At 44.1% G+C, this 72,089-nt stretch overlaps 2 protein-coding genes across 2 annotated transcripts; one reads left to right on the top strand and one right to left on the bottom strand.

The window, feature by feature from the left end:
- Positions 1–28,136: 28,136 nt before the first annotated feature.
- LOC123410926 (putative transcription elongation factor SPT5 homolog 1) lies at positions 28,137–36,259 on the top strand. The gene is made up of 22 exons (XM_045103850.1): positions 28,137–28,583; positions 30,916–31,154; positions 31,240–31,383; positions 31,448–31,609; positions 31,671–31,754; positions 32,088–32,158; positions 32,230–32,587; positions 32,665–32,820; positions 32,933–33,030; positions 33,110–33,158; positions 33,228–33,380; positions 33,495–33,638; positions 33,724–33,823; positions 33,958–34,128; positions 34,202–34,250; positions 34,326–34,417; positions 34,805–34,874; positions 34,992–35,046; positions 35,207–35,318; positions 35,416–35,559; positions 35,673–35,770; positions 35,869–36,259. Exons 1-22 carry the CDS (start codon positions 28,223–28,225, stop codon positions 36,109–36,111), a joined length of 3,153 nt encoding a protein of 1,050 aa, XP_044959785.1. The 5' UTR covers positions 28,137–28,222; the 3' UTR covers positions 36,112–36,259.
- Positions 36,260–36,575: 316 nt separating this feature from the next.
- Positions 36,576–37,729, bottom strand: LOC123410927. Its single transcript, XM_045103851.1, has 3 exons — positions 37,484–37,729; positions 37,151–37,321; positions 36,576–37,032 (listed from the first exon to the last, which is right to left on the bottom strand). Exons 1-3 carry the CDS (start codon positions 37,511–37,513, stop codon positions 36,814–36,816), a joined length of 420 nt encoding a protein of 139 aa, XP_044959786.1. The 5' UTR covers positions 37,514–37,729; the 3' UTR covers positions 36,576–36,813.
- Between the last annotated feature and the right edge of the window lie 34,360 nt (positions 37,730–72,089).

Below are 72,089 nucleotides of genomic sequence, written 5' to 3'. Positions count from 1 at the left end.
TGGGAGAGAGAGCGTGTGATGTGTGATCATATCAATCTTAGAAACACTTCCAACACACATCGTCACCTCGCCTTTAGCTAGTCTCCGTTTATTCCGTAGCTTTTATTTCGAGTAACTAACACTTACCAACCGAACCGGTATCTAATACCCTCGTGCTACTAGGAGTACCAGTAAAGTACACATCAATATCATGTATATCCTGTTGGAAATATGCCCGGATTCCGACAAATGGCTGGAGGCCATGAAATCCGAGAGAGGATCCATGTATGAAAACAAAGTGTAGACTTTGGAGGAACTACTTGATGGTAGTAAGACTATTGAGTAAAGATGGATCTTTGTAAGGAAGACAGACGACGATGGTGATAAGTCACTATTAAGAAAAGCTCGACTTCTCGCAAAGATGTTTCTGACAAGATCAAACAGTTGACTATGATGAGACTTTCTCACTCGTAGTGATGCTAAAAGTCTGTTGGAATTATGTTAGTAGTTGCTGCATGATTTATGAAATATTGCACATAGGATGTCAAAACATTGTTTCCTCAACGGTTTCCTTGAGCAAACATTGTATGTGATACAACCAGAAGGTTTTGTCGATCCTAAAGATACTAACAAGTATGCAAGCTCCAGTGATCCTTCAATGGACTGGTGCAAGCATCTCGGAGTTGGAGTATATACTTTTATGAAATGATCAAAGATTTTGGGTTTGTACAAGGTTTATGAGAAACTTGTATTTCCAAAGAAGTGAGTGGGAGCACTATAGAATTTCTGATAAGTATATGTGGTTGACATATTGTTGATCAGAAGTAATGTAGAATTTCTGTGAAGCATAAAAGGTTGTTTGAAAGGAGTTTTTCAAAGGAATACCTGGATTGAGCTACTTGAACGTTGAGCATCAAGATCTATGGAGATAGATCAAAACGCTTAATAGAAGTTTCAACAAGATGCATGCCTTGACAAGTTTTTGAAAGAGTTCAAAATAGATCAGCAAAGAAGGAGTTCTTGGTTGCGTTGTAAGGTGTGAATTTGAGTAAGACTCAAAACCCGACCAGGGCAAAATAAAGAGAATATACGAAGGTCGTCTTCTATGCCTTAGCCGTAGACTCTAAAGTATGCCATGCTGAGTACCGCACCTGATGTGTGCCTTGCAGCAAGTCTGTTAAGAGGTACACAGAGTGATCCAGGATTGAATCACTGATCAGCGGTCAAAGTTATCCTTAGTAACTAAATGGACTAAGGAATTTTTCTCGATTATGGAGGTGGTTAAAGAGTTCGTCGTAAAGGGTTACGTCGATGCAAGCTTTGACACTAATCCGAATAACTATGAGTAGTGAAACGGATTCGTATAGTAGAGTAGATATTTGGAGCATTTCCGAATAGCACGTAGTAGCAGCATCTATAAGATGACATAAAGATTTGTAAAGAACGCACGGATCTGAAAGTTCCAGAACCGTTGACTAAAACCTCTCTCACGAGCAAGACGTGATCAGACCCCAGAACTATATGGGTGTTGGATTCGTTGAAATCACATGGTGATGTGAACTAGAATATTGACTCTAGTGCAAGTGGGAGACTATTGGAAATATGCCCTAGAGGCAATAACAAATTAGTTATTATTATATTTCTTTGTTCATGATAATCGTTTATTATCCATGCTATAATTGTATTGATTGGAAACACAGTGCATGTGTGGATACATAGAGTAAGCCTCTAGTTGACTAGCTCGTTGATCAAAGATGGTCAAGGTTTCCTGACCATAGGCAAGTGTTGTCACTTGATAACGGGATCACATCATTAGGAGAATCATGTGATGGACTAGACCCAAACTAATAGACGTAGCATGTTGATCGTGTCATTTTGTTGCTACTGTTTTCTGCGTGTCAAGTATTTGTTCCTATGACCATGAGATCATATAACTCACTGACACCGGAGGAATGCTTTGTGTGTATCAAACATCGCAACGTAACTGGGTGACTATAAAGATGCTCTACAGGTATCTCCGAAGGTGTTCGTTGAGTTAGTATGGATCGAGACTGGGATTTGTCACTCCGTGTGACGGAGAGGTATCTCGGGGCCCACTCGGTAATACAACATCACACACATGCCTTGCAAGCAATGTGACTTAGTGTAAGTTGCGGGATCTTGTATTACGGAACGAGTAAAGAGACTTGCCGGTAAACGAGATTGAAATAGGTATGCGGATACTGACGATCGAATCTCGGGCAAGTAACATACCAAAGGACAAAGGGAATGACATACGGGATTATATGAATCCTTGGCACTGAGGTCCAAACGATAAGATCTTCGTAGAATATGTAGGATCCAATATGGACATCCAGGTCCCGCTATTGGATATTGACCGAGGAGTCTCTCGGGTCATGTCTACATAGTTCTCGAACCCGCGGGGTCTGCACACTTAAGGTTCGACGTTGTTTTATGCGTATTTGTGTTATATGGTTGGTTACCGAATGTTGTTCGGAGTCTGGATGAGATCACGGACGTCACGAGGGTTTCCGGAATGGTCCGGAAACGAAGATTGATATATAGGATGACCTCATTTGATTACCGGAAGGTTTTCGGAGTTACCGGGAATGTACCGGGAATGACGAATGGGTTCCGGGTATTCACCGGGGGGGGCAACCCACCCCGGGGAAGCCCATAGGCCTTGGGGGTGGCGCACCAGCCCTTAGTGGGCTGGTGGGACAGCCCAAGAAGGCCCTATGCACCATAGGAAGAAAATCAAAGAGAAAAAAAAAGAGGAGGTGGGAAAAGGGGGAAGGACTCCTCCTTCCAAACCTAGTTGGACTCGGTTTGGAAGGGGAGGTGTCGTGGGTATAAGCCTGACAGTAGATGTGTAGGGTGCGAATGAGATGGGCAGAGTCCTAGCTACGGCGAGGTTGTATGAGTTCAGGCCCCTGTGCGGTGGAGGTAACAGCCCTACGTCTCAGTGCTCTCGGAGCTTGTTACCGAGTGTGATATGGAGTACAAAGATTTGCTAACCCTTTTACCAGCGGGGGAGGGCGGCTTATATAGAGTGCGCTGCCCTCCACAACGGTTCTGATTCAATGGTGGAGTAGTGGCGATTGAATGCATACGTTACAGGTAACGTATGCTCTAAATGCTAGTAAATGCACCCGGAAACGTACAACAGTTTCCCTCCAGAGAGGTTACGGCGCACCGAGTGTATCCAGTCGGTAGGCCCGGTGTTCTCCGAATGTTAGTCTCCGACTGGATGATTCCGGGCCTGCTACCGACTGGATGATGGGGGACCTTAATTCAGTCGGGGCATACTTAAGGTCCTGTCCCTTGTGTGGGGTAGCCCTTGGGTAGGACGTGTAGGGCAGGCCTATGACCCTACCCTAGGACTATAACCCCATCATTAGTCCCCGAATGGATTGGGGTTGAAACGTCGAAGCAGTGCTTGAGGTTCAGATCTGACTGAACTAGGTTCTGCTTGGGCATTGCTTGCCCTTATCCATTTTATCTCTCCCTCGACCAACGTTCCGAGTGGAAGTGCTTGTGAAACCGACTGCCGGGAACCGAGTGCTTCCACGGCATCTTTTGACGCGACCGGTCAACTGACAGCGGTGGATTTTCCAGGATCTCAAATTTCGGGTTCCGCGTGCTTAGCGGGGACGACGTTAGCGCGCTTGAGTAGCACCTGACTCCTCGATCCTCGCGCCTTAAACTCCTCCACTGATATCGCCGCGGCTGGTTGGGCAGATAAGATTCCAGGCCCGCTCGCCAGCGACCCAGTCGGTGCTCTATTTAACTCTGGGCGACGAGACCTTTCGGTTATGCTCGCCGGATCCTTTGCTCTTGCTTGCTCCGTCTTCCTCGCCACCTCCTGCGCCTGTACGCCCTTCCCTTCCCCTCTTTCTCGAGAGCTCACCGTCGCCGCCATGACCAAAGGTCAGACCAGCAAGATGGAGGCGAGGAAGAAGAAGACCAAGGCGGCGGCTGCTCAGCGGCGGCTGCTCAGCGGCGGCAGCGGCCGTTGCCGGTGGGGTGGATCCAGGGAGACTTTCTCCCCTCCACGGTGACGGAGGGGGACCTGCTGGAGCTAGTAGAGCACGGCCAGCTCGTGCATAAGTCCTAGAGGCTGCCGGCGGACGACGAGGTCGAGCCGGCGCCACGGGAGGGGGAGCGCGTCTTGCTCCTCAGCCATGTTCACAGAGGTTTCTCTCTGCCCCCGCATCCTTTCTTCAAAGGTATCATGAATCATTTTGGTGCTCAACTCCATCACTTCCCTCCGAATGCCATCGCCCACCTTTCTGCCTTCATTGTTTTGTGCGAGTGCTTTATCGGTTGCCCCCCCCATTGGGGTTTATTCAAACATATCTTCTCCGCCCGCTCTCAAACCATCAAACGTCTTAGTCAGTCGGATGACAAGACGCATCTCCTCCAGCTCTGTGTAAGTTTAGGGTTTCAGAAGAAGAGTCGGAGCAGCTACCATGCTCTCCAGTTGAGCGAGTGGGTTAGGAACTGGCAGTCGACGTGGTTCTACTGCCAGGATATAGCCTGTCCGAACGCGTCGACTGGGCTGCCTCCATTTAGTCTAGACCGCCCTGCTCCGCCCAAGCAACTCGCCCTCTCGAAAGCCGAGAAGAACGACATCCAGCCTTTGGTCGAGGCACTCGTGGATGTTGTCAGGAGGGGGGTCACCGGTATTGACCTGCTGGAAGTCTTCATCGGTTGGCGAATCCAGCCTCTGCAGGCCCTCCACCACGCTATGTGGCACTACACAGGGCCCGAGGATTCCACTCGGACCAGCATGGAGGGCATTCTCGAGGAGAAGGTGACCTCATGGGTGCTCCAAATCACGGGTCCCTGTGAGAACCCCAAAGGAGCCCGCCGAGTGACGCCTTACAGCGCGGACAACCCTCCACCGAATCAGGTGAGCAACATTAGCCGAGTGCATTGAACTGTCTTGATTTCAGTCGTTTATTTATATCTCCGTGTGATGCTTAATGTTTCCGACTGAACCTCATGCAGGAGTGGACCAACTGGTCTTCCCCCGTCTCGAACGGGAATCCGGAGGAGGAGGAGGAAGAAGGCAGCCAGGAGGGGAGCGTGGAGAGTGCCGAATACGTCTCCGACAGCGGGGAGTCGGAGGAGGAAGACAGCGAGGAAGAGGATGAAGAGCCAGATTTGCCACCTCCGTGGCCAGAGCATCGGAGTAAGCGTCGGCATGAGCCTGCCGTCCCTTCAGCCCCTCCTACGTTGTCGAGTGCTCCGCCTGCTGCCCCGGCGGTACCGAGTGTTCGAGGCACCAAGAGGGCCAGGGACGCAACCGCTGAACTTGCACGCCAGTCCTCCAGGGCGCCCAAGCCGAGTGGGCCCAAACCTAGGAAGGCTCTGCCGCGGATGAGGATGGCCATCCCCGTCACCTCCACGTAAGCGAACCTAACTTTTGGCTCTTTCCGTTGACCGAGTGAACTCCTGCTTTACAAGTTGAATGGACTTCACTCGACAGGGTTGCCACTTCTGCGACCTCGCCGGCCCGCCAAGGGGACGACCCCATGGACACGGACGACGTCGTTTCGTCTCAGCCAGGTATGTTGTGGGAGAGTCGGGTATTTTATTCCTGTAGACTGCGTCATCCTTTTCTTTTTGTGAGGCATTATGTTATTTGGCTTGTCAGGGGCGATCTGCCTGGACGAGGGTGACCAGGGGAGAGCCGACCCCGTCGTGGAGCCTGTCCTAGAGCCTATCCTTGAGGCCGCTCTTCCTGCTGCCGCCCCTGCCGCCAACGCTCCCCCGACCGAAGTGCCTCCACCGACTAAAGTGCCTCCACCGACTGAACCGGTGCCGGTGGGTGAGGAACATATTGGGGCGAACCTTGGGATGCCCCAAGAACTTCCCACGATTCTCGGTTCGTCGAATGCTGAATTCAGCATTCGGTGTGTCCCAGAGGAGCAGGTGGGGGCGGCCAAGGGGGCCATGATCCAGGCGGAGCTGATGGCCAGAGAGGCCAAGAGGGCTTATGACTCCATTGCGGCCTTGTACCGGCGGAGCTTGGAGCTGCGCGATGACATCCGAGTAAGTAGTCTAGTAAGTACTTACTTTTCTTCTGTAACCCACTGGGTGTTGTCTGTTGTTTGCAATGGGTTCACTCCGAGTGAACCCAGTGGGTGTAGTCCCCGAGACTTCTGTCGAGTGCTTGCACCGACAGTTGTCTTTATACATTTGGTCTTTAGTTTAGTTGTGTCCGTAGACAATATTCCCGAGTGCGAGTACTTATTGCAGTCGGAGCGCTCTTGCGGTAAGAGTCTCCGAGAGTAAGTTGCACGCAGGTGGAGTGGTATTAGCCCCTGAGGCGTAGGTGAAAATATGCATCTCAATAGGGCGGGCCTGCTTGAGGTGCATGCCAGTGGGGTCACTCTTAGTGAACCCACTGGGTGTAGTCCCCGAGACCGCTGTCGACTGCTTGCGTCGGCAGGGGTCTGAAGAACTTATACTGTGTATTGAGAAACTTGCTGATTACCCTTTGTTTCGTGGTGTAGAAAACTTGTGAAATGGGAACTGCTTATGAAGCCTTGAGGGTGGAGAGGAACCAGTATGCTGGTGAACTGGAAGCTGCAATGCTCGCCATGGCCGGCATGAAGGACGCGCTGGAAGTTCGAGAGAAGTCCTTGGAGGAGGCGCTGGAGGCAAACAGGGTGTTGGTGGCGGAGGTGGAGAGACTGAAGAAACAGAGGACTGAACTGCACAATCAAATGGCTGTTTGGAACAAACGATGGACAGCTCAGGAGAAGTATGTCAACGACTGGGCTGTCCAGATGATGACTCGTCTGGCAGATAAGTCTTATGCTTTGTCGAGTGGTTGTACCGTGTGACGAACACTCGGTTTTTACTGTCTGTTTGCTCGTTTGGTGCAGATTTTTGTGGTGACGCCGAAGCTGAAGCGGCGGTTGTAGAGCGGTCCATGAAGGACAATGTGCCACTCGGCGAGGACGCCAACCGGGATCTGCTCCGGGCGCATATCCGTGTAGGCAAAGTGGGTCCTTTCGTCAGCCGACTGAAAGAAGTCATCGGCCGCATTGAGAAGGAGCTTTGGCCGGAAGACGAGTCGCTGCAGGAGATGGAGACTCTGTTGGGGCGACTGGAGGAGATTCCGGACCGAGTGCAATCCTGGAAGAAATCGGCAGCGTGTTGTGGTGCTGACGTTGCACTGTCCTTGGTCCGAGTCCATTGCAAGGAGGTGCGGGAAGATAAGCTGAAAGCATTGAAGGTCGCCAACACAAAGAAGCTTCAATTCGAAGACTTCATGGAGACGTTCCTTGAGACTGCCACCCGCATCGCTGATGGAATCGACTTGGACACTTTTGTAGAGCCCTCTAGTCCTGACGCCGGCCGAGCTGACGCGTGATCAAATTTTATCCTCGGTATGCCAAGTGTTTACCTGTAAGATACTGCGGCCACTTTTGTTGGCCATCATACTTTTAGATCGGTGCGGGTAATCTTGATCCGCACTGAGTCAGCTACCGTTTTTGGACTTATGTTGTCGGAATGAAAACATTTAGTCTTTTTGTTGAAATGTTGTTTCGAGTGGAACACTTAGTGCGTACTCGGAGAAGATTAAGACTTAGGTGATTCTTGGTCACGTCTAAGTCCCCGAGTGGGACTTGTAGTGCACACTCGGAGGAGATGAAGACATAGGCGATTCAGGATCGCAGCTAAGTCGCCGAGTGTGATGTATAGTTCACGCTCGGAGGAAGTTATTACTTAGGTGATTCTTGATCACAGCTAAGTCTCCGAGTGCAACGTATAATGCACACTCGGAGGATGTTAATACTTAGGCGATTCGTGATCACAGCTAAGTCTCCGAGTGCGACGTATAGTGCACACTCGGAGGGAGTTATTACTTAGGTGATGCAGGATCGTGGCTAAGTCCCCGAGCGCGACGTATAGTGCACACTCGGAGCAAGTTAATACTTAGGCGATTCGTGATCACCGCTAAATCTCCGAGTGCGACGTGAAGTGCACACTCGGAGGGAGTTAAAACTCAGGCGATGCAGGATCGCGGCTAAGTCCCCGAGTGCGACGTATAGTGCACACTCGGAGGAAGTTAGTACTTAGGCGATGCAGGATCACGGCTAAGTCGCCGAGTGCGACGTGAAGTGCACACTCGGAAGGAGTGAATACTTAGGCGATTCTTGATCACAGCTAAGTCCCCGAGTGCGACGTATAGCGCACACTCGGAGGGAGTTATTACTTAGGTGATGCAGGATCGCGGCTAAGTCCCCGAGTGCGACGTATAGTGCACACTCGGAGGGAGTTATTACTTAGGCGATGCAGGATCGCGGCTAAGTCCCCGAGTGCGACGTATAGTGCACACTCGGAGGAAGTTAATACTTAGGCGATTCGTGATCACAGCTAAGTCTCCGAGTACGATGTATAGTGCACACTCGGAGGAAGGTAATACTTAGGCGATTCGTGATCACAGCTAAGTCTCCGAGTGCGACGTATAGTGCACACTCGGAGGGAGTTAGTACTTAGGCGATGCAGGATCGCGGCTAAGTCGCCGAGTGTGACGTGAAGTGCACACTCGGAAGGAGTGAATACTTAGGCAATTCTTGATCACAGCTAAGTCCCCGAGTGCGACGTATAGTGCACACTCGGAGGGAGTTAATACTTAGGCGATTCGTGATCACCGCTAAGTCTCCGAGTACGATGTATAGTGCACACTCGGAGGAAGGTAATACTTAGGCGATTCGGCATCGCAGCTAAGTTTTTTTTTCAGAACTCTGAATCTGCACAAAAGTGAATCTGCTGAATATATTATTTCTTCAAACTTGTTCGTAACACTGCTTCAGTCGACGATCACGTATAAAAACGCTTGAGGAGATCTCCGTTCCATGCACGTGGCTCGTCTGTCTCCCTCTGAATGTTGTATAGTCTGTATGCTCCGTTGTTCAGCACCTTGGAAATGATGAAAGGCCCTTCCCAGGCCGGAGCCAACTTGTGTGGTCTTTGCTGATCCACTCGGAGCACTAAATCGCCAGCTTGGAATGTGCGACTCCTGACGTGACGTGCGTGAAAGCGTCGCAGATCTTGCTGGTAAATTGTTGAGCGAGTGAGTGCCATCTCGCGCTCCTCCTCTAGAAGATCGACTCCATCTTGCCTTGCTTGTTCCGCTTCGGCTTCGGAGAAGAGTTCGACTCGCGGGGCATTGTGAAGCAGGTCACTCGGAAGGACCGCTTCTGCTCCATAGACGAGGAAGAACGGCGATCGCCCCGTTGATCGGTTTGGAGTGGTGCGGAGGCCCCAAAGTACTGAAGGTAACTCGGTGACCCATGCACCAGCAGCATGTCCTACCTCTCGCAAGAGTCGAGGCTTCAAACCTTGAAGGATAAGTCCATTCGCACGCTCAGCTTGTCCATTGGATTGCGGATGTGCTACAGAAGCAAAATCCACTCGGATACCCTGACTCGCACAGAAGCCTTTGAATCTGTCCGAGTCAAAGTTTGTCCCATTGTCTGTGATTATGCTGTGAGGCACCCCGAACCTGGAAATGATGTCCCTGACAAACTTGACAGCTGTTGAGGCATCGAGTTTCTTGATGGGCTTGGCTTCTATCCATTTGGTAAACTTGTCGACTGCCACCAACAGATGTGTGTAGCCTCCTTAGCCTGTCTTGAATGGTCCGACTGTGTCTAATCCCCAAACTACAAATGGCCACACAAGTGGGATTGTCTTTAGTGCAGATGTTGGCTTGTGGGACTTGTTGGAGTAGAACTGACAGCCTTCACATCGGTCGACCATAGCTTTGGCCATCTCGTTAGCCTGCAGCCAAAAGAATCCAGCTCTGAATGCCTTGGCGACCATTGCTCTCGAAGAAGCATGATGGCCGCAGGTTCCCGAGTGGATATCCTCTAAGATCAACTGTCCTTCCTCTGGGGAAATGCAACGTTGGAGGACGCCTGAAACACTCTCCTTGTACAATTGACCGTTAATGACAGTGAATGCCTTCGACCTGCGAACTATTTGCCGGGCTTGGACTTCATCTTCTGGAAGTTCTTGTCTCAAGATAAATTCCATGATCGGCACAGTCCAATCGGGAACGACTACCAGAATCTCTGTGACCAGATCAACCACAGCAGGCACATCGACTTCAGTCGGATCTGTTGCGCTTTTGGGTTGTACTGGTTCTTCAGTGAAGGGATCTTCTTTGACTGAGGGAAGATGGAGGTGTTCGAGGCAGACGTCACTCGGGACTGGTCTCCGAGTGGATTCGAGTTTCGCCAACTCATCAGCTGCTTGGTTCTTCAGTCTCGGAACATGATGGAGCTCTAGACCTTCAAACTTCTTCTCCAGCTTCCTCACTGCATTGCAGTACACTGTCATGGTGGGGTTCCTTACGTCCCACTCTTTCATCACTTGATTGACCACCAAATCCGAATCGCCGTAGACCATCAGGCGACGGACGCCGAGTGAGATGGCCATTCGCAATCCGTAGAGGAGAGCTTCATACTCCGCCTCGTTGTTGGAGGAATCAAAGTGTATCTGGAGCACGTACTTGAGTTTGGCGCCTTTGGGTGATATGATCACAACGCCAGCGCCGGATCCATTCAACATCTTAGACCCATCGAAGAACATCGTCCAATGAGCCGAGTAGATGTGAGTCGGTTGCTGTTGTTCTACCCATTATGCTATAAAATCAGCCAGGGCTTGATACTTAATAGCTTTCTTGGCCTCGAACTTGATGTCATAGTACAACATCTCCATTGCCCACTTCGCCACTCGGCCTGACGCGTCTCGATTGTGGAGAATTTCCGACAAAGGAGCATCAGAAACGACAGATACCGAGTGGTCTTGGAAATAATGGGCCACCTTCCTCGCAGTCATATAGATCCCATAGATGAGCTTTTGATAATGGGGATACCTCTGCTTGGAGGGGGTCAGGACTTCGGAGATGTAGTACACTGGCCGCTGAACTTTGTATGCTTTGCCTTCTTCTTCTCGCTCGACTGTAAGAACAGTACCGACGACTTGATTTGTAGCCGCGATATATAGAAGAAGGGGCTCTTTACTGAGCGGAGCAGTAAGAACCGGCTGGGTGGAAAGTAGGACTTTGAGGTCGTCGAATGCGACTTGGGCTTCGTCTGTCCACTCGAAGGTATCTGACTTCTTCATGAGTCGGTACAGAGGAAGTGCTTTTTCGCCGAGTCGATTGATGAACCTGCTCAAAGCCGCTAGGCAACCTGTGAGCTGTTGAACATCGTGTATTCTGACCGGCCTATCCATTCGGACGATGGTCCCGATCTTTTCGGGGTTAACATCGATTCCTCGTTCGGAAACGAAGAAACCGAGTAACTTTCCGCTGGGAACACCGAATGAACACTTGGCTGGGTTTAGCTTGATATCGTACCTACGAAGGTTGGCGAATGTTTCTGCCAAGTCAGTCAGCAGGTCGGAACCTTTGCGTGACTTGACTACAATATCGTCCATGTATGCCTCCACATTGCGACCGATCTGGTCGAGGAGACATTTTTGGATCATGCGCATAAAGGTAGCTCCTGCATTCTTCAGACCGAAAGGCATAGTGATGTAGCAGAAGCACCCAAACGGGGTGATGAAGGCTGTTTTCAACTCATCGGGACCATACAGACGGATCTGATGATAACCCAAGTAGGCATCAAGGAATGACAAACGCTCGCATCCCGCAGTCGAATCGACAATTTGATCTATGCGGGGGAGCGGAAAATGGTCTTTCGGGCAGACCTTATTGAGGTGTTTGAAATCAATGCACATTTGGAGTGATTTGTCCTTCTTGGGCACCATGACGACATTGGCGAGCCACTCGGAGTGGTGAACCTCGCGAATGAAGTTGGCAGCCAGCAGCTTGGCCACCTCTTCTCCGATTGCCTTCCTCTTGTGCGCGGCAGACCGACGCAGGCGCTCTCGGACGGGCCGAGCGACGGGATCCACATGCAGTCGGTGCTCAGCCAACTCTCTGGGAACACCCGGCATGTCAGAAGGCTTCCATGCGAAGATGTCCCAGTTCTCACGGAGGAATTGGGTGAGCTTGGCTTCCTATTTAGGATCGAGGGTGGTGGAGATGTTCGTCGGGGCGGCAGACTCGTCCGTCGGGTGAATGCTGATTTTCTTCGTCTCTCCCGCCGACTGGAACGCGGACTCAGAAGCTGGTTTCTTTGAGCGCATCAGGTCGGCAGGATCGACTGTCTTCTTGTACTCTTCGAGCTCAAGTACATCCATCTACTGGTCGGCGATCCTTGATCCCTCTTGCAGACACTCCTCAGCTCGCTGACGGTTGCCGGTGATGGTGATAACGCCTTTTGGACCCGACATCTTCAACTTCAAGTACACATAGCACGGGCGTGCCATGAAACTCACGTACGCCGGGCGGCCCAGAATCGCATGGTAAGTGCTATGGAAATCCACCACCTCGAATGTGAGCTTCTCCTTGCGAAAGTTTTTGTTGGAGCCGAAAGTGACGTCCAACGGGATTTGACCGAGTGACTTGGCCTTCCGCCCGGGGACGACTCCGTGGAACTGCATATTGCTCTCGCTGAGTCTGGACATCGGAATGCCCATTCCCTTGAGGGTGTCAGCGTACATGATGTTCAGTCCGCTACCGCCGTCCATGAGGACTTTGCGCAGTCGGACTCCTTCCACCACCGGGTCGACGACCAGAGCCTGTCTTCCTGGAGTGGGGACATGCGTTGGATGGTCCGACTGATCAAAGGTGATCGCAGTCTGAGACCATCTAAGGAACTTGGGAGCAGTCGGAACGGCCATGTTGACCTCTCTGTTCACTAGCTTCAGTCGACTCTTGCTTTCGACGTTAGCAAAAATCATGAGGGTTGCATGGACTTGGGGGAACGTATCCTCCTTATCCTCCTCATCTTGTTCAGGATTCTTCTCACTCGGTTGCCCTTCGCTCAACCCCTGAATCAGGAACGACACTGCCGAGTGGTATGCTTCGCGTATATGGGATTGCCTTCTTCGTCCATCTTCGTGTGTATTGGACAAGGCTGATCCAGGATGGGATTATTGAACGGCTTCTTCTTGGAGGTAAACTGCGCTTTCCCTTTGCCCTTGAACTTGGCGCTGGTTACAGCTGCAGCTTCTGCTTGCGGTGTGGGTGGAACCTTCTGTTTCTGCTTTCAAGTGTTACCTCCGTCGGTATCGCCGACTGTCTTGTGTTTGCCGCTCCGGATGCGGTCTTCTTCCTCGCCATTTGCATAACGAGCAGCTATCTCCATCATCTTGCTCATGGAGATGTCGCATGTCCGGCCGAACTTTAGGTACAACTCTGTGTACCGTACGCCTGCCTTGAATGCGCAGACTGCTTGATGCTTAGTGACGCTCTTCACCGTGTGATAAAGAGTCGTCCATCGCTGGATGAAGTCGCGCAAGGGCTCATTCGGCTTCTGGACACAATGCTGAAGCTCCACAAGGCCTGCATGGCGTTTGCACGTCCCTTCGAAGGTCCTGATGAACACTCGGGCAAGATCTGCCCAACTGTAAATGCTTGACGGGGCTAACTGGTTCAGCCAAGCTCGCGCCGAGCCGTCGAGCATCAGAGGGAGGTGCTTCATAACGGCATAGTCATCCCCTCCTCCGATCTGGACTGCCACTCGGTAATCGTCTAGCCATGTTTCAGGCTTGGATTCCCCCGTAAATTTACCGATTCCCGCTGCCAATCGGAAGTTGGGCGGGATGTCAGCCGAGCGGATGGCTCGACTAAAACACTCGGGGCCGGACACGATGGTCCTGCCGCCACTTGGACGATCCAAATCGTGGCTATCGCGGTGGGCTCGACCCCTGTCGACTCTTCGCTGGGCGATTCGCCCTCTTGCGTCGGGTCTCGGGTCGTAAGTGTCGCCGACTGAACGTCGATCATCATGATGTCGGGACCCATAGGGCCCACCCCGCGGAGGGGTGCGCGAACGGCGACGATCTTCACAGACCATGGAACGACTGCCTCCCCTGTGGTGCTGATAGGAGCCGGGGCTGTGAACCGACCGATGTGTGTTTGCATGGGCGGAACTATTGTGGATCCGATTGTGCGACTGGGAGACTGCCGAATTCTGCTGCTGTGCCGTGTGCAACAGAGCACGGATCTGCTCGATTCCTCTTCCTACCTCTGAATCAGTCGGCTGGAGGGAATCGGCGATCTTGGCTGCCGCAGCCAAGTTGAGGAGAGGTCTGCGGAACAACTCTACGTTGCTCTGCCGGGTGTGCCGACTGGCAGAACGGCGAGGGGGACGGCGTGCACCGGATGCTTCACCGGCTTCGCGCTTGTTCTGGCCAGCCTGATGGGGATCTTCATGGGTGTTGGCTATGTGAACTTCTGCTGCAGGCCCGAGGCCCATATACTCGGAAGGGAGCTCAGTCGGAACCGAGCCCGAGCATTGGGGACGCGGAGCAACCACAACAGACTCTAGAACCGCCACTTGAGAGGACGTGAACTGACGCGCTCGGGCATGTTGCACCCAACGTTGTAGACGCGGACTGCGAGATCGTTTGCTGCGGCGCGTGACGAAGGTGCAAGTCGGCAATGGAGCCGATTGTTGGAGAAGAAGAACGCCGCGAGCGCCGACACGGAAGTGTGTGGCCCCGCGACGGGGAAGCGCCTCGACATCGATAGGTGCCTCCCGAAGCCACGCCGAATCGTCGACGACGAAGGAGAGGGTGCCGAAAAAGATCTGGTGACCCATGCTCGAACCTCCACCGGACAACATGACGAAGGAAGTCGTCGCAAACTCGCCGGAAGTCGCTTAGACGCCTGCCCCACGGTGGGCGCCAACTGTCGTGGGTATAAGCCTGACAGTAGATGTGTAGGGTACGAATGAGATGGGCAGAGTCCTAGCTACGGCGAGGTTGTATGAGTTCAGGCCCCTCCGCGGTGGAGGTAACAGCCCTACGTCTCAGTACTCTCGGAGCTTGTTACCGAGTGTGATATGGAGTACAAAGATTTGCTAACCCTTTTACCAGTGGGGGAGGGCGGCTTATATAGAGTGCGCTGCCCTCCACAACGGTTCTGATTCAAGGGTGGAGTAGTGGCGATTGAATGCATACGTTACAGGTAACGTATGCTCTAAATGCTAGTAAATGCACCCGGAAACGTACAGCAGTTTCCCTCCACAGAGGTTACGGCGCACCGAGTGTATCCAGTCGGTAGGCCCGGTGTGCTCCGAATGTTAGTCTCCGATTGGATGATTCCGGGCCTGCTACCGACTGGATGATGGGGGACCTTAATTCAGTCGGGGCATACTTAAGGTCCTGTCCCTTATGTGGGGTAGCCCTTGGGTAGGACGTGTAGGGCAGGCCTATGACCCTACCCTAGGACTATAACCCCATCAGGAGGGTTGCCCCCCTTGGCTCGGCCGAAGTCCTTGGGGGTCCTTGGACCCCAAGGCAAGGCTCCCCCTCTTCCCCCTATATATACTAAGGTTTTAGGGCTGATTTGACACAACTTTTGCTACGGCAGCCCGACCACATATCTCCACGATTTTACCTCTAGATCGCGTTTCTGCGGAGCTCGGGCGGAGCCCTGCTGAGATTAGATCACCACCAACCTCCGGAGCGCTGTCACGCTGCCGGAGAACTCATCTACCTCTCCGTCTCTCTTGCTGGATCAAGAAGGCCGAGATCATCGTCGAGCTGTACGTGTGCTGAACGCGGAGGTGCCGTCCGTTCGGCACTAGATCGGAGCGGATCGTGGGACGGATCGTGGGACGGTTCGTGGGACGGTTCGCGGGGCGGATCGAGGGACGTGAGGACGTTCCACTACATCAACCGCATTTCTTAACGCTTCTGCTGTGCGATCTACAAGGGTACGTAGATCGGAAATCCCCTCTCGTAGATGGACATCACCATGATAGGTCTTCGTGCGTGTAGGAAATTTTTTGTTTCCCATGCGACGTTCCCCAACAGTGGCATCATGAGCTAGGTTCATGCGTAGATGTCTTCTCGAGTAGAACACAAAAGTTTTTGTGGGCGGTGATGTGCGTTTTGCTGCCCTCCTTAGTCTTTGCTTGATTCCGCGGTATTGTTGGATTGAAGCGGCTTGGACCGACATTACTCGTACGCTTACGAGAGACTGGTTTCATCGCTACGAGTAACCCCGTTGCTCAAAGATGACTGGCTAGTGTCGGTTTCTCCAACTTTAGTTGAATCGAATTTGACCGAGGAGGTCCTTGGATGAGGTTAAATAGCAATTCATATATCTCCGTTGTGGTGTTTGCGTAAGTAAGATGCGATCCTACTAGATACCCATGGTCACCACGTAAAACATGCAACAACAATTAGAGGACGTCTAACTTGTTTTTGCAGGGTATGCTTGTGATGTGATATGGCCAATGATGTGATGTGATATATTGGATGTATGAGATGATCATGTTGTAATAGATAATATCGACTTGCACGTCGATGGTACGGCAACCGGCAGGAGCCATAGGGTTGTCTTTAAACTAACGTTTGTGCTTGCAGATGCGTTTACTATATTGCTAGGACATAGCTTTAGTAGTAATAGCATGAGTAGCACGACAACCCCGATGGCGACACATTGATGGAGATCATAATGATGGAGATCATGGTGTGACGCCGGTGACAAGAAGATCGTGCCGGTGCTTTGGTGATGGAGATCAAGAAGCACATGATGATGGCCATATCATGTCACTTATGAATTGCATGTGATGTTAATCCTTTATGCACCTTATCTTTCTTAGAACGACGGTAGCATTATGAGGTGATCTCTCACTAAAATTTTAAGACGAAATTGTGTTCTCCCCGACTGTGCACCGTTGCGACAGTTCTTCGTTTCAAGACACCACGTGATGATCGGGTGTGATAGACTCAACATTCACATACAACGGGTGCAAAACAGTTGCACACGCGGAACACTCGGGTTAAGCTTGACGAGCCTAGCATGTGCAAACATGGCCTCGGAACACATGAGACCGAAAGGTCGAGCATGAATCATATAGTTGGTATGATTAGCATAGAGATGCTTACCACTGAAACTATTCTCGACTCACGTGATGATCGGACTTGAGATAGTGGATTTGGATCATGTACCACTCAAATGACTAGAGAGATGTACTTTTTGAGTGGGAATTCTTAAGTAATATGATTAATTGAACTAATTGTCATGAACATAGTCTAAAGGTCTTTGCGAATTACGATGTAGCTTGCGCTATAGCTCTACTGTTTTTTATATGTTCCTAGAGAAAATTTAGTTGAAAGTTAATAGTAGCAAACTTTGCAGAGGATTGTCCTCCTTGCTGCACAGAAGGCTTATGTCCTTAATGCACCACTCGGTGTGCTGCACCTCAAGCATCGTCTGTAGATGCTATGAACATCCGACATACACGTTTCTGATGACTACACGATAGTTCAGTGCAAAATACTTAATGGCTTAGAAGCAAGGCGCCGAAGACTTTTTGAAACGTCACGGAACATAAGTGATGTTCTAAAGAGATGAAATTGTGATTTCATGCTTGTGCCCTTGTTAAGAGGTATGAGACCTCCGACAAGATTCTTTGTCCACAAAGTAAAGGAGAAAAACTCAATCGTTGAGCATGTGCTCAGATTGTCTGAGTACGACAATCGCTTGAATCAAGTGGGGGTTAATCTTCCAGATGAGATAGTGATAGTTCTCCAAAGTCACTGCCACCAAGCTGTGAGAGCTTCATGATGAACTATAACATATCAAGGATAGATACAATGATCTTTGAGTGATTCGCGATGTTTGACACTGCGAAAGTAGAAATCAAGAAGGAGCGTCAATAGTTTATGGTTAGTAAAACCACTAAGTTTCGAGAAAGGCAAGGGCTAGAAGGGATACTTCGTGAAACGGCAAAACAGTTGCTGCACTAATGAAGAGACCCAAGATTAAACCCAAACCTGATACTAAGTGCTTCTGTAATGAGGGGAACAGTCACTAAGGCGGAGCAACTCTAGATACTTGGTAGATAAGTAGGCTGGCAAAAATCGAAAGAAGTATATTTGATATACATGATGTTGATGTCTGCTTTACGAGTACTCCTAGTAGCACGAGGGTATTGGATACCGGTTCGGTTGCTAAGTGATTAGTAGCACGAAGTGAAAGCTACGGCATAAACGGAGACTAGCTAAAGGCGAGGTGACGATACGTGTTGAAAGTGTTTCCAAGGTTGATATGATCAAACGTCGCACGCTCCCTCTACCATCGGGATTGGTGTTAAACCTAAATAATTGTTATTTGGTGCTTGCGTTAAGCATGAACATGATTGGATCGTGTTTATTGCAATACGATTATTCATTTAAAGAGAATAATGGTTACTCTATTTGCTTGAATAATCACCTTCAATGGTTTATTGAATCTCGATTGTAGCGTTACACATGTTCATGATATTTGTGCCAAAAGATACGAGGTAATGATGATAATACCACTTACTTGTGGCACTGCCGCTTGAGTCATGTTGGTATAAATTGCATGAAGAGGCTCCATGCTGATGGATCTTTATACTCACTTGATTTTGAATCACTAGTGACATGCAAATCACACCACATGAGCAAGGCCTTGTTTTCATTGAGATGAAACAAGATAGTAACTTGTTGGAAGTGATACATTTTTTATGTATGCAGTCCAATGGGTGCTGAGGCACGCAGTGGATGTCATTATGTTCTTACTTCAATGACGATTTGAGTAGATACAAGAGTATTTACTTAATGAATCACAAATCTGAAATATTGAAAAGTTCAATTCTGTTTCGGAGTGAAGTTCGTCGTAACAAGAGGATAAACTGTCTACGATATGATCATAGAAATGAATATCTGAGTTACGAGTTTTGGTACGCAGTTAAGACAATGTGGAAATTGTTTCGCAGTTCATGCCACCTGGAACATCATAGTGTGATGATGTGTCTGAACGTCATAGCCACGCACTATTTGGTATGGTGCATGCTATGATGTCTCTTATCAAAATACCACTATCGTTTATGGGTTATGCATTAGAGACAACCGCATTCACTTTAAAATAGGGCACCGCGTATTTCCGTTGAGATGACATAGTATAGACTGAGGTTTAGAGAAATCTAAACTGTCGTTTCTTGAAAGTTTGGGGCTTCGACACTTATGTGAAAAAGTTTCAGTCTGATAAGCTCGAACCCAAAGCGGATAAATGCATCTTCATAGAATATCCAAAACAGTTGGGTACATCTCCTATCTCAGATCCGAAAGCAAAGTGTTTGTTTCTAGAAACGGATCCTTTCTCGAGGAAAGGTTTCTCTCGAAAGAATTGAGTGGGAGGGTGATAGAACTTGATGAGGTTATTGAACCATCACTTCGACTAGTGTGTAGTAGGGCACAGGAAGTTGTTCCTGTGGCGCCTACACCAATTGAAGTGGAAGCTGATGATGGTGATCATTGAGCTTCGGATCAAGTTACTACAAACCTCATAGGTCGACAAGGTCATGTACTACTACAGAGTGGTATGGTAACCCTGTCTTGGAGGTCATGTTGTTGAACAATAATGAACCTACGAGCTGTGGAGAAGCGATGGTGGGCCCGGATTCCGACAAATGGCTGGAGGCCATGAAATATGAGAGAGGATCCATGTATGAAAACAAAGTGTAGACTTTGGAGGAACTACTTGATGGTAGTAAGACTATTGAGTAAAGATGGATCTTTGTAAGGAAGACAGACGACGATGGTGATAAGTCACTATTAAGAAAAGCTCGACTTGTCGCAAAGATGTTTCTGACAAGATCAAACAGTTGACTATGATGAGACTTTCTCACTCGTAGCAGTGTTAAAAGTCTGTTGGAATTATGTTAGTAGTTGCTGCATTATTTATGAAATATTGCACATAGGATGTCAAAACATTGTTTCCTCAACGGTTTCCTTGAGCAAACATTGTATGTGATACAACCAGAAGGTTTTGTCGATCCTAAAGATACTAACAAGTATGCAAGCTCCAGTGATCCTTCAATGGACTGGTGCAAGCATCTCGGAGTTGGAATATACACTTTGATGAAATGATCAAAGATTTTGGGTTTGTACAAGGTTTATGAGAAACTTGTATTTCCAAAGAAGTGAGTGGGAGCACTATAGAATTTCTGATAAGTATATGTGGTTGACATATTGTTGATCAGAAGTAATGTAGAATTTCTGTGAAGCATAAAAGGTTGTTTGAAAGGAGTTTTTCAAAGGAATACCTGGATTGAGCTACTTGAACGTTGAGCATCAAGATCTATGGAGATAGATCAAAACGCTTAATAGAAGTTTCAACAAGATGCATGCCTTGACAAGTTTTTGAAAGAGTTCAAAATAGATCAGCAAAGAAGGAGTTCTTGGTTGCGTTGTAAGGTGTGAATTTGAGTAAGACTCAAAACCCGACCACGGCAGAATAAAGAGAATAGACGAAGGTCGTCTTCTATGCCTTAGCCGTAGACTCTAAAGTATGCCATGTTGAGTACCGCACCTGATGTGTGCCTTGCAGAAAGTCTGTTAAGAGGTACACAGAGTGATCCAGGATTGAATCACCGATCAGCGGTCAAAGTTATCCTTAGTAACTAAATGGACTAAGGAATTTTTCTCGATTATGGAGGTGGTTAAAGAGTTCATCGTAAAGGGTTACGTCGATGCAAGCTTTGACACTAATCCGAATAACTATGAGTAGTGAAACGGATTCGTATAGTAGAGTAGATATTTGGAGCATTTCCGAATAGCACGTAGTAGCAGCATCTATAAGATGACATAAAGATTTGTAAAGAACCCACGGATCTGAAAGTTCCAGAACCGTTGACTAAAACCTCTCTCACGAGCAAGACGTGATCAGACCCCACAACTATATGGGTGTTGGATTCGTTGAAATCACATGGTGATGTGAACTAGAATATTGACTCTAGTGCAAGTGGGAGACTATTGGAAATATGCCCTAGAGGCAATAACAAATTAGTTATTATTATATTTCTTTGTTCATGATAATCGTTTATTATCCATGCTATAATTGTATTGATTGGAAACACAGTGCATGTGTGGATACATAGAGTAAGCCTCTAGTTGACTAGCTCGTTGATCAAAGATGGTCAAGTTTTCCTGACCATAGGCAAGTGTTGTCACTTGATAACGGGATCACATCATTAGGAGAATCATGTGATGGACTAGACCCAAACTAATAGACGTAGCATGTTGATCGTGTCATTTTGTTGCTACTGTTTTCTGCGTGTCAAGTATTTGTTCCTATGACCATGAGATCATATAACTCACTGACACCAGAGGAATGCTTTGTGTGTATCAAACATCGCAACGTAATTGGGTGACTATAAAGATGCTCTACAGGTATCTCCGAAGGTGTTCGTTGAGTTAGTATGGATCGAGACTGGGATTTGTCACTCCGTGTGACGGAGAGGTATCTCGGGGCCCACTCGGTAATACAACATCACACACAAGCCTTGCAAGCAATGTGACTTAGTGTAAGTTGCGGGATCTTGTATTACGGAACGAGTAAAGAGATTTGCCGGTAAACGAGATTGAAATAGGTATGCGGATACTAACGATCGAATCTCGGGCAAGTAACATACCGAAGGACAAAGGGAATGACATACGGGATTATATGAATCCTTGGCACTGAGGTTCAAATGATAAGATCTTCGTAGAATATGTAGGATCCAATATGGGCATCCAGGTCCCGCTATTGGATATTGACCGAGGAGTCTCTCGGGTCATGTCTACGTAGTTCTCGAACCCGCAGGGTCTGCACACTTAAGGTTCGACGTTGTTTTATGCGTATTTGTGTTATATGGTTGGTTACTGAATGTTGTTCGGAGTCCCGGATGAGATCACGGACGTCACGAGGGTTTCCGTAATGGTATGGAAACGAAGATTGATATATAGGATGACCTCATTTGATTACCGGAAGGTTTTCGGAGTTACCGGGAATGTACCGGGAATGAGGAATGGGTTCCGGGTGTTCACCGGGGGGGGGGGGGGGGGAACCCACCCCGGGGAAGCCCATAGGCCTTGGGGGTGGCGCACCAGCCCTTAGTGGGCTGGTGGGACAGCCCAAGAAGGCCCTATGCGCCATAGGAAGAAAATCAAAGAGAAAAGAAAAAAAAAGAGGAGGTGGGAAAAGGGGGAAGGACTCCTCCTTCCAAACCTAGTTGGACTCGGTTTGGAAGGGGAGGGTTGCCCCCCTTGGCTCGGCCGAAGTCCTTGGGGGTCCTTGGACCCCAAGGCAAGGCTCCCTCTCTCCCCCCTAGATATACGGAGGTTTTAGGGCTGATTTGACACAACTTTTGCTACGGCAGCCCGACCACATATCTCCACGGTTTTACCTCTAGATCGCGTTTCTGTGGAGCTCGGGTGGAGCCCTGCTGAGATTAGATCACCACCAACCTCCGGAGCGCCGTCACGCTGCCAGAGAACTCATCTACCTCTCCGTCTCTCTTGCTGGATCAAGAAGGCCGAGATCATCGTCGAGCTATACGTGTGCTGAACGCGGAGGTGTCGTCCGTTCGGCACTAGATCGGAGCGGATCGTGGGACGGATCGTGGGACGGTTCGTGGGACGGTTCGCGGGGCGGATCGAGGGACGTGAGGACGTTCCACTACATCAACCGCGTTTCTTAACGCTTCAGCTGTGCGATCTACAAGGGTACGTAGATCGGAAATCCCCTCTCGTAGATGGACATCACCATGATAGGTTTTCGTGCGCGTAGGAATTTTTTTGTTTCCCATGCGACGTTCCCCAACATATCCAATATACTTTTGTCGACTTTGCCAGCCTTCTCGTCTACCAAGTGTCTAGGATAGTTCCTCTTCAGTGACCGTTCCCCTCATTACATAAGCACTTAGTCTCGGGTTTCGGTTCAACCTTGGGTCTCTTCACTAGAGCAGCAACTGGTTTGCGTTTAATGAAGTATCCCTTCATGCCTTTTCCCTTCTTGAAACTAGCAGTTTCACAAACCATCAACAATTGATGCTCCTTTTCGATTTCTACTTCCGCGGTGTCAAACATCGTGAATAGCTCAAGGATCATCATATCCATCCTTAATATGTTATAGTTCATCACAAAGCTCTAGTAGCTCGGTGTCAATGACTTTGGAGAACTATCACTGTCTCATCTCGAAGAGCAACTCCCACTCGATTCAAGTGATTGTAGTACTCAGACAATCTGAGCACATGCTCAATGATTGAGCTCTTCTCCTTTACTTTTGCAGACAAAGAATTTTGTCGGAGGTCTCATACCTATCAACAAGGGCATGAGCATGAAATCCCAATTTCATCTCTTGGATCATCGCGTATGTCCTGCGACGTTCGAAACGTCTTTAACGCCTTAATTCTAAGTCGTTCAAGCAATATGCACTGAACTATCATGTAGTTATCAAAAACATGTATGTCCGATGTTCGCAACATCCATAGATCACGCTTGGGGTTCAGCACACCGAGCGGTGCGTTAAGGACATAAGCCTTCTATTTAGCAACGAGGACAATCCTCAGTTAACGGACCGAGTCTGCATAATTGCTACTTCTATCTTTCAACCATATTTTCTCTAGGAACGTATCAAATACCGTAGAGCTATAGCGTAAGTTACAACATAATTTGCAAATACCTATGTGACTTTGTTCATGATAATTAAGTTCATCTGATGAACTCCCACTTAGATCGACATCCCTCTAGTCATCCAAGTGTTACACGATCCACGTCGACTAGCCCATGTCCGATCATCACGTGAGACGGACTAGTCATCAATGGTGAGCATCTCCATGCTGATCGTATCAACCATACGACTCATGTTCGACCTTTCGGTCTCCTGTATTCGAGGCCATGTCTGTACATGCTAGGCTCGTCAAGTCAACCTAAGTGTTATGCGTGTGTAAACTGGCTTACACCCGTTGTATGCGAACGTTAGAATCTATCACACCCGATCATCACGTGGTGCTTCGAGACAACGATCCTTCGCAACGGTGCACACTTAGGGGAATACTTTCTCCAAATTTTCATGAGGGATCATCTTATCTTTGCTACCGTCATTCTAAGCAATAAGATGTAAAAAAAACATGATAAACATCACATGCAATCATATAGTGACATGATATGGCCATTATCATCTTGCTCCTTTGATCACCATCTTCGGGGCACCATGATCATCATCTTCACCGGCATGACACCATGATCTCCATCATCATGATCTCCATGAAGTCGTCACGCCAATCTATTACTTCTACTACTATAGCTAACGTTTAGCAATAAAGTAAAGTAACCAACATGGCGTTGCATCTCATACAATAAATTAAGACAACTCCTATGGCTCCTGTTGGTTGTCATACTCATCGACATGCAAGTCGTGAATCCTATTACAAGAACATGATCAATCTCATACATCACATATGCAACATCACATTCTTTTGGCCATATCACATCACATAGCATACCCTGCAAAAACAAGTTAGACGTCCTCTAATTGTTATTGCAAGTTTTACGTGGCTGATTTGGGTTTCTAGCAAGAACGTTTCTTACCCACGTGACAGCCACAACGTTGATATGCCAATGCTATTTGCCCTTCATAAGGACCCTCTTCATCGAATCCGATCCGACTAAAGTGGGAGAGACAAACACCCGCTAGCCACCTTATGCAACTGGTGCATGTCTGTCGGTGGAACCATTCTCACGTAAGAGTACGTGTAAAGTCGGTCCGGTCGGGCCGCTTCATCCCACGATGCCACCAAATCAAGATAAGACTAGTAACGACAAGCAATTGACAAAATCAGCGCCCACAACTTTTGTGTTCTACTCGTGCATAGAATCTACACATAGAACCTTGGCTCGGATGCCACTGTTGGGGAACGTAGTAAATTCAAAATTTTCCTACACCATACAAGGATCTATCTATAGAGAGACCAGCAACGATAGAGGTTGTAGAGCATCTTCATACCTTTGAAGATCGTTAAGCGGAAGCGTTACTATGAACGCGGTCGATGGAGTCGTACTCGCAGCGATTCAGATCGCGGTCGGTTCTGATCTATGTGCCGAATCACGACACCTCCGCGTTCAACACACATACAGCCCAGTGACGTCTCCCACGCATTGATCAGCAAGGAGGAGGGAGAGGTTGAGGGAGAGCTCTGACATCACGACGGCGTGGTGGCGGTGGAGCTACGAGGTCCCCCAGTAGGGCTTCGCCAAGCACCGTGGGAGAGGACAAAGAGGAGAAGCAGGGCTGCGCCGAGAGAGAGAGATTTCGTGTGTCTCAAATCAGCCAAACCTCCACTATATATAGGGGGAGAGGGAGGGGGCGCCCCTTTAGGGTTCCCACCCCCAAAGGGTGCGGCAGCCCCATCTAGGGCTGGTGGTGGCGGCCAGGGCAAGAGAGAGGGGGGTGGCGCACCCCAGATGGGCCTTAGGCCCATCTGCACTAGGGTTTCCCCCCTTCCCTCTCTTGCGGCGCCTTGGGCCTAGGTGGGAGGCGCAACAGCCCACTCTGGGATGGTTCCCTTCCACCTTTTGGCCCATGCTAGCCTTTGGGGCCGGTGGCCCCTCCCGGTGGACCCCCGAAACCCTTTCAGGAGTCCCGGTACATTACCAGTGTCGCCCGAAACAATTCCGGTGACCAAATCCTCACTTCCTATATATAATTCTTTACCTCCGTACTATTACGGAGCTCCTCGTGACGTCCGGGATCTCATCCGGGACTCCGAACAACCTTCGGTAACCTCGTATAAAAATTCCCTATAACCCTAGCGTCATCGAACCTTAAGTGTGTAGACCCTACGGGTTCGGGAGGCATGCAGACATGACCGAGACAGCTCTTCGGCCAATAACTATCAGTAGGGTCTGGATACCCATGGTGGCTCCTGCATTTTCCACGATGATCTCATCGGATGAACCACGATGTCAAGGATTCAATCAATCCCGTATACAATTCCCTTTGTCTACCGGTATAGAACTTGCCCGAGATTCGATCGTCGGTATCCCCATACTTTGTTCAATCTTATTGCCGGCAAGTCTCTTTACTCGTTTCGTAGCACATCATCCCATGACTAACTCCTTAGTCACATTCAGCTCATTATGATGATGTTATACCGAGTGGGCCCAGAGATACCTCTCCGTCACACGGAGTGACAAATCCCGATCTCGATTTGTACCAACCAACAGATGCTTTCGGAGATACCCGTAGTGCACCATTATAGTCACCCAGTTACGTTGTGACGTTTGATACACCCAAAGCACTCCTACGGTATCCGGGAGTTGCACAATCTCACGGTCGAAGGAAAAGATACTTGACATTAGAAAAGCTTTAGCATACGAACAACACGATCTAGTGCTATGCTTAGGATTGGGTCTTGTCCATCACATCATTCTCCTAATGATGTGATCCCGTTATCAATGACATCCAATGTCCATGATCAGGAAACCATGATCATCTATTGATCAACGAGCTAGCCAACTAGAGGCTTGCTAGGGACACATTGTGATATATTTATCCACACATGTATTATTGTTTCCTGTTAATACAATTATAGCATGAACATTAGACGATTATCATGAACAAGGAAATATGATAATAACCATTTTATTATTGCCTCTAGGGCATATTTCCAACAATTTTTGCCAAAGGCCGTCACCTCGCACCTCTAGGTGCACTCCCCCAACTCTTCCTACCACAATACCACCTCAAGGTTTTCCTAAATGACAACCGACTTGAACGTCTCTATTTGTCGGATCGGGACAAAACATCTCGGCATAACCAAGAATACCGCATAAAAAGCATAAGTACGAAAATTTCTCATATTGTATATCATAAAAGATTCCCCCCTTGTTATGAGCCGACTCCAGCTGCACCCACTCCATGATTGGTTATTTGACAATTATCCATATCCTCACCCTAGCAATTCTCCATAAGCAAACCCTTCCACATCCACGCCCACCTTAATGACATCACCCATCAGGCACCAAGGCGGATACCGAAGATTGGAAGGAAGATTGATTACATGAGCCCAAATTTGCATCTTCTCAAACTTCTAGTCACATGGCTTCAAACAACAAGCCAAAACCTTTAGCACAACAACATGCTTTCCCACCATCGAGGGATCTTCTTAAAAAATTATATCGGGATCACGTTGCCCTTTAGTGATGGCCACAAACAACTTTTCTCCAACAGAGTTAAAGCAAAAACCCTTTGGATTACCCCACGTTGGGCGAAGGGCATCCATTATGGTATTGACATGAAGCACCCGCCGATGCAGAATTTCCCCCAGAAGCGCCCAAGATGGCACTTCATCCCTCTCTTGCAATACTCATCGTCGTCGATCACCAGCGTCGCGTTCTCCATCCAAGACAACCTCATCCCCTCCAGCTGCTTCTCCACAAACTCCTTCTTACCCGTCCTTGATCCCAAATAAGACATGACCGTCGATCTCTTGGAACCCCTAGAACCCAGTTGCCCCACGTGCTTCAAGGACGGACATGTACGCAAATGCCCATCTTAGTCACCCAGAGAGGAGCAAGTAGGACGTGGAAAGGATTCACGGGTGTTGTGAAGAGATCACTGTAGCAGGGAGCTTCTTTACGTCGCAGAGATGAAGATCACCTGCGCGCCGCCGAAGTCACTTGAAATCCTAAAACGTTTCGAGCCAGCGTAGTGGGTCGTTTAGGAAAGACACAATCTAATATGTCCACTAAACTCTCAAGATCCTACTTCGACGCTCCAAAAAGCTGCCTTAAATTGAGCACCCCAACAATTGCAGGCCATAGCCCATAGGACTGATCAAAAGTAGCATCAGGATCAGCCGCCATCTGAAAATAGCCGGAGAAATCTGATGCTCAAAGCAGCGTTCCCTGCCGCACATTCGTTATTCTAGCACGAGAGAGCAGATCGGCAAGGGCGCAACACCTTTGACCTGACTGTATCCAGCAGGTGACGCTGTATTTTTTTCAGTGAAAAAAAGCAGGTGACGTCGTCATACTCGGATTTGTCCGTCACAGAACGGAAAGGGATATATACACACGGAGACGGTACCCAGTTACGGTCCAACCAGTGGGCCACAGTGAAGCCAGCCATCCGAGATCCGACCGAGTCCCCGAATCGTACAGCTGATCCAACGGTCCACAGAGCGACCCGACGCAGCCCGCAGCCCGCAGCCAGCCCAGGCTACACCTCGCAACCGCCTAGGCGCACGGGCACGACTCGTCTGAGGAGACGAGTTTCCCCTTTCCCCTCGACGCCCCCCGCGAGCGCCCGAAAACCTAGCCGCCAAATCCACCCATGGCTCGCCGAGGCCGCGACGACGACGACGAGGAGGAGGAGGAGGAGGACGAGGAGGAGGCCTACGACCTCGACGACGAGGAGGAGGACGAGGGGGACGACTACGAGGAGGAGGCGCGGGGCCGGGGCAAGGGGGCCTCCCGCTCCCGCGCCCCCGCCGGCGGCGGCGGGGTGCGGAAGAGATCGCGCCAGGACAACTTCATCGACGACTCGGCCATCGAGGACGACGACGAGGACGAGGAGGACGACGGCGGGAGCCGCCCGAGGAAGAAGGGCGGCGGCGGCGTGCGCGGGTTCTTCGACGAGGAGGCGCAGGTCGACGAGGACGAGGAGGAGGAGGACGAAGGCGAAGGCGAGGATGGTGAGTTTTTCTTTTCGTTTGCGCTATCCGATTGCGGTCTCCATGCCATCCTTGTGTATTTCTGCCGGCCTTTGGTGAGATCTGAAACCGCTTGGCTTGATTTGCAGAACTAGGCTTGAGGTGTAAGTGTTTTTTATTCTATTTCGTCCTCTGGATGCGCGATTCTCGGTAACTGATGATGGTGGAAATATTAGGACATACTAGTAGTTATTGAATTTTGCCTAAGAGCTAGGTGTCAGCGGTTTTGATGCCATTCTATGTTTTTTTTGTTGTCTTAAATCGGAGCTTGTTATCGTTTAGTTGTCATGGCCTTAATGTTCAATGGTTGCAAACTGAGAATTATGGTGATTTAGCAGAACTCATATATCCCGGTCATTACTTCGTAGTACATGCTTGTTCAAGCTAAAACTGATTTGGTTGCTTCTGTTCTGGTCTGTTGAAGTGCTGATCTTCATTGGGAGGTGTCGGTTTTGGATGTCTTCTCTTTTACGATAATAATTTGAATCCTAATAGGACGACATTAACCCCCTTATTGATGCTATACTCTATGGTATGTTTGATCCTGAGCTTGGACTCGAGTCAAGTCGAGAGTTCTTTCAGGCATGGGAACTTTCTTGTTCGAAAGCAGATTTTGTTTATAGATCTCTGTTTCCTGTTTGTTCATTAAAATTATGCCTAAATTGTGCTCCCTATAGAGCCATAGACACACTGTTTCTGAATAAATCTATGCTATCAATCCTACATGGAACAGAGCTAATTGAAGATTATGTGGTATTAACAACTACGTACTAAGTTGTCGAGCAGACCATGCATATGACGTAAATGAACCACACTACTTCCTCTTCTAGTCTTGGGTAGTTAACTAAATTCGTGCAGTCTTCCGGATGCTAGACAAAATACCTTTGAATACAACTTGATCCGGTGCAGATAAAAATATACACATTAAGCTTGACATATCTTTTGCTACCATGGTGAAAATCAGTCAATTATTCATCTGTAAACTGCAGAACGGCTCAAAAGATTCATTGTTACGAGCAAGGGAAATAGCATGACATCATGCCCTGTATATCTGACTGGTGTAATTGTGGGCTGTAAGGTTTGTCCAATATAAACTACATCTCCTAAAAAAATCCGTCAGATTTTGGACTCCCCTGCTTTTATCTTGAACATTTGTGACCATAACATTTATGAAATACATCATGTGGAGCTTTAAGTACGGTAATCAATCATACTGTCATGGCTAAAATGATAAATGGATTGTGCAATTCTCCACAATTTGAAAGAGGTGTTGTAAAGGATAATCAGTATGGTGTCATTAAGGGATTCAATGTGCAAACACAATTTTTTAGATGTTCAATTTTATTCTTGAGCCGTCAGACTGAATTGGACGAATAAGAATATAAGATGGTCTGCATCAAACCCTAACTAGTACTTCGTATATTGGTATGGATATAGATAGATAATTTCTGAAGAATCACTTGATATAATCTGTTTTGCACTTGTCCTCATTGTACCCTCAAAATCTTCATGTGCTACAAAATACAATTCATAGTTTACTCAAAACCCTAAAATTGCCATTGAATGGGAGGAGCAAACTAAAAACTATTTCTAATGGATATCATGTGAGTTCTATAATCTTTTCAATCTATCTCCTGCATTTTGTATTACATATTTACATGCCAACGTGCTTCATGCTGGTAACCAGTGCTAATATCTGCAAATGACACGTCAGGTCATATCTTTGGCCTGCTGGTCCCACTAATTCATGACAGATCCGAGTCATAGCTCTCCTGTTCCAATTGGTCGTAAGAATCCATGAAGAACCATGCTTTGTCAATATGATGATGGGTTCCCAGTTCTAGTAGGTTAAGGAAAGCAATGGGTGAACATTAGCGGAACCATCTCGTATTATTGTAGCAGTTTTGTGATCTACTTCAGTACATCTGCCATGTATCTGCCACAGTGCCACTAGTGGCGTTGCATTTATGTAATAGAAATGACTGTACTAGAATATAAAATCTGTTGACCTACCTTCACTGTTGCTTGAGGATCAGAGGATCTGGATTGAACTACTTGATGAATTAGATGGTTATATTAAGGAAATAAGTCGGAGGCTAGTGTGTTGAGATATTGTGACGGCTATTACAGCCAATTCTGCTTTTAGTAGCATAGTAAGTGTTTTGTTAGTGTTACTAAGGAATTCAATACTATTCAGATGTGTACTGGACGGATGCCGAACTAGTTTCACAACAGTTATCATACTGATTTGCAGGAACAGAGGTAGGTTTCTAAATTCTAATGCACTGATCTCTGTTCATTGGCCCTTGTTCAGACTTCATCAATGATGCTGGAGCCGACATTCCTGATGAGGATGCCGGCAGGGGCTCCAGATCACGTCACTCTATCCCTATGAGAGATGAAGAAGAGGATATTGATGAGATTGAACGACAAGTACGAGAGAGATATGCAAGATCTACTCATATTGAGTATGGAGAGGAAGCTGCAGACGTTGAACAACAAGCTCTCTTGCCATCTGTGAAAGATCCAAAGCTTTGGATGGTGAAATGTGCGGTAGGGAAGCTGTAGCTTAATTGAATCGCTTGCCTTTTTTTCTTAGCACCGTCTGTGCTCTACTAATGTCACATTATGGTTTCAGATTGGGCATGAGAGGGAAACAGCAATCTGTCTAATGCAAAAGTTCATTGATAGGACAGATCTCCAGATAAAATCTGTTGTTGCGTTAGATCATCTAAAAAATTATATTTATGTTGAAGCGGAAAAGGAGGCCCATGTCAAGGAGGTATGCATACGCGTGACATTATATTTCTTTTGGTTGCACAACCCTACTAATTATTTATATGCAGGCTTGCAAAGGTCTACGAAATATCTATGCTTCGGCAAAAATAACGTTAGTCCCAATAAAAGAAATGGCAGATGTCCTCTATGTTGAGAGCAAGAATGTTGATCTTGCAAGGGATACTTGGGTCCGAATGAAGCTGGGAGTATATAAAGGTGACCTTGCTAAGGTACGATGACATCACTTCTCTTAGATATGTTTCTCCAGAAACTAAGATGATCGCTTTGCAGGTTGTTGATGTTGACAATGTACGGCAAAGGGTAACTGTGAAGCTCATCCCTAGAATAGATTTACAAGTTTTGGCTAGTAAACTGGTAAGTCACATATCTCTTTTTTTGTTTCTCTCTAAATCTAATTTGGCGTAACAATAGGTTGATCTGTGGTACAAGATGTTATTTAAGTTCTCCTTTTCATGTTTAACAGTAGAGTTTTTATGTTTAACAGTAGTGATCACATCATAAGTAGTATTTAAATTCTCCTTTTCATGTTATTTTCTTTTGTCCCCTCTTGTGCTTTTTCTGAAGGCAAAACATCTGTTCGCTGAGTCTTGAGTTATTACTTACCAGGGATTGCTCTTATTGTCATGACTACGATTTTGATTCCTTGTTTTGGATGGCGTGAATTTGATGGGTAATTTATAATTTCAGGAAGGGAGGGTGGTTGCAAAGAAGAAAACCTTTGTCCCAGCACCAAGATTTTTCAATATTGATGAAGCCAGGTCTTCTCCTCCTCTGTGATCAATTATTTTATGGTCTTCTTGTCATTGTTTGCTAACTTTCCCACAAATAGGGAAATGCACATACGTGTGGAGCGGAGGCGGGATAAAGACTCTGGGGAATACTTTGAGATGGTTGATGGTTTGATGTTCAAAGATGGTTTCTTGTATAAACCGGTCTCGATAAAATCAATCCACACACAGGGTATTCAGCCATCATTCGATGAATTGGAGAAGTTCAAGAAACCTGGCGATGACATGAATGGGGATATGTCAAATTTGAATACTTTGTTATCTAATAGGAAAAAGGGACACTTTATGAAGGGTGATGCTGTCATTGTTGTTAAAGGTGATCTAAAAAACTTAGAGGGGTGGGTTGAGAAAGTAGAGGACACAACTGTCCATATCAGGCCGAAAATATCCGATCTTCCGGTAATTGTTTGCACTTGTAGCTATCATTAACATTAGCCGTTTGATCTGGTGAATTATGCATCTCTTTGTAACTGCAGAAAACATTAGCCTTCAACGAGAAAGAACTTTGCAAATATTTCAAACCTGGAGATCATGTGAAAGTGGTATCGGGTGTCAAAGAGGGTACCACAGGCATGGTTGTTAAAGTTGATGGGCATGTCCTAATCATTTTATCAGACACAACTAAAGAACACGTGAGCAATTTTTGTCCAGTTTAATAGTTATTATGTTTAGAGATGACTCAGTCTTATCTGTACTAAATAATTTATTTCTTAACTGTTTCTCATCTTTTCATGATGATCACAGATACGTGTATTTGCCGACCATGTTGTGGAGAGCTCTGAAATCACCACAGGAATTACAAGAATCGGTGATTATGAACTACATGATCTTGTTCTTTTGGAGTAAGTTGTCTTTCCAGTGTGCACCATAAGGATAACTCATTTGTGCAAGTGCTTTCCTTAATTTTCAATATCTTTTCAGCAACTTGTCATTTGGGGTAATTATAAGAGTGGAAACTGAAGCATTCCAGGCAAGTGTGTTTCTCAGGATCTTTAATTGATGTTGAAGTCCACAAAATATTTACCACACTTATGTTTAGGTTCTGAAAGGAGTGCCAGATAGACCTGAAGTGGTGCTTGTAAAATTAAGAGAAATAAAAAGCAAGATTGATCGGCGTACATCAGCGAAAGATAGATTTAATAATATGGTCGCAACTAAGGATGTTGTAAGAGTTGTTGAGGGAGCATGTAAGGTGTGTATCTTTTCACATTTATTATTAACTGTATTATCAATTTGTCCTATTTGAGCAACACTTTATTATGTAATCCCAATACAGTTATATTCATATTTTTTTCCTTTGAACTAGGGAACGCAAGGACCTGTGGAACACATACATAAGGGGATATTGTTCATATATGATAGGCACCACCTTGAACATGCAGGCTTCATTTGTGCAAAAGCACAATCGTGCATTCTTGTCGGTGGATCAACTGGTGGCCGTCGTGGAAATGTTTGTACTTGAGTATTAATAGTCTTGGTAAAAAAATCTGATTATGTTTTCTTGAGTTAACTTGCCATTTGTTTTGTGCATGCAGGGTATGGATGCTGCAGATGCTAGGCTTGGTGCTTTGAGATCCCCGGCAAGCATTTTGCAGTCTCCAGGAAGGCTGCCCCCTAGAGGACCACAAATGAACTGTATGAAACTTCTGTGCCTCTTCTTGTAAATGTGAAAAATGTGTATTCTGCTTCAGTGTTGATTTTCAGGCAGCTCCACGATAGCTTTGTTAACTGAAGCTGATGTATTAATATGGCCTTGTCATTCAATGCAGATGGTGGAAGATTTGGAGGAGGTGGTCGTGGTGGAAGAGGACATGATGCCTTAGTTGGCAAGTGTATCAAGATTAAATCTGGTCCTTATAAAGGGTACCGTGGTCGCGTTAAAGAGGTGACTGGGGTGCTTGTGCGTGTGGAGCTTGATTCGTTAATGAAGATTGTCACAGGCGAGTAATTATATTTTATATTGCATTCTTTGATATCTCATGTGCTTGTTGCTAATATGGTACCAAAATACAGTTAAGAGAGATGATATTGCCGACACACCTACTGTTGCAACACCATTCCGGTAATTCTCTCTCTCTCCGTTGCATTTTGGGCATTTGTTCGATTTGAGTTTACTAACAGGACTTGTTATCACCAGTGAACCCCGATTTTCGTTGGGTAGTGAAACACCGATGCACCCATCTAGAACGCCACTTCATCCATTTCAGACTCCAATGCGTGACCCTGGAGGTATGATTGCCTTCTGCCCTCATGTTTTAACCATTCAATCGCATGATCCATCGTGCTCACATCCCCAGCTGTTTCATCTCAACTTACAGTGTTGATATGAACTGTGGTTGAAAGGATACTATCTGATTGTAACTTTTTGTTTGCTTATTTTGATACTCTATAACCTCAGTCACATTCTAGTCTTAACCATGTCATCAAACATTTCAACCTAAGTAGGCTTCTGATAAGGTCATGAGAAAGTTATCGTGTTACTTAATTATTTGCGCCCTTTCAACAGATGCTAGTTGAGTATAAAACCAACACATCAGTATTCGCACTATTCATTCAGTCGTACTTGTCATTTATTTTTTATGCTTATGTGTTAACAATATCCTTCATTTTCTACAGCAACACCGATACATGATGGAATGCGAACCCCGATGCGTAGTAGGGCCTGGGCTCCTATGAGTCCTCCAAGGTTGTGCAACTTTTATATAGATAAACATTTCTGATCCATGAAAAATCTCTTGCCACTAGGGTATATTATTGTATTTGTGTTTATGTGTTCATGGTCATGACGTTGGTAATTTGCCAGAGATAATTGGGAAGATGGAAATCCTGATACTTGGGGAAGCAGTCCAGCTTACCAGGTTAGTTGCACGGTGACTTGTTTATTTGTTACTATTACCTTCTATATCCGACCCCACATTTTTTAGTCTTGTTAATACCAGGTTAGTTGCACGGTGACTTGTATTTGTTCCTATTACCTTCTATATCAGATCTCACATTTTTATTCTTGTTGATTTTCAGCCAGGAACACCACCAGCTCGGCCATATGAAGCCCCAACACCTGGATCAGGGTGGGCAAATACTCCAGGAGTTAGTTATAATGATGTTCCAACTCCTAGAGAGAGTAACTATGGTAATGAAATGTGTGCAAGTATCTACTTTGTGTTAACATGATATAACAGTACCGTGAAAGACATTTTTTTGTTCTAATATTGTTTCTATTCTCTTAGCAAATGCTCCAAGCCCATATGTGCCTTCTACACCTGTTGGACAGCCAATGACGCCAAATTCTGCCGCGTACCTTCCTGGTACACCCGGTGGTCAACCGATGACTCCAGGCAATGCTGGAATGGATATAATGTCTCCCGTAATGGGTGTGTGTTTTCAGCATTATCTGTAGAAATGTTTTAGTGAAGTTCCATCAAAATCACCAAAATAGGCAAAGCAGCCTGATAACTCATCTAATTATATGCCAAAATCTTTGCAGGTGGCGAGGGTGAAGGTAACTGGGCATTGCCAGATGTGTTAGTTAATGTCTTGGCGGCAGGTGATGAAGGACCTGGTGTCGTCAGGGAAGTGCTTGGGGTATGTGACGTGGAGAGCATCGTGGGATTCCAAGATGTACATTTGAATTGTTTTGTGTCCTAAGCTGTGCTGATTACCCTGAATGTTTGAACTTGCAGGATGGAACTTGCCGTGTGGCACTTGGGTCGTCAGGCAACGGAGACATTGTGACGGTCCTTCCGACTGAGCTCGAGGTCATCAGACCAAAGAAGAGTGACAGGATCAAAATCATGAATGGTACCTTCCGTGGATTTGTTGGAAAACTCATAGGAATAGACGGTTCCGATGGCATTGTGAAGCTCGACGACACATATGAGGTCAAGATCTTAGATATGGTGATTTTGGCCAAACTGGCGGCTTGAGCTGGATGTATATTTGTAACCTGTCCCTCATATAGCCTTTGTTGTATCAAGTGTCGTTGTTTTTTCAATAAACCATATGTTATTTTTGTTTCATTAGTTTGTATCTCAGATTTTGACATCAATAGAAAAGAAAACCTCATGATGGAAACCATGTCCGCAGTTATAGTTATCTCCATTATTCTCTTCTATGGATTTGTTGGCATCTATTGTTTTAGTTGACGTGTTCTTGTTGGTGTTTCCTTTGCGACATAGATGACGGGTTGGTTGTGGTGTATAAAGAGTGTTTGTCGGGTCGACTGTGTAGTCAAGGGGTTTGTTTGTATGTGGTCTGTTTGTATTGACTTTTGTTAAATTAATTGACCAATACCTTTCTGCTTAATTGATTGATGAGATAAATCTTTTCTCTTTGTTTTAAAATTTAAAACAAACCATTCTCTTCTATCAAACTCTTCTAAGTGTCCAAATGAGTAAAAACATGTATATATTGCCAAAGTAGCATCCCAAAATCAGAGTCTCATAATGGCGTAATGTATTTGTAAGATTCGTATCCCATTTTTACACCAGAACAAAACTATCATCTCCTGGAGCTTACACCAGGGCAAAGTCGTAATGAACAGATCGATATATATTATTGTACGTAGTCAAGGAAAGGAAAACTGCAGCCGAGACATCACGGCCTGTTTACTGTGGTTTTGTTCCTCATCAGGCAACGTCTTGCTTGCACTGCTGGAACACCTGGAGGAGACTGCTGTACGGGCTCCTGGACGACGGCGACCCGGTGACGGCGCGCTGGCGCTTGCTGCTCGACGGCCGCGAGTCCGGGCTGGGCGTCGGCTCCGGCTCGGCCTCCCCGAGCAGCTCCTCCGCGTCCTTCTCCTTTCGCAGGGTCTCCAGGAAGGACTCCTTCACCGCCCCGTCGATCTGATACGACCAAACATCACCGACAGAGAGAGAGAGAGAGGGGAAGGTAGGACATCAATTTCGTTTCCCATTTTCCAAGTTCCATCCAACCAACCACACCGAACGCAGGGGCTCTCACCGTGAGAGGGCAGAAGTCCGGCATGGGCCAGCAGACGGGGCCGGCGTCGTCGGGGGGCTCCGGCATGGGCTCCACGGGCTCCAGCTCCACCTCGTCGCCGTCCACGCTCCCGGCGACATCCTCGTCGTCGTCCGCCGCGGCCGCGGCCGCCGACTGCTCCTCGACCTTACCCTACACGCCCGGCGCACCGCACAGAGTCAAAATCAAAATCAAAACCAACGGAAATCGGGCGAAGAGAAGCGGAGAGCCAAGGAAGGAAACCCAATCGCGCGGAGGGGGCGGGACGGATGGAAAGAGGCGCGGATGGGGGAAGGGATCTCGAGTTGGAAGTACCATGAAGCGCGCGGCGGCGGCCTCGACCATTCCCCTTTTGCCCTCTCCCCCCCGCACACGCGCTCCGCGCTCCCGAAGATCTCTTTTGGGATGCTTCTTTCCTCTTAGACCCTGCGCCTGCGGCGGTGGATTTGGAACGGGGGGGCCCTTTCGGTTTCGGGGGTGGTTCGTTTCCTTTTCCGTGGTGGTTTGAAACGGAGAGCGCGTAATAATGGGCTTTCCTGTTGGGTTGTTGTTTATGGGTGTCGGCTGGCAGCTTGAGAGATTTGGGGGGGAAAAGGCAACGGCTACTTTTCGTGCGGGCTGGCTGTGCTGCGGCTAGTTCGCTTGCGGGTTTACCGAGGTGGATCGGATTTGGGGGATGGAAAGGCTCGCCGTGGAGTTTTCTCATGAGATCGAGTCCCGGTGGCTGGGCGGTGGGTCATCACGCAAACGACGTGATTTTTGTCGGTTTGAACCGTTTGAATGGACAAGTGTGCCCGATTTTATCTTTGGGGCATCGAACACGGCCGACAGATTAATCTGTTCGGTCCTTTGAAGAAAAGTAGACATAAAATATTTGAAATAAATACACGCATGTTAAACAGCCGGTCAAAATTCATTTAAACAACAATTAAACATAAAACATTAAGAAAACTGAAAAAAGGACCCGTTACACCAGCCCGCAACCCTAGGCACCGTCCCAACAGGTGAGGTTGAAGTACTCCGACGACGAAATCCAAGGCAAGGCCTGCTAGTAGGCTCGCCAACGCTGCCTGCTCCGGTATGCATGGCGCCCCGCGTGTGCCTTCTCCTCTTGTTTCCGTCGCTCCTCCTGCCCGCACGTCCATGAAGTCAATGCTCCTCCTCCCCGCACGTCCATGAAGTCAACCCTCCTCCTCGTGCTCGTGCTGCATGCAGTGCTTCCTGTCAGCCCGCTCCTTCTCTAGTGCACGACCCCTCCACTACGCGAGGTAGTCCTCCTCCTCCTTCGTTGTGCCCAGCCACATGGGTGGCGCAGAGACCCACTCTTGCACGATCCCTCCTATCGGTACGTCACTGGGTGCGGGTGCTATCAGCGTGGGTGCACGCGGTGTCAGCTAGACGCAGTCGCCTGTCGCTGATAGCTGGAACACCTCCTCTAGGCCAGCGAACACCTTCAGCTGACTACTCGACAGTGTGTCGGAAGGCCTCCTCTAATACCGTCTGGTACGTCGTCTGATGACCCACAAGTATAGGGGATCAATCGTAGTCCTTTCGATAAGTAAGAGTGTCGAACCCAACGAAGAGGAGAAGGGTCTGATAAACGGTTTTCAGCAAGGTAATAACTGCAAGCATTGAAAGTAGCGGTAACAAGTGATGGTGTAGTGAGGTGAAACGTAGCAAGCGAAAAGTAACAAGTAACAAGTAGTAGCAACGGTGCAGCAAGTGGCCCAATCCCTTTTGTAGCAAGGGACAAGCCTGAACAAAGTCTTATAAGAGGAAAAACGCTCTCGAGGACACACGGGAATTTCTGTCATGCTAGTTTCATCATGTTCATATGATTCGCGTTCGTTACTTTGATAGTTTGATATGTGGGTGGACCAGCGCTTGGGTACTGCCCTTACTTGGACAAGCATCCCACTTATGATTAACCCCTCTCGCAAGCATCCGCAACTATGAAAGAAGAATTAAGACAACGTCTAACCATAACATTAAACTAGTGGATCCAAATCAGCCCCTTACGAAGCAACACATAGACTGGGGTTTAAGCTTCTGTCACTCCAGCAACCCATCATCTACTTACTACTCCCCAATGTCTTCCTCTAGGCCCAAATATGGTGAAGTGTTATGTAGTCGATGTTCACATAACACCACTAGAGGAAAAACAACATACATCATATCAAAATACCGAACGAATATCAAATTCACATGACTATTATTAGCATGACTTATCTCATGTCCTCAGGAGCAAAAGTAACTACTCACAAAGCATAATAATAATCATGATCAGAGGTGTAATGAATAGCATCAAGGATCTGAACATAAACTCTTCCACCAAGTAATCCAACTAGCATCAACTACAAAGAGTAATCAACACTATTAGCAACCTTACAAGTATCAATCGGAGTCGCGAGACGGGGATTGGTTACAAGAGATGAACTAGGGATTGGAGAGGAGATGGTGCTGATGAAGATGTTGATGGAGATGCCTCCCCTCCGACGAGAGGATTGTTGGTGATGACGATGGCAACGATTTCCCCCTCCGGGAGGGAAGTTTCCCCGGCAGGATCGTCCTGCCGGAGCTCTAGATTGGATCTGCTCAAGTTCCGCCTCGTGGCGGCGGAGAATCCACGAAAAAGCTCCACCTTGATTTTTTTCCGGACGAAACCCTTCATATAGCAAAAGAGGGGGCCAGTGGGCCGCGAGGGTGCCCACAAGCCCTTTGCCGCGGCCAGGGGGGTAGGTCGCGGCAACCAGGCTTGTGGGCCCCTCGTTGCTCCCCTCTGACACTTCTTTCACCCAGTATTTTTTATAAAATCCAAAAAAAGTCCACGTTGATTTTCAGGGCATTTGGAGTTGCGCAGAATAGAGGACTCAGACTTGCTCCTTTTCTAGTCCAGAATTCCAGCTGCCGGTATTCTCCCTCTTCAAATAAACCTTGCAAAATAAGAGAGAAAAGGCATAAGTAAGGTTCCACAAAGTATAATAACAGTCCATAAAGCGATAAATATCAACATGAAAGCATGATGCAAAATGAACGTATCAACTCCCCCAAGCTTAGACCTCGCTTGTCCTCAAGCGAAAACCAAGACCCAAAACATGTCCACATGTTTAGGGATGAAGGTGTCGATAAAACAAAATACGGACATGAGGGCATCATGATCACACATAGAACAACAATGCATCATAGAGATTCTTATGGGAAAGTAACAATTCCTTCACAAAGCAAAGTATGAAACAAAAACCTTACCGAGAAGTGGCCAACAACCGTCCAAAGTCATTGAAGCAATTGTAGTTATCATATTATCAGAAGGAGTCAAATACGAGCTTGTAAAGCAAATCCACATACTCAATCATCTCTTTTGTTTTCCACAATTGTTACAACTCACGTGGTACTCATGGTATCAAAGTTTTAGTTGGACACAGAGAAAGATAGGGGCTTATAGTTTGCCTCCCAACCATTTACCTCAAGGGTAAAGTCAACAATAATAAAGCATAAGTACTCAGCTCCAAGTTAATATATGAATATAGATCTTTCCCAAGCATATGACGTTCACCAAGAAAAAGGCTAAATAAGGAATTGGTGAAGATCACCATGACTCTTACAAGGGCAAAATGTAAGAATGCAAGGTAGGCCCTTCGCAAAGGGAAGCAGAGGTTGTCATGCGCTTTTGAGGTTTGGATGCGTGTCCTCTTAGTGCGGAGGAACGTCACTTTATATTGCCTCCTGTGATAAAGAACTTTATTATGCAGTATGTCGATTTTATGTCTTCCTCATCACAGGTTCGTACAAAGCTTATTTTCAACACACTAATAGATCATACATATTAGAGAGCAATTTTTATTGCTTGCACCGATGACAACTTACTTGAGGGATCTTATTCAATCCATAGGTAGGTATGGTGGACACTCATGGCAAAACTGGGTTGAAGGTTTATGGATGCACAAGTAGTATCTCTACTTGGTGCGGGAGTTTTGGCTAATATGAGGTGGAAGCAATCGTCACATGCTAAGGGATCTCTAATCATATAACATTGTTTGGAACCAAGCAAACATAATTCATTATGTTGTCTTCCTTGTCCAACATCTACTTCTAAGCATGTAATAGTTTGGTGAGTGCTCACAATTATAGAAAGTGTCTAAGATGATATATTTATATGTGAACCTCTCTTTCCTTATTACTTCTTATTAATTGCAACAATGACTGAGGTCTATGTTGGTCTACTCTCAACAAGTTTCAATCATCATACTTGTTATATGTGAAGCTATCACTTTCCATAAGATCATCTCATGATCTTTCATGCTATCATTCTTTTCATACTTTTGATCACGACACAAAGCAAAGCCCTTGACTAAGATACTCTTTATTATATATCTCGTAAGCTCGGATACATCGGGGGAGACACAAGGCAAAAGACTCAAACTAAAACACTAAAGACTTATTCCACTAAGAGAAGAAATAAAAACTGAAAAGGAAAGAACTAAAACAAAGGTAAAAGCAAAAGATATAAAGGTGATATGATACCAGGGCAACTCCCCCAAGCTTGGCAAAAACCAAGGGGATTGCCCATACCAATGCTTAGTTGTCTTCCTTTGGTGGTGATGGTGGTGGTGTTGTTGAAGTAGTCTGATCCTCCGTCTTCCAAGGCATAGGTGCTCCATCATGGCAAGATGAACGAGTCGCCGGAATCCTCAAATCTGCAGCCAACCGTATTGATTTAAATCTATACTCATACTCACAGTTTTGGTTCTGCAGGTCATAGATCTGGCCGTGGAGTTGATCAACCCTGTCATAGAGCGTGGAGAGGTGCTTCCCAATGTCAATGGCATCCATCTTGTGATTGTTGGTGAACTCCATGATCATCATGTGGTTGGCGTTGAGTCCACGCTCCACCATCCCTTGGCACTTGAAGACTTGTTGCTCCATTGCTTCGAGCCTCGTCTCCACGCTTCTGATCTTCTTAGGCCCCTCAACATCACGGATGTGCAACATCCCCTCACTCATATTAATAGATTGAGGGTGTTTCAGCACTTCTGTGAGGTAGGGATTGATGACCTTCTCGAAGATCTTGTCCTTAGGAGCTTTTGGGGAAGTCATGATGGTCTAGATCTGCGACAGAAACAAGCTCGAAACGAAAACAGAGGAAAACTACGTGATACGGAGATCAGAACCCTCAGGCGTATATATAATGATTTTTTCTGGACCAGAAGGAGTGCTCCGCAAGAAAACGGAGTCCGGGAGGCACACGAGCTGCCCACAAGCCCTGTTGCCGCGGCCAGGGGGTAGGCCGCGACAACCAAGCTTGTCGCTGCCTCGTGCGCTCTCCGGACTGCTTTTTATTTTTCTAATTTTCCATGAATTCCAAAACGGGAAAATTTCCTATTGGAAAAGTTTCGGAGTCCAATTACTTACAGAAACAGATACCTCTTGGTTTTCAGGGTCTGAAACAGGCTGATAAACATCCCTTATGTACTCCTCTGGAGTTATGATATTGATGATATTGGTCTCAACATTTATGGGAGTACGAGAGATATAATGCTTGATTCTTTGCCCGTTTACCACTCTAGGAAAATTGCCTTCCGTGTTATTGATTTTGATGGCACCGGAACGATATACTTCCTCGACAACGTAGGGACCTTCCCATTTAGAGAGAAGCTTGCCTGCGAAGAATCTTAAACGAGAATTGTATAGTAGGACATAATCACCTACATTAAACTCCCGTTTTTGTATTCTTTTGTCGTGCCATCTCTTAACCTTTTCCTTGAACAACTTGGCATTCTCATATGCCTGGGCCCTCCATTCATCTAATGAGATGATATCAAACAACCGCTTCTCACCGGCAAGTTTGAAATTAAAGTTGAGCTCTTTGATTGCCCAATAAGCTTTGTGTTCCAGCTCAAGAGGTAAATGACAGGCCATACCTTAAACCATTTTATACGGCGACATGCCCATGGGATTCTTATAAGAAGTCCTATAAGCCCATAGTGCATCGTCAAGTTTGCTAGACCAATTCTTTCGAGATCTATTGACGGTCTTTTGCAAGATCAATTTGATCTCCCTATTACTCAACTCCACTTGACCACTAGACTGAGGATGATAAGGAGATGCAACTCTATGGTTGACATCGTACTTAGCGAGCATCTTGCGGAAAACACCATGAATGAAGTGTGAACCGCCATCAGTCATCAGATATCTAGGGACTCCAAATCTTGGGAAAATGACTTCTTTAAGCATCTTAATAGAGGTGTGGTGATCAACATTTTTAGTGGGGATAGCCTCTACCCACTTAGTGACATAATCCACAGCAACTAAGATGTGAGTGTACCCATTGGAACTCGGGAAAGGTCCCATATAATCAAAGCCCCAGACATCAAATGATTCAATGACAAGTGAATAGTTCATAGGCATTTCCTGACGTTTGCTAATGTTCCCTATTGTTTGACATTCGTCACACGACAAGACAAACTTATGAGCGTCCTCGAAGAGAGTGGGCCAATAGAAACCTGATTGCAATACCTTATGAGCAGTTCTGTCTCCAGCATGGTGTCCTCCGTAGGCCTCGGAATGACACTTCTGCAGGATCTGTCCCTGTTCATGTTCATGCACACAACGTCTAATAACACCATCTACTCCTTCCTTATAAAGGTGAGTATCATCCCGAAAGTAGTGTCTCAAATCAAAGAAGAATTTCTTCTTTTGCTGGTAGGTGAAACTGGGTGGTATGTATTTGGCTACGATATAGGTTGCGTAATCAGCATACCACGGTGCACTATGTGAAGTGCGGATGAAATTCAATTGCTCATCAGGAAAGCTGTCATCAATAGGTCGTGGGTCATCAAGGACATTCTCTAGCCTAGACAAGTTATCTGCTACAGGGTTATCAGCACCCTTTCGGTCAACAACGTGCAAATCAAATTCCTGTAGCAGGAGAACCCATCTGATTAGCCTAGGCTTAGCGTCCTTCTTCTCCATAAGGTACTTAATAGCAGCATGATCAGAGTGAATAGTGACTTTGGAGTCAACTATATAAGATCTGAACTTTTCACATGCAAACACAACTGCTAAAAACTCATTCTCCGTAGTGGCATAGTTTCTTTGGGCACTGTCTAGAGTTTTACTAGCGTAGTGAATGACATTCAACTTCTTGTCAACTCTTTGTCCTAGAACAGCACCAATAACATAATCACTAGCATCACACATGATTTCAAAGGGCAAGTTCCAATCAGGTGGTTGAACAATAGGTGCGGTTATTAAGGCCTTCTTAAGTATTTCGAAAGCTTCCTCACAATCCTCATCAAAAACAAAAGGAACATCCTTCTGCAAGAGGTTGGTAAGAGGTCTAGAAATCTTAGAGAAGTCTTTAATGAACCTCCTATAGAAACCAGCATGACCTAGGAAACTTCGTATACCTCTGATATATGTGGGGCAAGGCATTTTCTCAATTGCATCAACCTTAGCTTTATCAACTCCAATGCCTCTCTCAGAGATTTTGTGTCCTAAGACGATGCCTTCATTAACCATGAAGTGGCACTTCTTCCAGTTCAAGACGAGGTTGGTATCTTTGCATCTCTGTAAGACTCGATCAAGGTTGTTGAGGCAATCGTCAAAAGAAGAATCGTAGACGGAGAAATCATCCATGAAAACCTCAACAATCTTTTCACAAAAGTCAGAGAATATAGCCATCATACATCTTTGAAAGGTGGCAGGTGCATTGCACAAGCCAAAAGGCATGCGTCTATAAGCAAAGGTACCGAAGGGGCATGTGAAGGTGGTTTTCTCTTGATCAAATTGTGCAACAGGTATTTGTGAGAAACCTGAATAACCGTCTAGAAAGCAGAAGTGTGTGTGTTTAGATAGCCTTTCTAGCATCTGGTAGATAAACGGCAAAGGATAATGGTCCTTCCTGGTTGCCTTGTTCAGTTTCCAGAAGTCTATCACCATCCTATAGCCAGTAATAATCCTCTACGGGAATAGTTCATCCTTATCATTAGGAACGACGGTGATACCTCCCTTCTTAGTTATGCAATGTACTGGACTTACCCAATCACTATGAGCAACATGATAGATGATTCCTGCTTCCAGAAGCTTTAATATTTCTTTTCTCACGACCTCTTTCATCCTCGGATTTAGTCTTCGTTGATGATCAGCAACTGGCTTAGAATCAGGATCGGTTTTAATCTTGTGCTGACATAGAGTGGGGCTAATACCCTTAAGATCATCAGGAGTATATCCAATAGCAGCACGGTGCTTCCTCAAAGTTTTTAATAACTTCTTCTCTTCGTGATTCGAGAGGTGAGCACTAATAATAATAGGATATATCTCCTTCTCATCAAGGTAGGCATACTTAAGAGTATATGGTAACTGTTTTAGCTCGAACACAGGATCACCCTTTGGTGGGGGAGGATCCCCAAGCAGTTCAACAGGCAGATTATTCTTGAGAATAGGATATTGTTCTAAGACAATTTTATCTATCTCATCTCTTTCCTCCATATGCATATCATTTTCATGCTCAAGCAGATATTGCTCTAAAGGATCCGTAGGAGGTACGGCAATAGAGGCAAGAGCAATGATTTCATCCCTACGAGACGACTCTTTTTCATGGGGTTATCTTCCTTGGAGAAGTTAAATTCATGAGACACACCCTCGAAACTAACAGTGACAATCTGTTTAATGCAATCAATGTGAGCATTGACAGTGTTGAGAAAGGGTCTACCAAATATGATGGGACAAAAGCTATCTTGTGCAGTAGCAAGGACGAGAAATCAGTACGATACTTCGTCTTACCACACAGGACTTCTACGTCTCTCACAATTCCCAGAGGGCAGATAGTGTCTCTATTAGCTAGCGTAATAGTGACATCAATGGGTTCTAACTCAGCAGGTGCAATCTCATCTTTGATTTCATCATATAGGGAACGGGGCATTGCACTAACACTAGCACCCATATCACATAAACCATGGTAACAGTGATCTCCTATCTTGACAGAAACTACGGGCAGGCCAACTACACGTCCGTATGTGACAGCCCGATGTCGGCGTTCCAGAAGATTCCCCTCTCTTTCCGTTTTCGTCGTGTGGCTTATTTTATTTGCCGCATCATCATCGCATCATGCGCATCATCTGCATTGCATCGGCATCTCCGTTGCCGCCCGTTTTCAAAACTTGCATCCGTTGTTAGTTGTCGGTATCCGTCGTTGTCCGTTCTGAGCCCGACCACACTCGCACGCGCCCGCGGCATCGTCAAACCTTGTTTTCAAAGTGTGCGTAAAACTTTCTCTGATCAGATTGAGGTCTGACGTGCGGTCCTATTTTAATATAGCCAGGCCGCCTGTCGAATTTTGTCGCGATCAGAGTCCGTTTGGTACCCGAACGGTCGACCGTAGCGGCACCGTATTCGGTCTACCGTCAGACGTTTGTCGGTGTTTTAAAAATTCGTTGCCGCGCCGCCCGTTCTCCCTCTCGTCTCCGGGTGTCCTCTCTACACGGCCGCGTACCCATACCTGCGTTCGGAATCGTCCGAATCCGACCCCGTGGTTGGATCCGGAACGCGATTCTGGTTAACCGAGCCCCTCTTTTCTCTATAAATACCCCCTCCTCCTAATTTTTAGACAGCCTACCACCATCTACCTCGGGATCCGCACCAAACCCAAATCCCCCACTCCCTCTCCCCTGCCTCCCACCAGCAGCCGTCGGGCCCGCGAAGCCCGCGTGGGGCCCGCCCGAGCCCATCCGAGCCCGAAGCTCCCATCCGTCGCCGCCGCCTTGCCCGAGCTCCTTGCAGCTCCTCTCCAACGCTGCGCCGCCGCCGGCCAGCAGCCGCCGCTGCCGGAGCGCGCCGCCCTCGGCCCCCGCGTGTCCCTGGCCTAGGCGCCCCGTCGCCGTCCCTGGCCTCGCCGGAGACCGCCGGCCGGAGCTCCCCGGTTCCTGTCTGCCGGTTCCTTGCCCGCGCCCTAGCGCCGCCGCGCCGCCACCGGCCAGTGTAGCCCCGCCGCCGCCCCCGGATCCGGCCAGATCCGGCCATCCGCGACGCCCCTCGCGTCCCTCGCCTAGCTGGAGGTCGCCGGCCTCGCCGAGTCCTCCTGTAGCGCCACCATGGCTCCCGTCTGCGAGCTGCTCGCGCGAGCCTCCCGTGCCGCGCGCCCGGCTGGGCCGATCTGCCCCGTCCGGCCCAGGCGCTGGCCTAGGCCCAGCTCCAGCAGGCCAGCGGCGGCCCAGAGCGCCCCAGCGGCCCAGCTCGGCCTCCTCGCAGCCGGCCCACACCAGCGTCCCTCCGCCTCGCCTCTCCTCGGCCCAAGCTGCAAGGCCCAACCCCCGCCAGCAAGGTGAGCCCCGCAAGCCCTATCCCTCGCCCCAGGCGTGTAATTGCTATGTTGCGCCCACCAGATTCGGCCCGTTAGAATTTAGGATTTTCCGAATTAGTTGTATTTAAGGTTTTAGCTAAATAGTTAAACCCCCGTAACTTTTAAACCGTAAATCGGATCGAGGCGTATTTTATATGGTTTTGTGGTAGTTTCGCGCGTAGAACACGAATTTAAAACTTGCATATGTGTTTGACGTAGTTTAGCGTGCCATATGCATTGTTTACCGTGCTGTCTATATAGGATAGACGCCGTATTTATTTTTCGCGCTAGACCGTATTGTCCGTATGCCGTAGATAAAATGTCTATGTTTTATGGACTATTTTTCCGTGTATTTCAGAGCGGTCAATTGTATTTTTACGTGTAGGGATTTGCCGGTAGTTTATTTTCCCGTATATAGGTGATTATCTCGCATTAATGTGTGGTATTATTTTGTGTTGCAAACCCCACATATTTTATATGTTTCCGTGGTAGAAAAATCCCATGGATTTTTCTGTGCAATTAGTTTTAGTTTTTGAGGAAGTTAGTTCGCGAGATATTTTTGCTAAGTTGCCCTTTTGTTTAATTCGTAGGATTTATTCCGTGCCTCGTTTGAATTAGTTGTCAACTAGGGAGTTGAACTTGGATGTTTTGTTTAGCCCCTGGTATTTTTGGTTGCAATAGAAATGCATGTTTAGGTGTTGTTTGCTTGCTCTCAAGTTGCTAGAAATAGTGCTGTTTTAGAGGAGCTGAAATATTTCTAAGTCTGGAATCTGTTATATTTTGTTGCTGTCTTGTCTTGCTTGCATCTTGTGATCTGTAGCTCTTTTGAGGTTGGTCCAATGGAGTTAGTTGTACCCCTTATGTTTCTCTAGCATGCTGTGAAGTTTCATGCCATTTGGAGTCCTGTAGCTATAGATTTGCTGCTGTCAATATTGCTTCAGATCGAAAAATGCACTTTCATGAGGTGTAATTTTCACTAAGTCTGAAATAGTGTGTGGGAAGCCATTTTGTGACATCTTTCCCTAGTGATCCTTGCTGCCATGCTAGTTGTTGTTAGTTGGTCGTTTCGGAGGTGCTATATGACATTTCTGACCTCATTTAAAATGCCTAGATAGGTAGTTTAATTGCGCTTCACCTCTTGCCATGTTTAACCACATTTAATATTGCCGTGTATCTAATCGGGATAGAACTAAATAATAAACGTGGAGTTTCGTCAATATGCAACTCGTTGCATATTGAACTTCACTTAATGTGTAGTGTTTGATTGTGTGAATTGTCATGCCGTGACTTGCATGTATTCAGTAGCTCATGCATCATATGTGTTGTGCATCGTGTGGTGAATTCCGTGTGATGATTTGTGTTTCCGGTTTCCCCGTCTTGATAGAGTTCTGCAGCGTGCCGGATTGTGAGGACCCGTTCGACTACGTCGGTTCGTCTGCTTCACGGAGGCATTCTTCTTCCAAGCGGGATCTCAGGCAAGATGATCATTTCCCTAGATACCATTACTATCATTGCCATGCTAGTTTTACCGCTTCTATCGATTATGTCTCGTTGCCTACCACATGTTAAATATCAGCCTCTCAACAATGCCATGAAACCCTCAACCTGTTCAACCCAGCAAACCACTGATTGGCTATGTTACTGCTTGCTTAACCATGCGTTAGCGTTGCTAGTTGCAGGTGCAGTTGCTTCCATGTGAAAACATGGGTTCCTTGTTATATCACCTTATTAATGCTATTTAATATAATGGACCTATATACTTGGTAAAAGGTGGAAGGCTCGGCCTTTCTAGCCTGGTGTTTTGTTCCACCTTTGCCCCTTTAGTTACCGGCTATCGGTGTTATGTTCCATAATTGAGCGCTCCTAACACGATCGGGGTTGTTATGGGGACCCCCTTGATAATTCGTTTTAGATTAAAGCTGGTCTGGCAAGGCCCAACTTTGGTACTACATTTGCCTAATAACCTAATAATAATGCATAGGGACCCGCCGGCACCCGCGGACTATTTTAATCAACCCCCGGGCTAGTGCTCCTCATGAGTGTTGGTCCAAAACAGAGCACCGTGCGGGGCCACCGCGAGGAAACTCGAGGTTTGGCACTCGTACGCTTCGCTTATCCGTCGTGTCCTGAGAACGAGGTACGCGACTCCTATCGGGATCGTCGACACGTCGGGCGGCCTTGCTGGATTAGTTTTACCTTTGACGAGATATCTTGTGCATCGGGATTCCGGTGATGCTTTGGGTAATCTCAGAGTTGAGGTTTTCCACTAGGGAATCCGACGAGATCGCGAGCTTCGTGATTGAGGATTTCTATGCGGCTTGTGGTAATTTGTGATGGACTAGTTGGAGCATCCCTGCAGGGTTAAATCTTTCGGAAAGCCGTGCCCGCGGTTATGTGGCAACGTGGAAACTTTGTTTAACACTGGTTCTAGATAACTTGAAGTTAACTTAATTAAAACTTGCCAACTATGTGCGTAACCGTGATTGTCTCTTTCGTGAGTTCCTTCTCCGATCGAGGACACGGTGGGGTTATGTCTGACGTAGGTAGGTGTTCAGGATCATTCATTTGATCATCAGCAGACACGTCCGTTATGCGTAGATGTTCCCCCTCTTATTTCTTGTACTCGTAAGTTTAGCCACCAAACATATGCTTAGCCGCTGCTGCAACCTCACCACTTATCCATGCCTCACCCATTAAGCTTTGCTAGTCTTGATACCTTTGGAAATGAGATTGCTGAGTCCCCTGTGGCTCACAGATTACTACAACACCAGTTGCAGGTACAGGTAAAGGTTACTTGACGCGAGCGCGTTGATTGTTCATTTGGAGTTGCTTCTTCTTCTTCTTCTTCTTCTTCATCGATCTAGGATGGGTTCCAGGCCGGCAGCCTGGGATAGCAAGGATGGACGTCGTTCTTATTTTTCTCGTTTTTTTTCGTCCGTAGTCGGACCCTGCTCTTTGATGAATATGTAATGTACTGATGTGACTCTGATGTAGCTTGTGGCGAGTGTAAGCCAATTCTATGTATCTCTTCTTTTCAGTACATGTACTTGTAACGATATCCATTCTTGCGACACGACGAGATGCGCTTCTATCCCTGACGAGGCCCTCATGCCAAATTGAGGATAGGGCCGCATCTTGGGCGTGACACCGTATTTGTCTTCCGCGTGAGGTTTAGCTATTCTAGCGGAGTCCTCACAGAATTTGATAACATGCCCGTCTATGTCTTCGGCTAAGAGATCTTTGATAATAGCAACACTAGGTTCAACTCTAATTTCCTCACGGGGTGCAAGTGGTCTAATGTAACCCCTACGTATCACAGTTGGAGCTTTAGAATAATCCTTTTTCCTAGAAGGGTATGGTGGTTTCTCAGCGTAGGCACAAGGAACAATAGGATCACTAAAGGCAATGACTTTCTCCTCAACTAGATTAGGTTTAACTATGTTGATTTCTACAGGAGGATGATACTTAAACCACTTCTCTTTGGGAAGATCAACATGAGCAGCAAAAGATTCACATAGATAAGCTACTATCTCAAAGTCAAGTCCATACTTAGCGCTAAAATCTCTAGAAGTGTTTGTTTCAACAAAAGATTTAACGCAATCAAACTGGAAATTCATACCTGACTTCTTACCTTCTTCAAGCTCCCAATCTTCAGAGTTCCGTTTGATTCTTTCCAATAAATTCCACTTGTGGTCAATATCCTTCTTCATAAAAGAACCGGTACAAGAAGTGTCAAGCATGGTACGATCTTCATGAGAAAGCCGAGCATAAAAGTTTTGAGTGATAATTTCTCTCGAGAGCTCATGATTGGGGCATAGATATAGCATTGATTTAAGCCTCCCCCAAGCTTGAGTTATGCTTTCCGTGTCACGAGGCCAAAAGTTATAAATATAATTCCGATCACGATGTACTAAATGCATAGGATAAAACTTTTGATGAACTTCCAATTTCAACCGATTGTAGTCCCATGATCCAGTATCATCACATAGCCTATACCATGTCAACGCCTTATCCTTCAAAGATAAAGGAAAGACTTTCTTCTTTACCTCATCCTCGGGCAAACCTGCAAGCTTAAATAAACCACAAACTTCATCTACATAGATTAGATGCAAGTGTGGATGTGAAGATCCATCTCCTGTAAAAGGATTAGCCAACAGTTTCTCAAGCATACCCGAAGGAATTTCATAAAAGATATTTTTAGTAGGTACCTCAGGTTGAGGAACAAATCCTTGTGCTTCCGTTCGTGGTGAACATACCCCGAACAAACTCCTCAAAGAAACAGTTTCCATAGTGACAAGTGACAATAAATTTCAGTACAGTATATAAATGTTTCCTTACCAAATTCCACTTACCAAAGGCGCTTACCTCCCCGGCAACGGCGCCAGAAAAGAGTCTTGATGATCCACAAGTATAGGGGATCAATCGTAGTTCTTTCGATAAGTAAGAGTGTCGAACCCAATGAGGAGGAGAAGGCTCTGATAAACGGTTTTCAGCAAGGTAATAACTGCAAGCACTGAAAGTAGCGGTAACAAGTGATGGTGTAGTGAGGTGAAACGTAGCAAGCGAAAAGTAACAAGTAACAAGTAGTAGAAACGGTGCAGCAAGTGGCCCAATCCCTTTTGTAGCAAGGACAAGCCTGAACAAAGTCTTATAAGAGGAAAAACGCTCCCGAGGACACACAGGAATTTCTGTCATGCTAGTTTCATCATGTTCATATGATTTGCGTTCGTTACTTTGATAGTTTGATATGTGGGTGGACCGGCGCTTGGGTACTGCCCTTACTTGTACAAGCATCCCACTTATGATTAACCCCTCTCGCAAGCATTCGTAACTACGAAAGAAGAATTAAGACAACGTCTAACCATAGCATTAAACTAGTGGATCCAAATCAGCCCCTTACGAAGCAACACATAGACTAGGGTTTAACCTTCTATCACTCCAGCAACCCATCATCTACTTACTACTCGCCAATGTCTTCCTCTAGGCCCAAATATGGTGAAGTGTTATGTAGTCGACGTTCACATAACACCACTAGAGGAAAAACAACATACATCATATCAAAATACCGAACGAATATCAAATTCGCATGACTATTATTAACATGACTTATCCCATGTCCTCAGGAGCAAAAGTAACTACTCACAAAGCATAATCATAATCATGATCATAGGTGTAATGAATAGCATCAAGGATCTAAACATAAACTCTTCCACCAAGTAATCCAACTAGCATCAACTACAAAGAGTAATCAACACTACTAGCAACCTTACAAGTACCAATCGGAGTCGCGAGACGGAGATTGGTTACAAGAGATGAACTAGGGATTGGAGAGGAGATGGTGCTAATGAAGATGTTGATGGAGATGCCTCCCCTCGGACGAGAGGAGTGTTGGTGATGACGATGGCGACGATTTCTCCCTCCGGGAGGGAAGTTTCCCCGGCAGGATCGTCCTGCCGGAGCTCTAGATTGGGTCTGCTCAAGTTCCGCCTCGTGGCGGCGGAGAATTTACAAAAAAGCTCCACCTTGATTTTTTTCCGGACAAAACCCTTCATATAGCAAAAGAGGGGGGCCAGTGGGCCGCCAGGGTGCCCACAAGCCCTGTTGCCTCGGCCAGGGGGGGTAGGCGGCGGCAACCAGGCTTGTGGGCCCCTGGTTGCTCCCCTCTGACACTTCTTTCGCTCAGTATTTTTTATAAAATCCAAAAAAAATCCACGTTGATTTTCTGGGCATTTGGAGTTGCGCAGAATAGAGGACTCAGACTTGCTCCTTTTCCAGTCCAGAATTCCAGGTGCCGGTATTCTCGCTCTTCAAATAAACCTTGCAAAATAAGATAGAAAATGCATAAGTAAGGTTCCACAATGTATAATAACAGTTCATAAAACGATAAATATCAACATGAAAGCATGATGCAAAATGGACGTATCACCGTCTCAGTCTCCTCGTCCTCCTGCCTCACCAACGGCAGTGGCGGTGGAGGGCAGACATCGATCTGGACGCGGCGCCGCAGTTGTGCACACTATGCTTGGTGGCGAATCAGAAATCCTAATTTGGGGAGTGTGACGCATATGCCGGGTCGCCGCATTGCTACGGTGTGAGAAGAGCATGCCCTTTGGGGATATCTTTCACACACGTCCGCTCAGACTGTGACACGAACGACACCATAATGCAGTGGGGGTCGAGGTGTGAGCGGAGGTTGACGTCCGATCCCGACAGCGGGACATTATACTCCGAGTGGTACTGGAGGAGACACAAAATGGCTTGCCATCTTGCACTAACTTTTATATATGTTTTTTTGTGTCATTTTTTTCATATTTTGACTTGATCTTTTCCTTTCATTTTTTCGGTTTTCCTTCTCCCCTTTTCATATATTGTTTAACCTATTGTATTTCTTTATTCCAAAAAGACACACACACTTTTTAAACCTCATGAAACTTTTTTTAAATACATATTGTTTAGATGTTAAATGAATATTTATTTAAAAGGCACGAACGCCTATTGACATTACACAAATAATTTGAATACACGAACATTTTTTAAATCGTGCATGATTTTTATAAATGCGTTCATACTTTTGAAAATTATACAAACTTTTTTTACATACTTGGTTACTTTTTTCAACTTACATATTTTAAATAGATGAACACTTCTAATTACACAAACCTCTAGAAAATACAGTACATGATCGATTTTAAATATATATGAATGCTACTTATTTTTTCAAAAAATGAATACCATATTTCAAACTATTTAATTTCTTTTATAATATTGAATCTTGTTATAAAATTAGCACTAATGAGATATTTTCGGAAAATATAGGATTTATAAGAATATTTAGAAAATAATAAATATAATTAAAAATGTGGTCATTTCGGCCGTGTAAGTGAGCCAACACAATTAAGGGCGACATATGATGCTCTTAGCGTCAAACTGGCGCAGCAACGGAGAGGGACAGCATGGACTAGGTTGGCCATTGGCGGGCTGCAGCGCGATGTTCCCGGTTTGCAAGACGGTTTGCTGTAGCACGGGTTACTCGCACCCCTATTCCTTACCTTCCTCGACTATAACTCCGACTCGCTGAAGGGGCCGAGCAATATGGGCCAGCCCACGCGCGAGCTAGGCCACAGCCTGTTTTTCTATTTTCTCTGTTTTCTGTTTTCGTTTTTCTACTTTAGTTTATTTTTTGAAATTATACACACACTATTCGTCACCCTGGCTGAAAAATAGTTATTCTTCACCCCTTCTATTTTCACTTTAATGCGCCGTAATTTTATGTTTCAATTTTGTTTTCTTATTCCATACGTAAAAAGAGACCGTAAGAAAATATATAGTCACCATAAAAAATATTTTATGTCACTTAAAATTGCAAACATAAAAATATAGTGTAAACATACATGAAATGCGATTTTTCTGGTCTTGTGACCTATTTTTTTTTTATATCAAATTTTAATGAATCGATATTACTGTAATTATTGGTATCCAAAATATAATTTATTTATGAAACGGTCGTAAGATTATCTGGTTGAAGAATAACTTATTTTGCATCCTGGGTGACGAATAGACTTTCTCTCTCTCTCTCTCTTAAAAGAAAATAAAATAAATTATACAATTTTTTTGGAATATTTTGAAAATATATTTAAAAAAGGTTGAATAAGTATTTGAGAAATGTTATCACGAATTCAAAAAATGTTGAAGAAGTATTTTAAAAAATGCTGGAAAATTATTTAAAAATATTAATGACGCATTCATAAATTGTTGAACAAGTATTTTAAAAAATTTGATCAAGCATTCAGAAAAAGTTAAACAAATACTTGAAAAAAATTGAACAAGTATTTAAACAAAAAAGTGTTGAATAACTATTTATTATAAAATGTTGAAGGAATATTTAAAAATTGTTGAACAAGTATTTAGAAAATGGTAAAAAAATATTTGAAAAAATGACGATCATGTATATAAAAATATTGACCATAATTTATTTGAAAAATGTTAAATGTAGAATGAAAAACAATCAGAAACAATGAATAACCAAAAAGTAAACTAAATAAATCAAAGGAAAATAGAAAAAAACTGAAGCAATACTACCGAACGATTCAATAGTAGATAGATCGAAGTAGTACTACCAGGCTTCATTCCCCTTTTTTCAGTACAAAATCAACATTCCTTCCCACAATTGGAGCATACATGCACATAGGACGAAAAAGCTGATGTCAGCAATGATTTTATTAAAATTCAAAATTCAAAATATTTTACAGCTCAAACCATCACTCTGATTAAAAATCCGTTTACACGTTAAAAAAATCATCGCGATGAGATCTTCGAAACAAGATCCCATGTTGGTATGTTTACTTTTTTTTCAAGTTAAAAGTTACCACACCTGTAGTACATAATTTATCATGGTGTTCACACTGAAGTTATGAGAGATATGTTTCAGCTACTTTTTTTGCCAGGGTACAAAAATTATCATGATGTTTGTAAGTTAGGCCCTGTTTGATTACAGGAACTAGACTAGGAAAAGTCTCTTTTAATCCCTATATAATCAAACATGAGGGATTTTTTCTTAAGTGACTAGAAAAAAGACTTTACTGAAGGGTCTTTTTTCTTTAGTCCCTGTGACTAAAAAAAGTATAATTTCTTAAAACCAAACACCCTCTTAATTATCAAGTTCGTAATACCACCTTCTAGCATCGGTAACGTGTCTGGGTTGCAAGGTGAGATCCATGTGCAAAGACGGCAAAAGCTTGCTTATGAAACATAAATTTGCGGCTCATGTCAGCCCAGGCCAGTTTAGGCGTGTGCTGGGTCGGGCCGATCCGAGGCCGTCCTGTTGGTCAACTATAATATGTATCTAAGTTATCAAGTACACGGTGCGTATATTATCATGTTATTTACACACTAAATATCGGAGTATATTTTTGAACAATTCTTATTCGGAGGGGAAAAGTTATTGCGGTGTTTAGTTATCAACTCTTTTATACGTATATTATTATGCTATCTACACAAAAGTTATCAAGCTGTGTATTTCAACAACTTTTTTCACTGGGTAAAACTGTAAAAGTTATCATGGTGTCTATAGCTAAGTTATCGGGACCATGGTGCATATATTATCATCCTATTTACACAAAAGTTAGCGGGTATATTTTCAATAACTTTTATCTAGGGGCAAAAAGTTACCATGGTATTTGTACATGAATTATCAGCTCTGTTTCGCCCGATTCCGGCAATGGAGGGGCGATGACAACAGTGTGTCTTCAACTTGCTTGAGTGTTTGTAGTCGACGCTAAGTGATCTGCGGGATCTGAATGTAATTTTTTTACTATTTACGATGTTAGTTGTACTGCAATGATTAAAGATTAATAGATCATATTTTTCTCGCAAAAAAATAATGTTACCAGTTCTATTGTACATATATTATCATACTATACATATGCAAGTTATCAGGGTGGGTATTACAACAACTTTTTTCACTGTGTAAAACTTACCATCGCGTCTATACCTATGTTATCAGGTTAGAGTTCGTATATTACCATATATTTACACATAAGTTATCATGGAGTATTGTTTTTAACAACTATTTTCCCCGGGTGGAAAAGTTACCACGGTGTATGGATGTGAGTTATCAGCTCTGTTATACATATATTATTATGCTATTTACACATAATTTATCAGATGTATATTTTTCAACAACTATTTTCCCCCGGGTTAAAAGTCATCGTGGTGTTTGCACTTAACTTATCATGTCTGTGATGCATATATTATCATGAAATTTACACATGAATTATCAAAAGTATGTTTTTATCAACTATTCTCTCTAGATTGATTGTTGATTGTTGTTTGTTGGCCAACTTGCTTACCAAGCGACCATGATTCAAATCCCATGTTACATGTCTATTTTTGTCGCTAAAGAAATTCATGTATAAGTCCAGGGCCATCATAAATTTCTACTTTCTAAAAAGCCGGTGTTTCCAAAAAGCCGTACGTGAAATATTAAGGTGCAAAAAAACCAGACGTGACAAAAATATGACCATTAACCAATCAATGATCTCGCAAGAAAAAAATGTGAAAACAGACCAGAGAAAAAGCACGTGCCAACATTTGGACAATGTCATGCTGTGACCACGGTCTCATCAATGATGAGTTTTACTTGATACAACTAAGATTATAGTTCAGATTCATGTCATTTCACAGCCGTAGGATCCATATCAGATGATCGCCGGGTCGTTCGGATCTATCGTTATATTCAAAACGTTTGGAAATTAGAAATTCTCAATCTAAAAATCTAGTGAAAAAGAATCAAAACGAAAAAAAAACCCGGCTCTTATAAGTAGGGTTTGCCCTACTACTGCCACGAACCAAAAGCAGAATAGTGGCTTGACGCAGTTGCTTAAACCAGGAGGCCGTGGCTCAAATCCCCGCTCAATGATCCGGACCAATTAGCGTAGTCCCTTATGGAAGCGATCCTTCCCATCTCGCTTAAAGCGAGAGATACTTCCCGCACGGTCTACTACAGCGAGTGGCTACTGTAGCGTGGTTCACGACCAGATATCTTACTGTAGCACAAATGTTGTAGCATGTGGTATTGTCGTAGTGCATTTTAAAAATATGATCATTTTTTGAACCTGATTTGTTTTTCAAAATTTATTTATTTAATTATTTTGGGAAAACCAGACATTTTTTTATAAAAAATACATACAAATTTTAAGAGCAACATTTTTTGATATTTTGGACTTTTTGAAGACATGAATATTTTTTAATATTGTCTGCTATTATTCAACCATATAAAAAGACTTATCGACTAGTCAACTTTCAATTAAAATCATGGGGCTGAGCCAACAATGGCAGTGGGCGCCGACAGAAATTCCTAAAGTGCCTATATATATTGCCGCAATGTCAAGTCCACTTGTTTCGTAATCGGACAATCCTCTCTCTTGAATTGTACTCATGCAACCACGATACTAGCCACTTCTTCAACTACTTTGCCACTTTTTTTCCATGACTTGATTAGGGTAGGTCTTGAGTTTTCAGGGCCCTGCCGAGAAACTATATTCCGGGGCCCTTTGGGGCTCTTAGTATAAATGTCTAAGTAGTAATAATCATATGTAGATATAATTTTATTAAAAAAAATAAGCATACCTAGTGTGCATATGCCATAACGTATACATATTATCTTCAACAATTTCGCCTAATATTCTGGGATGCAAAATCGCTAATGATAGTATCAATATCAATTTCATCAAGCATTTTCTTCTCAATGCATAAAGTAGCCAAGCCATTTAACCTCTTTTGCTACATTGTAGATCTCAGGTAGTTCTTCAATAATTTCAACTTTGAGAAACTTCTTTTAGCTGATACCACAGTCACATGCATAGTAAAAAGAATCCGATATGCGATAGAAATATTGGGATAACAATATGCTTTTTGGACAGACTCGAAAATCTCCATTGCAGACATTGCTCTATCGGGCAAAGTTGACTGCATAACAGTTAACTCAGAAATCAGATCATTTAAATCAACATCAGATGAACAACTTGAGAAGAATGAACTTGCAAATTTAGTGCAACTCTCTTCAAGATCATAATGGTCCAATGACTTCAAGGTTGTTGAATTCATTAAAAATCAAAATATATTTTTGAATGATTCAAGTTCTTGAAATCTGATTTTTAGTGAAGTCGCCGCCTTATCAACCATGACCAAAAATAGTTGACTTTAAAGTCCTTCATCTAATAGGGCATAGTATAGTACCTTCTGTGTGTAATCTAATCTAGCTACGTTTGCTCAATGATTTGATCACCCAGCCAACAATTCCCTATGCCGCATTGACCTGTTAATTTGGGAAATCAGGATTAGAAAATAAAAACAGGAAGAAGAACACTAGAACGTATGTGGATGTGAAACGACAGAGCTGTAGATACAAGCAATTTCTAGACTAGTTTTTTCTAACAATAATTATTTAGGTACAGAGATAACCTACGTACACATATCTAGAAGTGCCCCCTGACTTTTGGGACCCAGGGCAGCCCCCCCCCCCCCCCCCCCCCCACTCCCTGGCCGGCCCTGGACTTGATGATATAATATGTAAAGCAATTGACCTTCTTCAACACAAGGTTAATTTTTGTTACATGCATTAACATTTTAGTACTCCAATATGTGATTACACTTTAACCCAAAATAAGATGGACTAATAAAGCCGACCAGAGGGCGTAGGATATGTGAACATTTTTGAAAACATCAACTTTTACTTTTTAAAACAAAAGTATATTTCTAGAATTCGTGAAGATTTTGAATGTTGATTGAAAACATGAATTTTCTTTTCCAAAATCTTGATCATTTTATGAAAACACCAAACATGTTTTGAAAGTTGTAAAATTTTAAAAACAAAACACGGGAAAAACAAAAAATAAAACGAAAACCCATAAAATCTAATAAAGAAATAAACGTAAAACAAGAAAACAGTTGAGAAATCTTCCAAAAGTGAAAAACCTATTCGCCGCTCGCTGCGGTGAATAGTCTACGTTTCGCACAAGGGCGGATGCAAGGGACGCGACTTGGGGCGGCTCATTTCCAGCTTTGCACAGTATGAGTGTATGACCTAGGTTTTTCTGTGTTGTTTCTTTTTCTATTTATTCCGTTTTTCACTTGGTTTCTGTTTTTTTCTGATTCTTTTAACGATTCTTGTTATCTTTCCATTTTACTTGTCACGTTTTTTTTTTCAATTTTGATTTAGAAATTTAAAAAATGTTTACATTTTCCAAAATTTCTTCCAACTTTCAAAAAAAGTCCCGTTGTCTACATTTTGTTCAGAAATATATAAAATGTTAAAATTTTAAAAAAATAGAACTTGCAAATGTTTATGTTTCAGAAATTGTTCGTGTTTATGATTTTTATTCGTGACTTTCAAAAAATGTTTAATAAATTTAAAAAATGTTCATGAATTCAAGTTTTTCTTCGGAATTTAATGAAATGTTCCATTTTCATGATTTCGTAATTTAGTTCAGAAATTCGAAAAAAATTCATGTTTCACAAAATGCTCAAGGATTTCAAAAAATGTTCGCATTTTTTAATACTGTTCGGAGTTTCAAAAACTTTTTAAGTTTACAAAAATTGTTTTGTGTTTTGTAAATTTATTCGGGAGTTTAAAAATGTTCCACTTTTGAAAATATGTTCAGAGTTTAAATAAATGTACAGGAATTTTAAAAAAAGTGTTCCACTTTTTTCTTTTCTTTTCTTTCCTCTCATTTCAATTTTTTATTTTCAATTTTGATTTTATTTCTTCCCTTTCTTGTTCATTTTTTTGTAAATCGTTGTGTTTTATTGTTCTGTTGTCCAGTATTTTCAAAATGTATTTATACTTTTCAAAAAATGTTCAGAAGTTCAGAAAATATTATTGTTATTAATTTTTGTTGACAAATTCAGAAAATATTATTTCATTTCTAAAGACTTTTCCCGTATTATAAAAAATGCCCTCTTTTCGAAACAATCTGTAAGTTAAAAAAAGTTCCCATTTTGAAATTATGTTTGGGAGTTTAAAAAATCCTTCCAATTTCTAAATTTACTAACCAATTTTTTTAAAAAGGTTGATGTTTTCAATTTTGTTTAGCGTTTCAGTAAATATTTCGATTTACAGAATTGTTCACTAATTGCAAAAAGATATTCATATTTGAATTTTGATTTGGGTGTTTCAAAATATGTAAGCATGTTTTAGAAACTGTTCATGTTTTCAAATTTTGTTCGGTAGTTTCAATAAATGTTCCTAAATTTGATTTTTCAAAATGGGAGCAAATTTTGAATACCTAAACACCTTATGAACCTAATGAATAAAATTTCAAAAAAAGTGAACACAATTTGAAGAACATCAACAAAAAATTATAGTGCTGAACATTCTCTTAATGGACAGTTATTCAAAGTTGTACGGAAAATTAGGAATTCGGAGTTTGTAACTGTTTGCAAAAGCACAAAATAGTCGTGAACTATTTTTGAAAATAAGGACATTTTTTGATATTCTGAACATTTTTCTTTAAAGTTGTAAAAAATGTACCAAAATATGCTGAACATTGTTTGTAATAATTGGAACATTTTATAAAATCATGAAAAATATTTGGAAAAGCAATTTTTCTATTTATGTGCAAATTTTAACTTTTGAACAAATTCTAAACTTTGAACATTTTTGTAAACATTCGAATATTTTCTAAAAATGTGAAACAAAATTTGAAGAAAGAAAAAATAAAGTTGAAAATGCAAAAGGAATCAGAAAAAAGGAAAAATAAACAGAAAAGATGAGTATAGTTAAAAAGTCGAAAAAAGAAAGAAAAAAGAAAAGGGGTAAAAGAATATATACATGTTTGAGAAATCTTGTAGAAAGTTTCCAAAATCGGATGACGTTATAGCTGAACTGCCCATGACATTGCTGGGTCGCTTCGCCAGCGGTTTTACTTGTCAAACCGAACGAAAAGACAAACAAAAAAAGAATCTGGGCAAAGAATGTCTACTGCTAAATGAGCTAGGGGACCACCTATTCGGCGCCTTCAGCGCCGATTAGGGAAAACGGCGCCTGCATTGCTACTCCTTACGGGCCGGCCCATCTAAAAAATGCATTGGTCCTTCAAAATTTGGGAAAAGTTCACAGAATTTCAAAAAGTTCAGATTTTCGAAAAAAGTTTAATTTAGTATGAAACAATTTCACCTATTTTTTGAAAAATGTTCATGGATTTACAGAAAGTTTACTGATTTCGAAAAGAAATCATCAATTTTGAAAAAAGTTCTTCAATTTTTAAAAGCAGTTCACTGCTTTTGAAAAAAGTTCATCAATTTTTAAAAACAGTTCCCTGATTTTCAAAAATGTTTTTGAATTTTTATTTATGTTTATAGATTTTCCGAATATTCATGAATTTCCAAAAGAAATATCAATTTTCAAAAAAGTTCACCAATTTCAAAAAACGTTCACGGACTAAAACAGTTCACGGGCTAAAAAAAGTGTTCATGAAGGATTTCTACATGGGCCAGTTAAAAGCAGAATTTGCTAACCGGCGCCTGCGGCGTTAAATAGGTTTTGCCGCCCAGTTGCTCTGGCTGAATGCACAATGGCGCTCCTCATTGGCCGGTCCAACCGAGGGAGTTGGATTGTGCGCCTTACCAAGCGACACCTTCGGTTTTTCAGCTATGTTTTGCTTTGGTTTTCTGTTTTTAGCCAGTTTTCTTTAGTTTTTCCATATATCTTATTAAAAATATATATTAAAAAACCATAAACTAAATATCTGTGTGGATTTTAAAAAAACGCCCACGAGTTTATTTATTTCTTGTAGATCTTAAAAATGTTCCAGAAATGTAAAATAATATTCACAAGTTTAAAAAATGTTTTTCTATTTTTAAAATCATCTAGAATTTAAAAACCTTCTTTTCATTTTTAGAAGTTTTATTTTGTTCGAAATTGGACTTGTTTTCTACCTTGGGAAGTCTTTCAACTTACCTACTTGTTGACCTTAGGATAGAAATGCATATTACTTGAAATTTAGCCGTTTGGCTGACACAGTAGCAAAACAATTAGGGCTGGATGGAACAAAACCCCCCCAAAACTTGTGAACATTTCAGAGAATATGGAGAGGTGGGAGAAAAATCTATTTTTTTATCATTTCTTTGAAACCTTGCTTACGTTTCACTTCCCCTCACCAACCTCACAGGGTACTACAGGCTTAGAATCTCTACGATGTCCACATAAACATAATAAAAAAGGTTATCGAAAAGGCATGGAACCACATAGTAAACTCTCTAACTCCTATGAGAAAAAAATCATCCCACCCTCTTGGGCTAGGCCCATATGCATAGCACCATGTGAATAGCCAATATTTTGACGCAACGGAATTTAAATAAGGTTCAACACTATGTGGGGAGTGACTAGGGATCAAAAGAGAGTGAAAAAATCTCTACGTTCTAGGAGGAAAAAGAAAAATGAAGAGAAATGTAGAAACAAAGACAAAAATGAAACAATGTTCTCTGATGGAAGAGACCATGCAGAGGAACTTGCCGCTCCTGTGAATATGAAATATCTATAGACCTATGGCTGCTTTGCAGGTCAGCCAACAAACAACACACAATGACATGATATGTAGAATGGCCCATGTAAATCCAATCTACTACGACCATGCACATACTCAACTAGACCCGAGGCACAATCGTCAAGTACTGCCACAATACTACACTAAGTTGCTAAACTAATTGTATTATTTTGTTTTCATGTCAATAATTGATTTAGTTTGTTGGTCTACTTGTGTTTTTGTCTGTGGTTCAAGGGTTTTTAAGTTCTAGTCAACACCCGTTTCCGTTGCCGTGTCCGCTACATATTCACTCATTCTTTCTTTCCCGTCATGGTCATGCACGGGCCCTTGCGAGCCTTCCACATGGTGATTGATGTCTACTACGCAACTTTATTCTTGTAGATGTTGTTGGGCCCTCGAGTGCAGAGTCTTGTAGGACAACAATAAATTTTCCTCAGGTGGATGACCTAAGGTTTATCAATCCATGGGAGGTGTAGGATGAGATGATCTCTCTCAAACAACCCTGCAATCAAATACAAGAAATCTCTTGTGTCCCAACACACCCAGTACAATGTAAAATTGTATAGACGCACTAGTTCGGCGAAGAGATGGTGACACAAGTGTAATATGAATAATAGATATAGGTTTTTGTAATATGAAAATATAAAAACAGCAAGGTAGAAAATGGAAAACAACAAGCAGAATGTTGTATAAATGCTTGGAAATAAGGCCTAGGGTTCATACTTTCACTAGTGCAATCTCTCAACAATGCTAACATAGTAGAATCATATGATCATCCCTCAACGTGCAACAAAGAATCACTCCAAAGTTCATAGCTAGCGGAGAACATAAGATGAAATTGTTGTAGGTAGTAGAACCACCTCAAAGTTATTCTTTCTGATCAATCTTTTGGGCTATTCCTATAGTATCACAATCATCCCTAGAGTTCGTACTAGAATAACACCCATGATATATATCAATCAACCCTAATGTCACCTAGATACTCCAATGTCACCTTAAGTATTCGTGGGTTAATTATACGACATGCATCAAACAATTTCAGATTCATCATATTCAATCAAACACAAAGAACTTCAGAGAGTACCCCAAGATTTCTATCGGAGAACGTAGTATTAAAACGTGCAGTCAATCCCTTTGCATAGATCACCAAGGTCATGGAATCCGCAAGTTGATGCCATAACATATATCAAGTGAATCAATAGAATACCCCATTGTTACCACGGGTATCCACATGCAAGACATACATCAAGTGTTCTCAAATCCAATATTCAATCAAACATAATGCGATCTCAAAGGAAAATATTAAATTCATCACAACAAGATAGCAAGGGAAGAACACCATATGATCCAACTATGTTAACAAATCCCGTGATACATCAAGATCGTGACATCTCAAGAACGAGAGAGAGAGAGAGAGAGAGAGAGAGAGAGAGAGAGAGAGAGAGAGAGAGAGAGAGAGAGAGAGAGAGAGATAGATAGATAGATAGATAGATAGAGAGAGAGAAATCAAACACATAGCTACTGGTACATACCCCCAACCCCGAGGGTGAAATACTCCCTCCTCGCCATGGCCTCCTCGTGGAGGATGAAGATGGCCATCGAAGATGATTTCCCCTCCGTGGCCGGGTAGTGGAAAGGCTCCAGATGGGTTTTTCATCGATGTAGAGAGTTGCGAAGGCGGAACGGAAGTTCTAGGTTTACTTTCAGAGGTTTCTGTATATATATAGGATTTTTCAACGTTGAAAACACGCCAAACGGAGCCACATGTGTCTCACAAGCCATCAGGGCGCGCCTTGTTGGCTTGTGGCCCACAGGTGAAAGCACAACTTCTTCCTAAGGTTGTTTTGGTAATTAATCACAACATATGTGTCATTGAACTAATGATCTTATCCAAGTATATTTCAGAAAATTTCAAAGATGCATTGGCTAAGGATTGTGAGGATAACCCCTGGATACAAGGAAAGGAATAGGATTGGTCAAGCTTCAAGCTGCAAGACTCTCCATTTTATATTTGTGAGAAATCACATTTGAGTCCATAGGAAAGCCAATACTATTAAAAGGGGGTGAGATATCTATGATGAATTGGTTGCTCAAGTGCTTAGAGATAGCCAACAAAAATACTCAACAATTCTCCCAAAAAAGTTCTGTGCCCAAAGCCAAAACAGAAAAATCGTTGCCGCCAAGATTTGCACTCAACTATACTGATTTTCCACCAGACAGAACCTTTGCCAAGCCCTAGAGTCTCGATACCACCAACATTCCTTTCGGTGCCACCGAAACGAGTGACCAAGTTTCTGGTATGTCATTTTCAAGAATCGAAAATTCCAAGTCTTGAAATTGGTCTCACCAAGATTTGGAAACTGCCCTAGGTCACCCATATCGGTACCACCGAGATTCCTATACGGTCTCACCGAGAATCAAAAGTTGCCACAATTTGTGCAAATCGGTGCCACTGAGATTCTATTCGGTTTCACCGAGTTGGGCAATAGTGTTGGAACAGTTGGATATTTGGAGATGCCTATATAAACCCATCCACCACATCTCATTCGTAGAAGAAGCACTCAGAATACACATACACTTGCCTTATCCATTTTTCTGAGAGAGAGCCACTTATTCATGTGTTGAGATCAAGATATACCAATCCATCCATTTGGAACTTGATCTCTAGCCTTCGCAAGTTGCTTTCCACCCAACCGATCTCTTCTACCCATGCCAAATCTGTGATAAAGTGATTGAGTGTTGAGGAGACTATCTTTTCAAGCACAAGAGCAAGGAGTTCATCATACTACCGCATATATTACCTTTTGGATGATGGTGCCTCCTAGATTGGTTAGGTATTTCTTGGGAGCCTCTTACTTTGTGTTGTGGAGTTGAACCAAGAAGTTTGTAATGGAAATAAGATCACCTACTTTGTGAAGATCTACCTCGAGCGAGGCTAGTCCTTCATGGATGTAAGCCGTGATGGAATAAACAAGGTTGCTTCTTCGTGGACCCTCCGTGGGTTGAGCCCTTCGTGGACTCGCATGACCGTTACCCTATGTGGTCTGAGACCTTCGTGGACTCGCTGGCAGTTACCCTCCGTGGGTTGAAGTCTCCATAAACATGGACGTACGATAGCACCACCCATCGAAACCACGCCAAAAATCACCGTGTAAACCTTTTTGTTTGATCTTCCTATCCCTACCCTCTACTTACATGTGCATGTCATTACTTTCCGCTGCTATACTCGTAGACTTTCATGTATAGGGTGTGCTTGACTTACAACAATTACTAAAACTTGCCCACAACTAAAATTGGGAAAAGGCTAAGTTTTTATTTGGTCAAGTAGTCTAATCACCCCCTCTAGACATACTTCGGATCCTACAAGTGGTATCATAGCTTTGGTCTCTATTTCATTGGTTTCACAACCTAGGAGAGTATGGCGTCTAATGAGGGAATTACCACGAAAGAGGTCCATATTTTGATGGTACAAACTTTGCTAGTTGGAAGCATAAGATGAAAATGCACATTCTTGGTTATAACCCCGCTGTTTGGGCTGTTTTTCATGTTGCTTTGCAAGGTGAATTCTTTGGTGATGGAAGGGAACCGGACCGTGAAGCGACTGCGAAAGAATTGAAGATGTTGCAATACAACGCTCAAGCATGTGTCATTCTGTTCAACTGCTTATGCTCCGAAAAGTTCAACAATATTAGCCCTCTTGAGAATGCCAAGGAAATTCGGGACACTTTGATTTATATGCACAAAGGTACCAAATCTGTCACGAAATCTAAGTTGGATGTGCTACAGAGTCCGCTTGACAAGTTCAAGATGAAGGATGGTGAAGGAGTGGCTGAGATGTACTCTAGGCTTGCTCCCATCACAAATGAGATTGCCGACTTAGGAAGCGAAGAGATGACTGGCAAATTCATCATCAAGAAGATACTTAGAGACTTGGATGGAAAGTAAAACACCATGTGCACATTGATCCAAATGATGCCAAACTACAAAGATCTCAAGCCAACGAAAGTCAATGGAATTTTCACTCATGAAATGTCACTCAAGGACAAAGAGCTACACAACAAGTCAAGCGGTGCTTACAAAGCTTCAAGTGATGCTCATGCTACTTCAAATGAGAACCTTGTCACCAATGAAGAGATAAGCCTCATGGTCAAGAAATTCAACAAGTTCTACAAGGGTAGAGGCAAAGAGAGGAGCTCCAACTCAAGATATGAAGAGAAGCATTCATCTAGTCATGGCCGAATCTGCTACAATTGTGGAAGGCCCGGGCATTATTCGAATGAGTGTCGATTTAGGGATATTTCTCCCGGACATGCGACAGAATACCCAAAATTTTCCCTCTTCGCGCCTAAATCACGCGCCAAGTCTCCGACCTCCTATCGCTTGACATGTGTCAATTTACACCGACACTTCATCAGTATCTATAGACCCTACATACCCCAACACATTTGACGTCATTAAGTGTGTATCTACACCGACAAAGAAACTGCCAAGGGCCACACATGTGCCGACACATGACGTGTTGTTAGAAAAACGCTGACAAATGCGTTGTGGCTTAGTGGTTGCTGAAACTTATTGCGTACACAATGATATATGTTCACCGATGCATGATTCAAAGTCAAAACTTAAAAGCCGCGCTAATAGTTATTTTGTGTACATCCGTGGACCTTTGCCCACATAATTGTGTCATCTAAACTCTACCGTGGTGTAGTGGTAGTTCGCCACACAGCTACGGTTCTGTAGTTAGGACCTATATGTCTCTCTCTCTCTCTCTATGTTCTTCATTGCCAAGATAATCACGATTCCCACTCTGATCTATCTTATGTAATCACTCCTGTGTGGTGCGTTTGTTGGGATCCGATGAATTGTGGGTTTATGTTTAGATTATTCATGAAATATAACGAGTTCCTTGCTAGTATTTCATATATATGCACGATTATGATAGCTTCACAATTCTCTTTGATCTGTCGATATGGTTTGGTCAACTAGATTGATTTATCTTCGGTGGGAGAGGTGCGTTGTAGTGGGTTCAATCTTGTGATGCTCAATCCAAGTGACGGAATGGGACATGACATGTATTGTATTAATGGCACTACGGGTAAAATGATGGATTTCATTCATATGAATTGGATTTCCTTTGTCTACATCATGTCATTATCCTCCAAGCATTACTCTGTTTTTACTTAATACTCTAGATGCACGCTGGATAGCGGTCGATGGGTGGAGTAATAGTAGTAGATACAGGCAATAATCGGTCTACTTGCTTACGGACATGATGCCTATATGTGTGATCATTTCCATGAATAAATATTGCATAGCTATGCGCTTTTCTATCAATTTCCCAATAGTAATTTGTGTACCCACTTATGCTTTTTACGAGAGAGAAGCCTCTAGCGAAGACTATGGCCCCTAGGTCTCCTCATATATATATATATACAAATGATCTAAATACCTTGCTGCCTTTTATTATTTGTATTTAATTTTTATATTTAATATATTGAAATTATCTATCTATCACTACTTACCGCTTGCAAGTAACGAGTTCAAGGAGATTGAGAACCCTCTTGCACGCATTGGGTGCAAGTGTGTGCTCTTTTGTGTGCACGCGTTGAAGACAGGAAATTGCGTGGTTCTCCTATTGGTTCGATAACATTGGTTCTTACTAAGGGATATACATACCTCTACTGTGCTGCATCATCCCCTCCTCTTCATGGAAAAACCAAACGCAAATCACAAGTATCAAGGGTCATGCCTAGTTTTACAAGGGGGGGGGGGGTCAAAACCCTGTCCATTTGCATGCGTAGCCGCAATTCTCGAGCACCTTGCCTGCAAGTAGAGCTCCTTGTAACTTGGGCAACACTCATAATCCACTAAAACATAGTACGTAGGGTATTACACCTCGTGGTATCCCGAACCTGTCTAAACCCCTTGCATGTTGTTTGTTGGTTCCGCTCTTTGTGCACGACGATTCCCACAGTCGAAGCGCAAAGGAGCCCTTTGCCGGTCCCATAGTTTGGCGTACCTCAACATGATGTGACTAAGGGTGTTATGTCAAAAATTACTCACTTAAATTAGCTATTAACATAGACTGCATGAATGAACATATATATATATAGATGAAAAAGGAACCCACTATTTAGTTATCCATGCAAACCATTTACACGTTAGAATTTCATCCACATTGCGGTATTAACCTGTAACAATCATGAGGTCAACTAGCATGCACATCATTATCAAACATGGCAAAGTTCTAATTTAGCTGATCCAGAAAGCATAAGGATCGGTCAATACAAAGTGAGCATATGCTATCTTAAAACTTCTTGTTTTATCAATGAACCACATTGAATGCATGCATTCCACATACACTTAAAGCTAAAAAAGAGATAATAATGCAGCATTTACTAATCCCTACACTACTTAGTTGATGCAGTTTCTAAAACATGGTTCCAATAATACGCAAGAAAACATATCAATAATAACCTACACAAATTAATATCCATTGGTGAATACTAAAGTGATCCTAGCATACTAGTTCATTTGGCATGGAGGTAGCTACCGCATGGTGGCCCCCAGACTTTTCAAAATTGAAGTGTTTTGTCATATTATGCCATATGCATTCGAAGCTACAAAAGAGAGTAACCAAGTTTGACCTGGATGTTACATTAGGTAAAGAAATGACTTTGCTTATGTACTATAAGATCATGTTAACACTAATAAAAAATGACTTGGGTCTTCTTTTGAACCTAAGACAATAGGGTATTCCCCTAATGCAAAAAATGGAATAAATGCAAAGAATTTTACATGGTGTTATATTCAAGCCATCCCCATTTTTGGGGAGGGGAGATAAGGAGAATAGGGGGACTGGAGGTTATAAAGCTATGAAGGGAGGCTGCAAAAGAAAAAATAAAAGGTTCATATGCTTCTCCCACTCTATAAGGAAGAACCCGGGGTTCTATCCCATTTCCATCCCTAAATCAATAATACATAGTGCCTTTTCCTTTCTTGCATACTCCTGGCGAACTAATTGCTAGTCATACGTTTAGGAGGCTATTTTCTCCTATTCAGTAAGGTTCTTAAGCTTAATAAGCCCAAAGATAAAAAATTACATACCATTTTGAAATAAAACCGAACCATTTTTAAATTAAAATAGAAAAATAAATTTAGCTACTATCTTGTTTGTCTCCTTCAGAAAAAGAAAGCTAAGGCAATTGATGATAAATAAACAAACCACACCGAACGAGTCAGGAGTTTTCAGAGATTATGCCCAATGTCACATACCACTACTACATTTTATGCAACACAAGGAACCGATCAAGAAAGATGAAGAATACATCCAGCTTTTCTTGAGCATGTTTCTTATGTTGAGCCCGTCGGAGAGAAGGACCCAACTGTAGACATCCATTTGTACATTTGATGTGGTGCAACATACCTAAAACAATATTTATAGTATTGACTCGCACTGAATTACTTTGAAACCCAAATGTAAGTCCAATAATCCTTTGCATTTGTTGGCTACTCCCTCCCACATGAACTGTTAGGCCCCGTAGTTGGCAAAATTTATCGTGGGCTAGAATGGAAGGTGAAACACTTTACTAAGAGACATGATACCCAAAAATTCCTTGACTTAGATGGCTATTGGTTGTGATTGAGCTAGAATCTCCACTAACCACATGTCTTTCCAAAATAGTACATTGGTAACATCCTGGATATCCACTTTAGAGATGCCATGCTAAATGGGAACTATCTTCATGATATCTTTTAACCAAAATGATCCACATAGTTCACTAGCGTGGGGGGATTTTGGAAGATTAGTAAGTATCCCATATGAGGTTCCCCAAGGTAAAACTCATTGATGTTAGAATTTGTAGAGAAATTTCAGAACCAAACCCTCATTTTCAATTCTCACATTGATGAGACCGAGCCCACTACATTTGTTGGCACAACAAACCATATCCCAAGCCGCCATGGAATTACGTTTTACACCTTCATCATAAGTTTTTGTCCAAAGACATTTCTATCTTATTTTATCTAGTAGCTCAATATTTTTTTGGGGTGTCTTGAGAGTGCACATGGAAAAAACTGTAAGAGGAGTTATGCTAGAATTTAGTAGCAAAAGTTTTGCACCATAGGACGTCATGGTGAGTGTGGCAGTGAGACGCCGCTCTGCCTACCAAACCAAATGAATGAGACCGCATATCGATGGGCATGTACTGACCAGAGGCATAACGAGGTAAGTTAAGGGCATAATCCCAGTGGTGCAGCAAACATGCTAGCCATAAAGGTGAAAATACAATCATAGTAGTTGATCGGAACAAGGGTGGACTTGTGGAAGTTGATCTTCAAACCAATGAAAATAACATAGTCCAACAAAATCATTTTGATCAAAGCATCTTGAACTAGACATGCTGGCATGACAATAATTGTATTGTTTGCATATTGCATCACCATATATTATGACATATTTTGGCGTGAACATGGTAAAGTGATTCCGTCTTGATGAAATGCATCATTTGCTACTACTTGAAATAAATCTATTGCAAGAACA

This window comes from Hordeum vulgare, chromosome 7H, assembly GCF_904849725.1.
Source record: "Hordeum vulgare subsp. vulgare chromosome 7H, MorexV3_pseudomolecules_assembly, whole genome shotgun sequence".
NCBI lineage: Eukaryota > Viridiplantae > Streptophyta > Magnoliopsida > Poales > Poaceae > Hordeum > Hordeum vulgare.
Note: the sequence above shows the minus strand (reverse complement) of the source record. Positions and strands in the feature narration are given on the sequence as shown.

Bases quoted from the DNA above. Each gene is read 5' to 3' on its own strand.
- LOC123410926 (XM_045103850.1), top strand. From the start codon at position 28,223: ATGGCTCGCCGAGGCCGCGACGACGACGACGAGGAGGAGGAGGAGGAG. The intron at 33,824-33,957 runs GTATGAAACTTC...CATTCAATGCAG, and splicing joins TAGAGGACCACAAATGAACT to ATGGTGGAAGATTTGGAGGA. The intron at 35,047-35,206 runs GTTAGTTGCACG...GTTGATTTTCAG, and splicing joins GAAGCAGTCCAGCTTACCAG to CCAGGAACACCACCAGCTCG.
- LOC123410927 (XM_045103851.1), bottom strand. From the start codon at position 37,513: ATGGTCGAGGCCGCCGCCGCGCGCTTCATG. The intron at 37,322-37,483 runs GTACTTCCAACT...CCGGGCGTGTAG, and splicing joins CCGCCGCCGCGCGCTTCATG to GGTAAGGTCGAGGAGCAGTC. The intron at 37,033-37,150 runs GTGAGAGCCCCT...TGGTCGTATCAG, and splicing joins CGGACTTCTGCCCTCTCACG to ATCGACGGGGCGGTGAAGGA.